Here is a 72089-nt window from a genome sequence, read left to right as displayed (position 1 = left end):
AAGATATACAATGACAAATTCAAAAATACAATAAAACATTTATCATTATACAAGCAATAATTAAAAAGTTTAAGGACAAAGATTATAAACAGGGCGGGAGGGTGGGTAATGTTTCCTCCTGTCCATCCTGTGAGAGAAAGAGGGAGAGCCAGAAATGCCTCCCCTATATAAGCCCCACCCTCCTCACAGTAATACGCCAGGCACAAACATCTAAACTTCCTCTTAAAGCAACAACACTGCTGTTTAAAATCTACACCGCAATACAAACAAAATCTGCAGGAGTTCTCGATCCACCCATCCCCAAGTCATGTCCACCTCCGTCTAGTCTCCGGTGGTTTCTTGACTTTTGGATATGGGATGGACCCCACTCCTTAAAACCACCATAACTACTGTAAACCTAGGTACTAAAATAAATACACAAAACACATAATTTTTGTTGTCAAAATGGCCACAGCTTTTATTCAAATCACAGGATTAAATAATCACAGTAGGAGTCAGGTGGAGTGCTAGTACATTGGGATTCACAAGTACTGCGATATCCCCAGCTGTCTGACATACAGCACCAGGACAGACAGCCATAAAGGGGCGGCACGCACTGGCTTGCCATTCAAGCAGAGCCAGTAAACTTTCAGGGCACCAGTGACCCTATTATCCTCACTCCTGTGCTTAACCACTGTGCCCACCCCTGATTGATGTTACCATTACAACGTCCTTGAGGCTGGCCACCAAAGCCGAGCCTGCTCACCACCATGAGGTTTTACATCCTCTATTAGTTAAAATGAGTCCACCTTAACTTGACTGCAACTTCCACCTGACTCCTAAACCGCCACCAGCGAGGCCATTTGACACCTTGAATGGACTCGACCCCCATCACCCATGCCTAATAAAGTCATCAACCAGTTCTGCATGCTATGGAAAGACTGTGCATATAAGTAACAAAATTCCAGGACTACAGATTAATTTTAACAATGCAACACTACCATATTATGATCGATAATACGGTAACTACAGCAAAATAACAGCCGCTAAACATCCTGCAATGTGGATCCTATAATGGGTAATGCAGAAACTAAACCATAATAAAGGGGTAGCCACAGTCTGACCACCTGTATAATGACATCTGTCATGCCTCAAAAACTATTATACCGCATGTATTGTAGCCAGCTCTAATAACTCACTAATTCACAGATTTTAGTTCTAGAAACCACCATTACATACAGTTGCTGGGCTGTGTAGTAACCAATTCTTAAACCCACTTACTATTACTACCCAAAAAGTGATGAGTGTATATAAAGAGAAAGATATTATAAACAAGGAGTAATTAAAAGCCATACACAATATAATATCAACATTATAACCGATCATTAAATAATTTAAACAATTTCTGTAATATTTGGACATAGTAAATGAAATAAGCCTATAGCAGAAAAGTCTACAAAGGCATTATTAATAACCTTGCCACGCCATTGTTAATTGCTTTACAGGCACTTGATAACAAATACCATTAACCCTCTCCAACTGGGTCAAAGAATAGGCACATCGCCCTTCGTGTTAATGCGCTTGATTTCTTCACCCTTAGCCGCTCCCACTGGCTCAAGGGCATCGGGATGCACTTTATTACTTCTCCCTTAGTCACTCCCACTGACTCCAGGGCACCCATATTTGGTACATTGCTCTTCAGTCTAATGCCCCAGATTACTGCATTGTCCAGAGGACAACCTTGAAAGAAAACAGGAGTTGGTCAATATAAAGTCAAAATCTGTGCCTCAGCATTCTCAAGTCACATGAAAAAAAGAGAGCGTCCTTTAAGCTACAGATTGTATTAAAATGCATGCCTAATTTTTTTTTTTTTTAGCTATTGTTCCTAGCTCATAGGACCCAATTTAATTTGTAGGCATGTAGAATATGATTGCCATGTCCACAGGGACTTTACCCTAACTGGGTCTTGTAAGATATAAATGCTTCTGGAGACCAGGGGGCCATACTGTGATGGTCACTCCTCCACACCAGGGGGCCATACCAAAGATGGTTACCCCTCCATACCAGGGGGTCATACTATGATGTACACCCCTCCATCCAGGGGCCATACCCGAGATGTTTACTTCTCCACACAAAGGGTCATACTATGATGAATACCCCCCTAAACAGAGGGTCCATACCGGAGATGGTTACCCCTACTGACCAAATCATAATTAGCTTCAAGGACCCACTAAAAAAGAAACAAATAAGTGTTTTTTTTATTTATTTATTTATTTATTTTTTTTAAATACACACCTTTATTAAAGCAAACATACAATAACCCAACAAAGCATAAATAACCTTAGCTCGCTGGGAGGAGTCCTTGAAGCTCATAAGATCTGGCGATTACCAAACATAAAGTGAACATAAAATGTACCAACAATTACTCCCAGCCGTTACCCCACTGGCTCGGGAGCACCATAACCACAGGGATCCAAAGTTCACTTGAACTTCCTGAGGATCCGACAAAACCTTGCCGAAACTCCCCTCCACATTTCACCAGATCCAGAACCATATTTAATACCAAAAGAAAGAATCCATATCCCAATGGATCCCCCAGACCAATTTGCAACCAACTTCAAGGACCCCCCCAACTGCCCGGCTCCAGGTAATCCACTCAGTCTGTGCTATCCACCATCTTAGGTAATATAAAATTAAGCACTCGGTGGATATACACTGTGTTCCAAATTATTATGCAAATTGGATTTAAGTGTCATAAAGTTTAATTGTTTTGTTTTTCAAATAAACTTGTGGATGGTATTGTGTCTCAGGGCTCAATGTATCACTGAAATCAATCTTAAACACGTGATAATTTGTTTTCCAGGTGATTCTAATTAAAGGAAAACTACTTAAAAATGATGTTCCACATTATTAGGCAGGCCACAGTTTTCAAGTAACATGGGCAAGAAAAAGGATCTCTCTGCTGCCGAAAAGCATCAAATAGTGCAATGCCTTGGTGAAGGGATGAAAACATTAGAAATTTCCCGAAAACTTAAGCGTGATCATCGTACTGTTGAGAGATTTGTGGCTGTATCTGAGCACAGATGTGTTTATGCTGATAAAGGCATAATGAGGAAGGCAAGTTCATCGGATTAAGGGTATGTTCACACGTTCCTGATTTCAATCCTTTTTTTTTGAGGACTAAAAACCGCAGCTCTTGGCAGAAAACGCAGGTGCGTTTTTTGGTGCGTTTTTGGTGCGTTTTTTGATGCGGTTTTTAGTGCGTTTTTTTTATGCAGTTTTCTCTGCAGATTGTCTGTGTTTGACACAAATAAAGCTTTAACTGCAGTGGGGGAAAAAAAAGAAAGAAATGATGTCATTTCCTTGTCCAACCCTTTTCTTCTTCCATCCTCCATTTTGGGACTAAACACCAAAATGAGTGGACGTGTTTTGAATGACAGCGCTCCACAGAGTGCTGAGCATAGGCCAGATCACAGCCCGCGGATCCAGCTCTATCCAGCTATTTAAGTCTACGTTCACATTTGCGGTCTGCGCCGCAGCATCGGGCGCCGCAGCGTCGCCGCATGCGTCATGCGCCCCTATATTTAACATGGGGGCGCATGGACATGCGTCGCACTTGCGTTTTGCGCCGCATGCGTCACTGCAGCGCACGCATCCGGGCGCAGAGGACGCAGCAAGTTGCATTTTTGCTGCGTCCAAAATCAATCAAAAAAAGGACGCATGCGGCGCAAAACGCAGCGTTGTGCATGCGTTTTGCTGCGTTTTTGTTAAATACGTGGCACTTAGACTATGTTCACATTTGCGTTGTTTGCTGCGGCGCACAACGCAAATGTGAACATAGTCTAAGTGCCACGTATTTAACCCCTTCCCGACATGTGACGGTATAGTACGTCACATGTCGGGACCCCCGCTTTGATGTGCGCTCCGGCGGTGAGCGCACATCAAAGTCGCGACATGTCAGCTGTTTTTTACAGCTGACATGTGCGCGCAATAGCGGCGGGTGAAATCGCGATCACCCGCCGCTATTAACTAGTTAAATGCCGCTGTCAAACGCAGACAGCGGCATTTAACTACAGCATCCGGCCGTGCGGCCGGATATGAGCGCATCGCCGACCCCCGTCACATGATCGGGGGTCGGCGATGCTTGTATATTGTAACCATAGAGGTCCTTGAGACCTCTATGGTTACTGATCGCCGGTGGCTGTGAGCGCCACACTGTGGTCGGCGCTCACAGCACACCTGTATTTTAGCTACATAACAGCGATCTGATGATCGCTGTTATGTAGCAGAGCCGATCGGGCTGTGCCTGCTTCTAGCCTCCCATGGAGGCTATAGAAGCATGGTCAAAGTTAAAAAAAAAAGTAAAAAAAAATGTGAAAAAAATAAAAAAAATATAAAAGTTTAAATCACCCCCCTTTCGCCCCAATCAAAATAAATCAATTAAAAAAAACCCCAACCTACACATATTTGGTATCGCCGCGTTCAGAATCGCCCGATCTATCAATAAAAAAAAACATTAACCTGATCGCTAAACGGCGTAATGAGAAAAAAAATCGAAACGCCAGATTTACGTTTTTTTGGTCGCCACGACATTGCATTAAAATGCAATAACGGGCGATCAAAAGAACGTATCTGCACCAAAATGCTATCATTAAAAATGCCAGCTCGGCATGCAAAAAATAAGCCCTCACCTGACCCCAGATCACGAAAAATGGAGACGCTACGAGTATCGGAAAATGGCGCAATTTTGTTTTGTTTTGTTTTTTGCAAAGTTTGGAATTTTTTTTCACCACTTAGGTGAAAAATAACCTAGTCATGTTAGGTGTCTATGAACTCGTACTGACCTGGAGAATCATAATGGCAGGTCAGTTTTAGCATTTAGTGAACCTAGCAAAATAGGCAAGCAAAAAACAAGTGTGGGATTGCACTTTTTTTGCAATTTCACTGCACTTGGAATTTTTTTCCCGTTTTCTAGTACACGACATGGTAAAACCAATGATGTCGTTCAAAAGTACAACTCGTCCCGCAAAAAATAAGCCCTCACATGGCCAAATTGACGGAAAAATAAAAAAGTTATGGCTCTGGGAAGGAGGGGAGCGAAAAACGAAAACGGAAAAACGGAAAAAGCTCCGGGGGTGAAGGGGTTAAGTGCCACGTATTTCAGTGCCACGTATTTCAGTGCCACGTATTTCAGTGCCACGTATTTCAGTGCCACGTATTTCAGTGCCATGTATTTCAGTGCCACGTATTTCAGTGCCACGTATTTCAGTGCCACGTATTTCAGTGCCACATATCACGTATTTCAGTGCCACGTATCACGTATTTAAGTGCCACGTATTTCAGTGCCACGTATTTAACTGCCACGTATTAAAGTGCCACGTATCACGTATTTAAGTGCCACGTATCACGTACTTAAGTGCCACGTATTAAAGTGCCACGTATCACGTATTTAAGTGCCACGTATCCCGTATTTCAGTGCCACGTATCACGTACTTAAGTGCCACGTATTTCAGTGCCACGTATCACGTATTTAAGTGCCACGTATTTCAGTGCCACGTATTTAACTGCCACGTATTAAAGTGCCACGTATCACGTATTTAAGTGCCACGTATCACGTATTTCAGTGCCACGTATTTAAGTGCCACGTATCACGTATTTCAGTGCCACGTATCACGTATTTAAGTGCCACGTATCACGTATTTAAGTGCCACGTATTTAATTGCCACGTATCACGTATTTCAGTGCCACGTATCACGTATTTAAGTGCCACGTATCACGTATTTCAGTGCCACGTATCACGTATTTAAGTGCCACGTATCACGTATTTCAGTGCCACGTATCACGTATTTAAGTGCCACGTATATCACACATATATATAACGTATAACACACTGACAGGAGCCATAGTTCCTGTCGGTGTGTCACTGCGCATGCGCAAGCGAGTTTGCCGGCGGTCATTGACCCCGGCACTCTCGCTTAACGGCAGTGCTGCGTGGGAAAGTTCAACGCAGCTGTACTGCCGTTAACCGAGACGCCGGAGCCATTGAACTCCGGAACAGTACGCGATACACTGCTAGGAGCTTCGCTCCTGGCAGTGTATCGCCGGAGAGCACCGGATCGGCGTGGGACACTCGTTTTATGGATTCTGTGGACAGGGAGTATGAATTTGATTTTTTATTTTGGGATTTTTTCCTAGGGGATCGAGGGCTTCGCCTACCAGTGTGCTGTTGGTGAGTATATACTCTGTGTTATATGTTGTATGTACTGTGTGTCATGTATGTGTATTGTGTGTGTTTTGTGTAACTTTACAACTGTGCTAAGTCGCCGGACACAGGGACAACTCTCCCATCCTAATACCGGATGGGAGTAGTAGTCCCATACGGCGACTTAGCACAATGGTGGCACTAGCGTCGCATGGGGACACACACACACACACACACACATACCAAATCAATCAAACGGCCGACACGATCCCCATGCGACGGTATGCCTCCATGTCTCTCCGCCCAAGCACTTCCGCCCCATGCACTTCCGGCCGCTTCCCTGCACTTCCTGCTGCAGCGGTTCTGCACCACAAACCGCAATAAAACCCGCAGATATATTTTTGATCTGCGGGTTTTACTGCGGGTTTGACCTCACAATGGAGGTCTATGGGTGCAGAACCACTGCTGTTTCGGACAAAGAAGTGACATGCTCCTTCTTTTTTCCCGCAGCTATTCAGCGCGGCTTTTTTTTGGAAATTCAGGATCGTGTGCACAGTGGTTCCTGTTTTCCATAGGGTACATTGTACTGTACCCTGCATGGAAAAAAGCTGCGGAACCGCAGCGGCAAAACTGCTGCGGTTCCGCGGTAAAAAACGCACTGTGTGAACATGGCCTAAGAGAGCAGCTGCTAAAAAGCCATTACAAAGCAGCAAACAGATATTTGAAGCTGCTGGTGCCTCTGGAGTCCCTCGAACCTCAAGGTGTAGGCTCCTTCAAAGGCTTGCTGTGGTGCATAAACCTACTATTCGGCCACCCTTAAACAGTGTTCACAAGCAGAAATGGTTGCATTGGGCCCACACATACATGAAGACTAATTTCTAAACAGTCTTGTCTACTGATAAGCGTTGAGCAACCCTAGATGGTCCAAATGGATGGAGTAGTGGATGGTTGGTGTATGGCCACCATGTCCCAACAAGGCTGCAACAACATCGAGGAGGTGGAGGAGTCATGTTTTGGGCTGGAATCATGGAGAAACAGCTGGTAGGGCCCTTTAAGGCTCCTGAAGGTGTGAAAATGACCTCTGCAAAGTATACTATATAGAGTTTCTGACTGACAACTTTCCTCCATGGTATAAAAAGCAGAAATGTGCTTTCAGGAGCAAAATCATCTTCATGCTGACAATGCCCCATCTCATGCTGCAAAGAATACCTCATTGGCTGCTATGGGCATAAAAGGAGATAAACTCATGGTGTGGCCACCATCTTCCCCTGACCACAACCCTATAGAGAACCTTTGGAGTATCATCAAGCAAAAGATCTATGAGGGTGGGAGGCAGTTCACATCAAAACAGCAGCTCTCGGAGGCTATTCCGACTTCATGCAAAGAAATACAAGCAGAAACTCTCCAAAAACTCACAAGTTCAATGGATGCAAGAATCGTGAAGGTGATATCAAAGAAGGGTTCTTATGTTAACATATAACTTGGCCTGTTAGGATGTTTTGGAGTTAAATAGCTTTTTTGTTCAGTTAGTGTGACCTCCTAATGCTGCAAATTCCACAAATGAGCATTTTCAGTTCTTTAAAACATATCAAATGTTTAGAAATTCTACTGTGCCTAATAATTTGGAACAGTGTATTTTAAGTTTTTATTCATTTTGGAGATTATACTGTTATCATTGGGAGGTTTCTTCAATAAAATTCGATGTATACTCTAACGGGTGATGACTTTTATTAGACTGACTCATTTGCACTGACCATTTAGGAAAATCCGAGAAAAATGTCAGTTGCATAATAATTTGGAACATAGTGTACACCATTCCTGCAAATATATGAAGGGGACAATATAAGAATTAAAAGAACATACAATAAAACATCAAAGAATAAAGAACAATAACATGCTGGGAGGAGTCCTTGAAGCTCATAAGATCTGGCGATTACCAAACAAAAAGTGAACATAAAATGTACCAACAATTACTCCCAGCCGTTACACCACCAGCTCGGGACCGCCACAACCACAGGGTTCCAATGTTCACTTGAACTTCCTGAGGATTCAACAAACCCTTGCTGAAAATCCCCTCTACCATTCACCAGATCAAGAACCAAATTAAATTACAAAAAGAGGAATCCATATCCCAATGGATCCCCCAGACCAATTTATAACCAACTTCAAGGACCCACCCAACTGCACAAGATGTGGGATAAGTGAAGATGAAAACACCATGTAAGTTTACAACCAAGGTATATTACAGGTTGATACTAGAAAATGTCCCATCATAAGGTCAGATAAATTTGATGATGGGCAATGCTGTGTTATATGCTGTAACAATAAAGAAGCCGCCTGCTCCTCTACAGCAGTTACAGACAGGCTCTCTAATCACCAGCTGCACATATATCGTAAGAAAATATAATATGTAGGTCTAGTATAAGCTGCCTGCAGTCATAAGTGTGTGTGCAGAAAACTGCAAGGTCTGTGTCCCCAGTCAGTCACACCACCTACATACAATAGACGAGAGACAGGGCTGAAAACTGGGCCCATGATGTGTTCTCCAGCGTAAGGTGCAGCATCAAATTAGGAGTGCCCACTCACTGCCCGCAATGTGCTGAGTTACTAGTGCCCACTCACTGCCTGCCATGTGCCGAGTTATTAGTGCCCACTCACTGCCCCCGCCATGTGCTGAGCTATTAGTGTCCACTCACTGCTCGCCATATGCTGCGTTATTAGTGCTCCACTCACCACCACGCCTGTGCTGAATTACTCCCTGAATAATTATTGACACCTGATAAAATATATATATATATAGTAAGGCTCCAGGTAATGCACTCGCTTGTGCTATCCACCATCTTAGATATACAGAAAAAGGGGGGGTGGATATATCAGGCAGGACAGCACGCAACATAATAGGACTAAAGGCTGCCATATCTCCAGAAATAAAGCACGGATGTGGAAGTCATGCACAGATTATATGTGCAGCAAGGAAAATAACCTGGAGACCCAGGATCTAACATGCACTCAAAGTCTGTATACATGATAAGCATGCTGCACAGAGATGGAGCCTTTACTGATATATCACATATATATAGTGAGAGTAACCTGTTATGCTGGATCTGTACACCCAGCATCATCAGACTGTACTGTAGCAAAGATGAGGTCACATACAGGTCACCAGACTCCTAAGGCTTCTTTCACACTTCAGTTGTTTGGCGTCAGTCAGCTCCGACATAGTGACGGATCGACGGATCCGTCACAATTGTTGAGAAAACGGTTCTAACGGATCAGTTTTTTTGACGGATCCGTTACTTGGGGGTTGTCTGGGAAAAGTATCTACTTTTTGGAGCATGCGCAATTGAAAAAGCGGATTGGGGCGACAGATCTGCCGAAATGACGGTCGTGACGGATCCGTCGCCCATAGGCGCCCATTCTATGGAATGGCGACGCAACGGATCCGTCGCGAACCGCCATTTTGGCGCAGACAAAAAACATTATAATGTCCGTCTATGTCTAGATGACGTCCGCCAAATTTCGATGGATCCGTCACATGGCGGATGGAACGGACGACCATCCGTCACAATCCGTCGCTAATGCAAGTCTATGGGAAAATAGCGGATCCGCCAAAAAAAAAATGGCGGATCCGCTATTTGATGAAAACGGCGGATTCAAACTGACGCCAAAAGACTAAAGTGTGAAAGAGGCCTTAAATGGGAAGAGGGGGAATCAGCACACTGCCAGGCAGCATGCATTGCACAGACATGAAGTGCAGCCTCTTACCATCATATATACGGTATATATATTCCATCCCATTACTGCTCCCTCTCACCAGTGACTAGTACCTGTAACTGCCCAGCTCCGCGCTAGCAATAGCAGACACTGCATGTGTCAATGCTCTGACCTATCATACAGATACCCAAAACTCATGAAGACTCTGTATAATACAGCAGAAATGTGATACAGCAGCCATGTCTGTAAGGTCACACAGGAGCTGTCTCTGCAGTGTGAGGCAACTTGTAACAGACCCATGAAGGAACATGGCAGCTACATGAATGAATCTCTGAAGTAATATTGCTCCCAAATAAGATGTAAGAGCTGATACTACACTAATACATGATGAATATGGAGTAGTATATCAGCCATGTCTGCAGGGAGGTACACGAGGGAACATGGCGGCTACATGAATTTCTGAGGTAAAATTGATCCCATATATGATGTAGGAGCAGATACTACAATAATAATGATGTGTGAGGTGAATGTGCTCCTATCAGCTATAATGTGAGGTGATAACCCCAGTATTATACTCCCTGACACTGCAGACATGTTTCCTTAATGTTTCCTCCTGTCCATCCTGTGAGAGAAAGAGGGAGAGCCAGAGTTACCTCCCCTATATAACCCCACCCTCCTCACAGTAATACACCAGGCACAAACATCTAAACTTCCTCTTAAAGCAACAACACTCCTGTTTAAAATCTACACCGCAATACAAACAAAAGCTGCAGGAGTCCTCGGTCCACCCATCCCCAAGTCATGTCCACCACCGTCTAGTCTCTGGTGGTTTCTTTTCCTCTAATTGTTCCACTCCTGGTTTTGGCTTACAAATACTGATGTAAAATACTGACCAAATACTGCTAGTGTGACGGCAGCCTAACTTTTAGGCCACATTCAGATGTCCGTGCAAAATGGTCTGAGATCAGACTGCCATGCACGGACTGGACAGCGGCTCTCCCAACCCGAGTGCACTGCGGTCCAATCCTGGTCCGCTTTATACGGCCATTTGGCTGCACCTTACACTGCTTAATTATGCCACAAATTGATGCAATAAATGCAACATTTAGGCTACATGAGAACATGGTAAAAATGTCACAAAAATGTATTCATACTATATATATACCGCTCAAAAAAATAAAGGGAACACTTAAACAACAGAATATAACTCCAGGTTAATCAAACTTCTGTGAAATCAAACTGTCCACTTAGGAAGCAGCACTGATTGACAATCAATTTCACATGCTGTTGTTCAAATGGAATAGACAACAGATGGAAATTATTGGCAATTATCAGGACACTCAATAAAGGAGTGGTTCTGCAGGTGGTGACCACAGGCCACATCTCAGTATCAATGCTTTCTGGCTGATGTTTTGGTCACTTTTGAATGTTGGTTGTGCTTTTACACTCATAGTAGCATGAGGCGGACTCTACAACCCACACAATGGGCTCAGGTAGTGCAGCTCATCCAGGATGGCACATCAATGCGAGCTGTGGCAAGAATGTTTGCTGTGTCTGTCAGCGTAGTGTCCAGAGGCTGGAGGCGCTACCAAGAGACAGACCAGTACACCAGGAGACGTGGAGGGGGCCGTAGGAGGGCAACAACCCAGCAGCAGGACCGCTACCTCAGCCTTTGTGCAAGGAGGAAAAGGAGAAACACTGCCAGAGCTCTGCAAAATGACCTACAGCAGGCTACAAATGTGCAAATGTCTGTACAAACGGTTAGAAACCGACTCCATGAGGATGGTCTGAGTGCCTGACGTCCACAGATGGGGGTTGTGCTCACAGCCCAACACCATGCAGGATGCTTGGCATTTGCCACAGAACACCAGGATTGGCAAATTCACCACTGGCGCCCTGTGCTCTTCACAGATGAAAGCAGGTTCACACTGAGCACATGTGACAGACGTGACAGAGTCTGGAGACACTGTGGAGAGCGATCTGCTGCCTGAAATGTCCTTCAGCATGACCGGTTTGGCAGTGGGTCATTAGTGGTGTGGGGTGGCATTTCTTTGGAGGGCCGCACAGCCCTCCATGTGCTCGCCAGAGTTAGCCTGACTGCCATTAGGTACCGAGATGAGATCCTCAGACCCCTTGTGAGGCCATATGCTGGTGCGGTTGGCCCTGGGTTCCTCCTAATGCAGGACAATGCCAGACCTCATGTGGCTGGAGTGTGTCAGCAGTTCCTGCAAGATGAAGGAATTGAAGCTATGGACTGACCCGCCCGTTCCCCAGACCTGAATCTGATTGAACACATCTGGGACATCATGACTCGCACCATCCAATGTCACGTTGCACCACAGACTGAAGGAGTTGGCGGATGCTTTAGTCCAGGTCTGGGAGGAGATCCCTCAGATGACCATCCGCCGCCTCATCAGGAGCATGCCCAGACATTGTATGGAGGTCATACAGGCACGTGGAGGCCACACACACTATTAAGCATCATTTCCTTACCTTGAAGCATTTTCCCTGAAGTTGGATCAGCCTGTAACTTCATTTTCCACTTTGATTTTGAGCATCATTCCAACTCCAGACCTCCGTGGGATATTAGTTGTGACTTACATTGATAATTATTAGGTTTTATTGTTCTCAACACATTCCATTATGTAATGAATAAAGATTTACAACTGGAATATTTAATTCAGTGATATCTAGAATGTGGGATTTTAGTGTTCCCTTTATTTTTTTGAGCAGTGTATATATGCAAATATTTTTTAACTTTAAAACCAATAAATGTGGAACATAACTAGCAAAGGAAGAAAGAAGAAATCACAGCCATTATTTTAGTAGTATAAGGTTATGTGCACATGCCAGGATTTCTTGCAGAAATTTCCTGAACAAAACCGGACATTTTCTGCAAGAAATCCGCATCCAATAAACTTGTAGTGGTGTAACAAGTATCCAAAGTCATGGGAGGGAATCATAGAATTCTAGAATGTTAGTGTTGGAAGGGAACTCCAGGGTCGTCATGTCCAACCCCCTGCTCAATCCAGGATTCACTAAACCATCTCAGACAGATGTCTGTCCAGCCTCTGTTTGAAGATTTACATTGTAGGAGAACTCACCACCTCTCATAGCCGCCTTCTCCACACATTGAACATACTCATCGTCAAAAAGTTTTTTCTAATATCTGATCTGTATCTTCTCCCTTTCAGTTTCATTCCATTGCTTCTTGTGCTTCCATGTGCAAATGAGAATAATGATGATCCCTCTACACTGTGACAGTCCTTCAGATATTTGTAGACAGTGTAAAGCTGTAGTAGCATCGTATGCAGTGAAGAAGCAGTGACCCACAAATTCAAACACAAAAGTCTCTTTTAATGTGTTTCTTCACAGCATTAAAGTCCAGTTCACATAAATGCATATAACTTCAGTGACCAGTTTACACCAGTTCAATGCAATACATTTCACATGGCTTTAGATTTGCGGTCCCTAAACAGGCCAGACTTCCCTTGTCCAGTTTCCCTGGGCGACCGCACGCCATCTCAGACTCTATACGTTTCCATACACACAGCCTCATATGTTGCAGACACTACTCACGCCAGCCCTCCTCTGACTAGTTCCCGTGGGTGTCCTGCATCGCTGTATCACAGTCTCTGTACTCACTCAGCGCACTGCACTCTTTATCCTCTGGAGTGCAGCTGGGTACACATAAGACAAAGTCTCTTACAGACTCTTTACTCACACAGTCGTACACAGTTCAGGATATCCTCCGGATAGCAGCCGGGCACCATATCCAACTGTTTGCAATCATTGCACATGCTAGTCCTCTTTCGGGCACAGGACATCCACCTTCGGGCACAGGACATCCACCTCCGGGCACAGAGCATCCACCTCCGGGCACAGGTCTGTCCACATCCGACTCCTACGGGCACAGGACAACCACCTCCGGGCACAGGACTGTCCACCTCCGAGACCAGTACCATGGACAACTTGCATCTCTGTGCACGCTGCGGGTGCCAGGCTATTCAGCTGCCCTGGGTACTGGCTCTGCTAGCCTCCATGCACTCTGCAGACCAGCACACACCAGACTGACACTGACGCACACCTGGTCACACACCTGACACGGCCTGCACGGCCTGACACGGCCTGCACGGCCTGACACACCCAAACCCCTTACTGCAGGGCTTTTAAACACACACAAACCTGTGGCCTTCAGCCACCTGGAAAACCCGGACCGGAAATCCATGACTCTCATGCACACCTATGGACTTCATCCGTCTGCATGCACACTCTGGGGAGAACAAACAGCGCCCACTAGCTGTATCAGAGGCCACAGCCTCACAACAGCTATTAAGTCTCCTCTTAGCCTTCTTTTGTGCAAGCTAAACATTCCCAGATCCTTTACCCATTCCTCACAGGGCATAGTTTGGAGTCCACTCACTATCCTGGTCGCTCTTCTCTGAACTTGCTCCAGTTTTTCAATGTCTGTTTTAAAATGTGGTGCCCACTGGACACAGTATTCCAGATGAGACCTGACCATGGAGGAGTAGAGGGGATAATTACTTCACGTGATCTAGACTCTATGCTTTTCTTACATCCTAGAACTGTGTTTACCTTTTTTTGCTGTTGCATCACATTGTTGACTCATGTGCAGTCTGTGATCTATTAGTACAGGGTGGGCCATTTATATGGATTCACCAAAATAAAATGGGAATGGTTGGTGATATCAACTTCCTGTTTGTGGCACATTAGTATATAGAAGGGGGAAAACTTTTCAAGATGGGTGGTGACTAGGGTTGAGCGAAACGGGTCGGCAATTTTCAGAAGTCGCCGACTTTTGGCAAAGTCGGGTTTCATGAAACCCGACCCGACCCCTGTGTGGGGTCGGCCATGAAGTCGGCGATCTTCTGAATCTGGAATCGGAATTCCGATACCGATTCCCGATATGTTTAAGATATCGGGAATTGGTATCGGAATTCAGATTTAAGTGTAAAATAAAGAATTAAAATAAAAAATATTGCTATACTTACCCTCTGATGCGCCCTGGTACTAAGCGGGAACCTTCCTTCCTTAGAATCAGCCTTCCAGGACCTTGCGGTGACGTCGCGGTGACGTCGCGGCTTGTGATTGGTCGCGCGGCCGCCCATGTGACCGCTCGCGCGACCAATCACAAGCCGCGACGTCACCGAAGGTCCTGGAAGAGCTGATTCTTAGGAAGGAAGGCTGCCGGAAAGAAGCAGGGCGCGTGCGAGGGTGAGTATATACCTAATAGGAATATACTCACCCTCGGCTTCTTTCCAGCAGCCTTCCTTCCTAAGAATCAGCCCTTCCAGGACCTTCGGTGACGTCGCGATGACGTTGCGGCTTGTGATTGGTCGCGCAAGCGGTCACATGGGCGGCCGCGCGACCAATCACAAGCCGCAACGTCACCGCAAGGTCCTGGAAGGCTGATTCTAAGGAAGGAAGGTTCCCGCTTAGTACCAGGGTGCATCAGAGGGTAAGTATGGTGATATTTTTTATTTTAATTCTTTATTTTACACTTAAATATGGATCCCAGGGCCTGAAGGAGAGTTTCCGCTCCTTCAGACCCTGGGAACCATTGGAAACCCAATGCACTGCATTGGGTTTCGAGTTTCTGCCGACCCTGACCCCGACTTTTTTATAGGATCGGCCGATTTCACTCGACCCGACTTTTGAAAAAGTCGCGTTTCGTGAAACCCGACCCGATCCTATAAATGTAAAGATCGCTCAACCCTAGTGGTGACCATGGAGGCCATTTTGAAGTCGGCCATTTTGTACCCCTTTTTTTTTTTCAAATGGGAAGAGAGTCATGTGACATCACAAGTATTGAGAATTTCACAAGCAAAACAATGGTGTACTTGGTTTTAAAGTAACTTTATTCTTTCATGAGTTATTTACAAGTTTATTTCCACTTATAAAATGTGCTCAAAGTGCTGCCCATTGTGCTGGATTGTCAATGCAACCCTCTTCTCCCACTCTTGACACATTGATAGCAACACCTCAGAAGAAATGCTAGCACAGGCTTACAGTATCTGTTGTTTCAGATGCTGCACATCTCGTATCTTCACAGCATAGAAAATTGCCTCCAGATGACCCCCAAAGATAAAAGTCTAAGGGGGTCAGATCGGGAGACCTTGGTGGCCATTCAACTGGCCCACAATGACAATCCATTTTCCAGGAAACTGTTCAATTACTGTTCACTCCTAATTGCCCTTAGCAGAACATATATTCAGACCCATGAGTCTGATCCAGACTCTAGTCTGATCCATGTATCTTTCAAATTACATCTTTCAAAGTACAGATTTCAAAGTACAATACTTTGAATTAGACTTGAATTCCATGATGCATTTGCCCATTCATCACTGCTTTATTATCATCATCATCACCATCTGTATCATTTATTCGAGTTGTTTCCTCTTCCTACAGGTACGCTTTATATCCTTACTCCGAAAAAAGGCAGTGTTTACATAAAAATATTACAAGGATGATACAAAAGAAACAATTGAAAATGTATAAGGTAATTATAAAATAAAAGGATTAAATGAGAAAAGGTAAAACTCACATGTTCTCAGATCATTTCAGGCAACCAGGCTAGTGGGTGGAGTTCCCATATGTCCCAATGCATCAGGACTGGCAGTCAGGCTTCTCAGGTCAAAACTCACTCCTGGGGGCCTGGCAGTGGCAGAAACTTATAAACTGCAGCCCGTGACATCACCAACAGGGCTGGCTTACCCAGATCATCCTCTCTCTTCAGCCTTAGTAAATTTCACACAAGTTTGTCTAATGCCTGTATCTCCGCTCCAGAATGTCAGAATCATAACACACCCAGCATTCATCTTGTATTAAGATTTGCTCTCTATAGATACTAAATTCAGGCTAGTAAGGACACTCAGTTCCAGAGAAATCTGTACTCCGTCCCTGTTGGACTTGGAAGCTCCTGCTTACAGTGATGAAGAGATGCGCCGATGGACTTTAGCAATATGTACACATTATTTTCTTAGCCTAAATCGTTTGCCCAATATCTTGCAATATTAGGACAAAGGATCTCATGTTTTACAAGGGAGATCCAACCAGTTTAAGCTGGTACAACTGTCTATGCATCTATCCCGATTGTAAAAATTCCTTTAGGAGGGGCATGAGGGATTTGGGAGCTGAAAGTCAGGAATGCAGCAAGAAGCCATAAAAGCTCTTCTGCACACACATTCAGAAACACACGGAAGGGGTTTTTTTTAGCCCGCAGCTTTTGGGACCATGGTCAGAAGTGCAAAAATCCCTCAGCTATGGTTTTTCTCCATTATCGGACATACATTTTCCTCACATCTACTCAGTTTTCCCTAGCATCTGACTGTCTATGTGCAGAGCATAAAATCCTTTTCTGGTATGCTTTACAGATTTGAGGAGTGTGAGAGTGTTAGAGGGGAGGCCACAGAGCAGGAGGTTGCAGTAGTCAAGGCAGGAGATAATGATGGCATGGACTAGGGTTTTTGCATATTCTTGTTTGAGGAATGTACGGATCTGGGAAATATTTTTGAGTTGAAGATGGCAGGAAGTGGAAAGGGCTTGGATATGTGGTTTGAAGGATAGATCAGAGACGAGTATTACCCCAAGGCAGCAAGCTTATGGGACTGGGAGAGTGAGCAACCATTCACTTTAATAAATAGGTTTGTTGGGCAGGTCAAGTGAGATGAGGGAAAGATTATGAATCCTGTTTTGTCCATATTAAATTTTACAAATCTATTGAAGGATGAAATAGCAGCCAGACGTTGTGGGATTTTGGTTAGTAGGGAGGTGATATCTAAACCAGAGAGGTAGATCTGTGTGTCATTAGCATAGAGGTAATACTGAAAGCCTTGGGACTCTATGAGCTATCTTAGTCCAAAGGTGTAAATGGAGAAGAGCAGGGGCCCTAGGACTGAACCTTGCGGGACCCCGACAGATAGGGGGCGAGGTGAGGAGGTGGTGTGTGAGTGGAAGATGCTGAATGTCTGGTCTGTTAGGTATGATGAGATCCAAGATAGGGCAAAGTTTGTGATATCAAGAGATGAGAGAATCTATAGTAAGCGGGAATGGTCCACTGTGTCAAAAGCAGAGCACAGGTCCAGGAGGAGGAGGACAGAGTAGTGTCGCTTAGCTTGGCTTTGGTGGTTAGTAAGTCATTGGTGACTTTAGCTAGGGCAGTTTCAGTGAAGTGATGCAGTTGGAAGCCATACTGTAAGTGGTCGAAGAGGGAGCAGGAAGAGATGTTGTTCCAGTAGTTTAGATAACTAGATACAGAGGATGGGTCAAGAGATGTTTGATCAGGGTCATTTGAATGTTTTGGGTTGTCACTATGATTTAAAAAGAGAAAAACACAGTGGTTTGGCAATAAATGGCTTCACTCAACCAATAACCATGAGCGGAGAAAACGTTTTGATGTTATCATTCATATTCTCTGGAAAAAGGCCAAGAAAACTAAAATTCTGCAGCGGTATATAAACTTTTGAGCACAACAGTAACTACTATAATATTGCTCCTATGTACAAGAATATAACTACTATAATACTGCTCCCTATGTACCAGAATATAACTACTATAATACTGCTCCTATGTACAAGAATATAACTACTATAATACTGCTCCTATGTACAAGAATATAACTACTATAATACTGCCCTCTATGTACAAGAATATAACCACTATAATACTGCCCCAATGTACAAGAATATAACTAATGTAATACTGCCCCTATGTATAAGAATATAACTACTATAATACTGCTCCAATGTACAAGAATATAACTACTATAATACTGCCCCTATGTTCAAGAATATAACTACTATAATACTGCTCCTATGTACAAGAATATAACTACTATAATACTGCTCCTATGTACAAGAATATAACTACTATAATACTGCTCCTATGTACAAGAATATAACTACTATAATACTGCCCTCTATGTAAAAGAATATAACTATTATAATACTACTCCTATGTACAAGAATATAACTACTATAATACTGCCCATATGTATAAGAATATAACTACTATAATAATGCCTCTATGTACAAGAATATAACTACTATAATACTGCCCCTATGTACAAGAATATAATTGCTATAATGATCTTTTTATTTAAAAACTAACAACCATATATTACAGAATATTTACACTGAAATCACAACATTGCCAAATCCCAACAGTTCCCTCCGCTTTTTCATGGTCTATGGAACATAAATGTTTGTCTCTCTATAATGGATGGAGTCCACTATAAAGTTCAGCATCAGACAGCGGCCAGACATATCTCCAGGACTCCGTCCACCTGGACATCCATGGTATTACACAGAATCCACACACCGTCATTTCTCTCCAGCCCGAAGGACCAGAATGACGGACCCAGTCTTTAGTCTCTCTTTGCTGCAGTCACATGGGCATTGCCCTTCAGATACATCTCACTGTTCACATTACTGGAGCTTATGCTCAGCCACATCCTGGTCACTTAGACTTTCTGGTTTTCTTCCTCCTTCCACTGCTGTCACCTGCAGTGCCCCATCTCTTTGTGGACACGGGAGGGTCAGGATCCATCTCATCAGAGGCATTTTCTATGGTGTATGAAGGACCTTGCTCCATCTGTGCCTCTTCATCTTTGTCTTCTCCCAGTACATTGTAACATCCGGGACTTACCTCCAGCACTGGAAACTCAGAGGTTTTCTGCGCTGCTATGATTTTTCTGATGGAATCCACAAAGGTTTTTTTTATTTCTTACAGTCACATACCCTTCCACATCTACACTGGACACTGTGGACAGATTAACGGCTTCTACAGATGTACTGGGCTGCTGCTCGGGCGGTTTGGAGACAGGTTTTCTGGACACCTTAGGTCTTTCTTTAGTTACTGGTATTTTAGGCCCTACTTTAAGGGCTGAACATTGTTTAGATCTTAGTTTCATGGTCAATGATGGTAGTTTACGTATTTCCTACGACTAATTGTACTTTATATGGTTCTTAGATGTTTCCTCAGTGGCTGGTGGTACTTTAGGCATTTCTTCAGTGGCTGGTGGTATTTTAGGCATTTCTTCAGTGGCTGGTGGTACATTAGGCATTTCTTCAGTGGCTGGTGGTCCTAGTAATGAAGCATCCGTTAGTAATATCTCACTCTTTGAAACATGTTGACTGCTACTATGGCTTGTCACCTCATCAGTGCCGGCTTCTTGGACAACATCTGCACCTCTGGTGACTTCTTTCATAATTTCCAAGGAGGTCTGGCCATTATATTTATTATGTTCTGCATGAGGGCAATTCCGGAACGTATGCCCGGGTCCTGAGCACAGGTTACAGATGACAGGTCCTGTGCATTTGTCTTTTGTATGCCCAAACTGTCCACATAATGAGCACATGATACGAGAGCAGTTCATAGCGAGGTGCCTGCCCCTACATCTATGGCACAGACGTGGCTGACCGGGGTAGTAGCATATCCCCCGCTCTGAGCCCAGGTAGAAGGAGTGTGGCAGATGTCTGGTTACACCATTCTCTTGTAGAAGCTGGATTTTCACAGAATATCCTCCATTCCATATTTGCTCCTCATCATAGATCTTCTCGGGATGACTTCTCACCATGCACTGCCGGCTCAGCCAGTGCTGCAGATCCGCCAGCGCCACCACCTCAGACTGGAACAGAACAGTGGCCGTTATTTCCTGCGGCTTAGGCTACTTTCACACTAGCGTCGGGCTCGGCCCGTCGCAGTGCGTCGGGCCGAGGTTACCGGCGCTAGCGTTCTCTGCGCCGCACAACGGGGGCAGCGGATGCATTTTTTGCAGCGCATCCGCCGCCCCATTGTGAGGTGCGGGGAGGTGGGGGCGGAGTTCCGGCCGCGCATGCGCGGTCGGAAAAAGCGGACCGTCGGCAGCAAAAAAGTTACATGTAGCGTTTTTTGCAGCCGACGGTCCGCCACAACATGGCGCAACCGTCGCACGACGGTTGCGACGTGTGTCAATTCGTCGCAATGCGTCGTTAATGTTAGTCTATGGACAAAAACGCATCCTGGAAGCACTTTTGCAGGATGTGTTTTTTGACCAAAACGATGCATTGCGACGGAGGACAAAAAACGCTAGTGTGAAAGTAGCCTTAGACAGCTGGATACAATGGAGATGATCCCAGATCTCATCTCCTCTGGTGTCATTATAGATATTCCAGAACAGATCCAGAGCACACTGGAGCTTAAAGCTGATGTCATAGATCCTGCTGGATGGGACATGGATTAGAGCGTAGACCTCAGACGCCTTAAACTTCATAAACAATTTCAGGAGAACTTTTCCAGTATAGATTCTGGATGGGATCTTCTCCTCTGGTCCCGTGTACTTTATCCTGATTGCGTTCCCCTCCTCTGAGGTGGAGGGTTCACTAGTCTTGTGACATTGGAGAACAGTCTCCTGAACTGATGTTGGTCAGCAGATGAGTCAGTGCTGGAGCTTTCCCCAGGTACAGGTGGATCAGTGCTGGAGCTTTCCCCGGCCCCATGATTACTGACACCTGTTTGTGCTGCAAAAATGTCCAGATCCACTACTGATTGTTGTACAATGCAGTCTCCATTCACTGACATGGAGGGTTTAGAGTTCATTACTACTGACGGCTCACAATCCATTATTACTGCAGTGTGGTCTCCATTCACTGGCATGCATGACATAGACTCCATTATTACCTCTGACTGATGTACAACATTGTCTCCATTCACTGACATGGAGGGTTCAGACTCCATTATAGTGTTTGTATCTGTTGCAGACAGGCAATCGCCAGCACCAGTGAGCGGGGTCTCACACACAAAGTCAGTACAGGGGGCACTTTCTTTACCACACACAGGAGCTGTGCTCACTTCATTGTTGCACACAGAGTCCACTGCAGTTAAACCCTCGTTTCCTGGCACATTGTCTGCTGCCTCAGACCCCTCACATTGTGCGGCTGATATAAGTGCTGCATTTCTTACCGGACTTCCTTGCTCCTCTCCGTGCACAGTTTTATTTTTAAATGTCCTTTTTACCAATGAAGCTTTTTCTACTCGCCTTCGGGGTTCTGGATCCCCTCTTTTTCTCCATAGCCCAAGTTACCTTTCTGGGCACAGAATTTACATCTTTGACCAGCTTTCGTCTGCTATCATCCAGGCTCTCACTTTTCATCAATTTTAGCTTTGAATCAGTCTCATTCTTAATTTCATCTTTTAATTTGCAATTTAAGCTTAAAAATACTTTGCCTTGTAACTTTAGCACTCAATCCAGCAACATAGCAAGCAGGTCTAGAAGACTCACCAGCCACCATTTCCAGCTTTCCATTACCATCAAGTCCATGCTGCAGGCCACACTCCAGGCTAGGAGCTTCCCCTGGGTCATCAGCCCAGCTTCCCTCCCCTCCACCTGGGTCAGAAGCCATGCCTCCGCCCTGCTGGGAGCTCACAAACACACGTCTATCCTCTCCTATGTACAAGAATATAACTACTAGAATGCTGCCTCTATGTACTGGAATATAACTACTATATTACTGCTCCTATGTACAAGAATATAACTAATATAATACTGCCCCTATGTACAAAAATATAACTACTATAATACTGCCCTCTATGTGCAAGAATATAACTACTATAATACTGCTCCTATGTACAAGAATATAACTACTATAATACTGCCCTCTATGTACAAGAATATAACCACTATAATACTGCCCCTATGTATAAGATTATAACTACTATAATGCTGCTCTCTATGTACAAGAATATAACTACTATATTACTGCCCTCTTTGTTCAAGAATATAACTACTATAATAGTGCTCCTATGTACAAGAATATAACTACTATAATGCCGCCCTCTAAGTGCAAGAATATAACTACTATAATACTGCTCCTATGTACATGAATATAATTATTATAATACTGCCCCTATTTACAAGAATATAACTACTATAAAACTGCTCCTATGTACAAGAATATAACTACTATAATACTGCCCTCTATGTACAAGAATATAACTACTATAATACTGCCCCTATGCACAAGAATATAACTACTATAATACTGCCCTCTATGTACAAGAATATAACTATTATAATGCTACTCCTATGTACAAGAATATAACTACTATAATACTGCCCTCTATGTACAAGAATATAACTACTATAATACTGCCCATAAGTATAAGAATATAACTGCTATAATGCTGCCCCTATGTACAAGAATATAACTACTATAATAATGCCTCTATATACTGGAATATAACTGCTATAATACTGCTCCTATGTATAAGAATATAATTACTATAATACTGCCGTCTATGTACAAGAATATAACTACTATAATACTGCTCCTATGTACAAGAATATAACTGCTATAATACTGCCCCTATGTACAAGAATATAACTACTATAATACTGCCCTGAGGCATGAGTAAGACCTATTTTGGTCGAAACGCGTAGCCATATCTTCAAAATCACCTGTTTGGTCTACCTTTTGTAAGGATTTGTTTTTTATCTTCATGATGGATTTACAATAAAATATAAAGGAAATTTTTTTTTTTTTACCCATCTTGCTGGAGCTGGAGTATCCATGTTCTTTTGAGATTGCTACTGCAGGATGTCTTGGTCTGGACGAACTTCCGTGCACCGCATCTGATAGTCTGGTTGGTGAGCTGGCTACGGCTTTTTACAGTCGTCTTTTTTTTTTTTTGTGATAATACTGCCCTCTATGTACAAGAATATAACTACTATAATACTGCCCCTATGTACAAGAATATAACTAATGTAATACTGCCCCTATGTATAAGAATATAAAAACTATAATACTGCTCCAATGTACAGGAATATAACTACTGTAATACTGCTCCTGTGTACAAAAATATAATTAATATAATACTGCCCTCTTTGTACAAGAATATAACTGCTATAATACTGCCCCTATGTACAAGAATATAATTATTATAATACTGCCCCTTTGTACAAGAATATGACTAGTATAATACTGCCTCCTATGTACAAGAATATAACTACTATAATACTGCCTTCTATGAGCAAGAATATAACTACTATATTACTGCCTCTATGTACTGGAATATAACTACTATAATACTGCTCCTATGTACAAGAATATAACTACTATAATACTGCCCCTATGTACAAGAATATAACTACTATAATTCTGCCCTCTATGTACAAGAATATAACTACTATAATACTGCCCCTATGTACAAGAATATAACTACTGTAATACTGCCCCTATGTATAAGAATATAACTACTATAATACTGCCCCTATGTATAAGAATATAACTACTATAATACTGCTCCAATGTACAAGTATATAACTACTGTAATACTGCTCCTATGAACAAGAATATAACTACTATAATACTGCGTTTCTATGAGCAAAAATATAACTACTGTAATGTCACGGGGAGAGTAGGTGAGCGAGAGCTAATAACCCGGGCCCCTGCAATTTCCCTCAGACTAGGGAAATCCTGACTGACCCTCTACCTGGAATTTACACTGATGGTGTGCATGTCCAGGCCTCGAACCTCACCCTGTCTCCTGTTTCAACCCTAGGCTGAAACCTTCGCCCACCACCCAGTGAAGAGGTAATTCACCAATACCCACAGTTAGCACAGACAAGGATAAAGGAAAATATACACCACGCCGCAGTCACTCAGGAATACACTATAAATGTGCAGGGCAAAATAAATACAAATATAGGAAGGAGTAAATAAGACAAAGGAAAATACACCACCAGCAACGAATCTCCAACAACCAGCTCTCCACTCCAGACCAAGATAACAACGCACAAGACCGAAGCTATAATCGGCGATGCCTGTTATGATCTGGTGGCCCAGGAGTAGCATTGGACGTACTCTGGAGAAGATGGTATCTATACTGACCGTGGACCCTGAACTTAACACCGCAACTAGAAGTAGCCTTGGATGTACCTACTGATCCTAGACACCTCGACACAGCCGGAGGGCTAATTAACCCTATAGATAGAAAAGGGAAAACTATCTCGCCTCAGAGAAAATTCCCAAAGGATAGGCAGCCCCCCACAGATATTGACTGTGAGAGGAGAGGAAAAAACATACACAGGCTGAAAACAGGATTTAGCAAAGGAGGCCAATCTAGCTAAATAGGAAAGATAGGACAGAGAACTATGCGGTCAGTATTAAAATACTAGCAAATATCCACCACAGAAAATACAAAAAACTCCACATCTAACTAAAGATATGGAGGGTATATCTGCCTCTCCAGAGATTCCAGCTTGACTGCATAAATCCTTACACAGATTAAGCTGGACAAGAAAAAACATGAAATGCACTAAACAATGAGGCCCACAACATGTGGGCTGCAAAACAAGCAGAACTTATCTTGGTGAAAAGACCAGGAAGCAGGAGAAACCATGAAGGGATGTGAATCCTCCAGAATACAATGGACAACTGGCACTGACTAAAGGGTGAGGCCAGACTAAATAGCCCAGTCCAGAGTGGACACACCTGATAACTGCTGTGAAGGACAGACAGCAGCGCTACCACTTATAACCACTGGAGGGAGCCCAAGAACAGAATTCACAACAGTACCCCCCCTTGAGGAGGGGTCACCGAACCCTCACCAGAGCCCCCAGGCCGATCAGGACGAGCCAAATGGAAGGCACGAACCAAATCATCAGCATGAACATCAGAGGCAACAACCCAAGAATAATCCTCCTGGCCATAACCCTTCCACTTGACAAGATACTGAAGCCTCCGCCTTGAAAAACGAGAATCCAAGATCTTCTCAACAACATACTCCAACTCCCCATCAATCAACACCGGGGCAGGAGGATCAACAGAGGGAACGACGGGTACCACATATTTCCGCAACAAAGATCTATGAAAAACATTGTGGATGGAAAAAGAGGCTGGAAGGGCCAAACGAAAAGACACTGGATTGATAATCTCAGAAATCCTATAAGGACCAATAAACCGAGGCTTGAAATTAGGGGAAGAAACCTTCATAGGAACATGACGGGAAGACAACCAGACCAAATCCCCAACCCGAAGCCGGGAACCCACACGCCGCTGACGGTTAGCAAAACGCTGAGCTTCCTCCTGAGACAAGACCATATTGTCCACAACATGAGCCCAAATTTGCTGCAGCCTGTCAACCACAGAGTCCACCCCAGGACAATCAGAAGGCTCAACCTGCCCCGAAGAAAAACGAGGATGAAACCCAGAATTACAAAAAAAGGTGAAACCAAGGTAGCAGAACTAGCCCGATTATTAAGGGCAAACTCGGCCAATGGCAAGAAAGCCACCCAATCATCCTGATCGGCAGACACAAAGCATCTCAAATAAGTTTCCAAAGTCTGGTTTGGCCATTTGTCTGAGAATGAAATGCGGAAGAAAAAGACAAATCAATGCCCAGCCTAGCACAAAAGGCCCGCCAAAACCTGGAAACAAACTGGGAACCTCTATCGGACACAATATTCTCCGGAATGCCATGCAAACGAACCACATGCTGAAAAAACAATGGAACCAACTCAGAAGAGGAAGGTAATTTAGGCAAAGGTACCAAATGAACCATCTTAGAAAACCGGTCACAAACCACCCAGATAACCGACATGTAGAGATTAGACTGAAAGAATCCATTGTATCTTTCTTTTGAGACGTCTGGCTTATCAGCAAGAAACTTGAGCAAGTTGACATTTCCTTTTTATGCACGCATTCCTTCTGTTATTATAGCCTTTTACCTACATACTAGAGGTTGTAAATTTCACAGTATAGATAAGCTTTGTAAGAGAATGTGAAATAATGAGCGCTTGTGCGCATGTCTGCAAATGCATAACTCTTTTTCTTTATAAAGGAGGGGTAAAGCCCAGAGAGTCAGACGCGCTCCTGAGCTTCCCCTGTATATGATCACACAATACTTTGTTTGCGTGTCATTTACCTGGAAGCTTACCTCCAGTAAGCCAGGGACTGAGAAGGACTTAACATTTCTCTGGCGCACCGAACAGGGACCTGAGATAAGAGTATTTGCTCGAGATTTACCTGCGGATACGGACAACGGAGATCTGGGATAATGGACGGCAAATGAACTGAAAAACCTGGCCAGGTAAGAGACATTATTAGTTCTCTTTTATCTGCCCTGTATTATCCGAAAGATCTCTATGAGCCGTGTCACGCTGGGTTAGTCTAGTAGTGAGTAGATACCTATAAAACTCGGGTTACCATATTGTATAGACTTATGAGTCCTGTCCCTGGCAGTGTGTGAACAGTGTGAAGGTTGTGGTATGTTGTGAAAGAAGAGCAAAAGTGCGTAGAACAATAAGCCACGATTGTTAGAACAAGGTTATTGGTGAAGTCAGCCTAACTGGGTCATGTGGTTGTGTCCTTTTGGGGAGACCTCTGCCCATGCTTGACTCTCCTATAGAACTTGTTTCTACATTCCCTGGATAAGGTGTGATAGAATGAGCCCAGGACGCGGGTTTTCATGAGCCTGGGACAAGTATGCTAACTGACGCAGAAAGTTTTGTGATCTGTATGGTGTTGCTGGGTCTGTTTGTGTGCATAATAGCACTTAAGTACGTCCTGCATATTAGAAGAAACGGAGCAGACAAGCCCTTCAATATTTTAGCTCCCTAGGAGAGAAGGCAACGAGACATCACCATAGAGTAAGTGATTGTCCAAACGTCACCTAGGGTAGTCATAGCTAATATTGAAAAGAAAAATGGGAAATAAACAGACCAAAACTGTCTTAGGACAAGTGGAAGCAGCAGATATCATACAGGAAAGATGTGGAAAGACAGTCAGAAGGCAGATTAGAAGGGTAAGAGAAAAATTGGGAATTTCAGAAGCACTTATGTTCAGTACAGAATGGGAAAGACTGAGTAAAGAACGAGGTGGAATTATCAAAGACAATGGGTGGGAAGAAATCATACATTGTATGATAGAGGTCTCAAAAACAGCTAAAGAGGAGAATTGGAAGTACGATCCAGACACTTCCAAATGGATCATGGGGAAGGGAAAAAGTTGTGACATAATCCCGCCACCTTACCTAGATCCAAAAGCCCAATCATTTGTACCATCTGGAAGAGCAGAAGGAGGAAAACAATTTCCAGCCTTGTATCCCAATCTTGGTGGGGTAGGAGGATGGGAATGTTCACACTGTGGACAACAAAATCCAGATTGGAGAAATGATTGCCTAGCCTGTGGTACACCTAGATATGGCGCTGTACTTGCCCCTGTTAGGGTAGTACCAAGACCTTTTAGAGAAGCTGGTGCTGACGGGGTAATGAACACCAGATATCATCAGACCAGACAATACTTTCCTTGGTCCCCTGCCGAGGGTATGTCCCTCCTACATAATGCACCGGATCCCACTCAATACCCCATAAGGTTTGTGCAGTATATACAACAAATCATGCAGACTCATGCTGGGGTCTGGGCGGACGGGGAAGAATTATGTAGAATGAAAATGTCCCCCGGACTTTTTCAGGAATTATTGATACACCTACAGCCCAATAGACCAGTGGCAGAAGGGGGTGCCTTACAGACAGAAGCATCAGGTACCCAGTTCACAGAGGCATTAATAATTTTCATGAGAGGAAAACAGAGGGAAAGGGGGTCTACAGGTGTGATTATGCAGAAATTTGGGCAAAGTATTGAAGAATATAGTCAAGAACTAGAAAATAGCTTTAGGGATGAAGGATTGGATTTGACTGATGCTTCAGTAAGGAGACTTTTTACAAAACAATTAATAGAGGGGCTAGATCCGAAAATCAGAGAAAAATTTAAATCCTCTACTCCAGATTGGAGAACAATTGAACAACCAAATATTGTGAAACAACGATGTTTAGGAATAGCCATGGATATGAGAGAGAATCATAAGCCTGTTAGAATAGCACAAGCTAATACAGGAGGAAGAGTGAGACACAATTTTCTTTGCCACTACTGTAAAAAGCCAGGTCATTTCCAAAGAGAGTGCAGGAAGAAGTTGGCAGATATAAAGTCAGGCAAATTTGTTCCCAGAAATAACCCTTCCCAAACGGACAACCAGCAGAAATCTACCATCATAGATGGTCCCATACCAGATTCAGATTGACTCGATGTGTTACAAACTTCCCTACCAGCTAGAAGACCTATGATACAGGTGAATGTGGGGGGGAGAGAGATTCCATTTTTGATAGATACAGGTGCAACTTCCTCAATTTTGAATCAAGATTTTCTTCCGAATCCGAAAGATATTTCAGAACAAACAACTTTTGCTGAGGGTTATGATGGGGTAATTCGAACACTGCCATATACTGTGCCCCTAGAGGTCTCATTAGGACTTAAATGTTTTGCATCCAGATTTTTGTATGCCAGAGGTGCCCCAACATGTCTGTTAGGAACTGATGTACTAAAGAAATTAGAAGCTAACATCAATTTTAGGGAAGATGGCACAGTTATGTTGACTATCCCTGATGATGCAGAATCATTAGAACAATATGTCAGAATTCAGGCTTTTGAGGATTATACTGAAGAAAAAGAGTACAACACAGATCTAGACCTCTCAACGGTCCCAGAAACACTGTGGGCACAGGGTGACACTGATGTGGGATTATTACATATCTCTCCTGTAAAATTATCTGTGCAACCAGGAACTGTTCTCCCACAGCTCAGACAATACCCTGTGAGTGCCCAGCAGGAATTAGCAATTACAAAACAGATAGAGGGATATAGAGAGAAAGGAGTTCTGGTAGAGATACAATCACCTGCTAACACTCCTCTGTATCCAGTCAAGAAGAGAACTCTTGATAAGGGTTCCATGCCCAAATATCGTATGGTACATGATCTAAGAGAAATAAATAAAGTTCTAGATCCAATCACCCCAGTTGTACCCAATCCTCATACGTTACTATCACAGATACCAGCCAGTTCTCAAGTGTTTACTGTAATAGATCTTTCAAATGCATTTTTCTCGGTTCCTTTACACCAAGATAGTTGGCATTTGTTTGCATTTACATTTAAGGGCAAACAGTTGGCGTGGACACGCCTTCCACAGGGAATGATACACTCCCCTACTCTTTATTCAAATGCCCTACAAACAGTCCTTCAGAGGTTTGAACCCGAACCACAGGTAGTAATTTTGCAGTATGTGGATGACCTACTACTTTGCTGCCCAGATCTAGAAACTGCAGAAAGGTCCACTGTGAGTTTACTATGTTTTCTAGAAAAAGAAGGGTGTAAAGTGAATAGACAAAAGCTACAAGTTTGTCAGATCAAAGTGGTCTTTCTAGGTCATTGCATTTCTCAAGGTAAAAAGCATCTTACACCTCAAAGAACTGAAGCAATAAGACAGATGAATGAGCCTAGAAATCATAAACAGCTACGAGCATTTTTAGGAATAGTGTCTCATTGTAGACAATGGATTATACATGCCAGTCAACTAATGCAACCACTGTATGACTGTGTAAAAAGTGAACCTTACTTGTTGACAAAAGAAGGTCAGATTTCGTTTCAACAATTAAAAGATGCCCTTGTTTCAGCTCCAGCGTTAGGGCTACCAGACTACACCAAACCATTTCAGCTTATGGCTGCAGAAGTTGATTCCCATGCTACAGGAGTTCTTACCCAGAAGCATGCAGGGAAACAAAGACCAATTGCATATCTTTCAGCAAGGTTAGATCCAGTAGCCAGGGCAGCGCCAACCTGTGTATGTGTGGTTGTTGCTGTCTCGCTATTGTTGGACAAAGCATCAGAAATTGTCCTAGAGCATCCACTCACAGTTCAAACTACACATGATGTTTATGGGATATTAAACCAGGTCCAACCAAAACACATTTCCATGGCCAGACATTTGCGGCTACAGTGTTCTTTGCTGCTCCCCTCTACTATCACATTTGTAAGGCTTCAGACTCTCAATTTAGCTACACTGCTACCTCTCGAGTCTGAAGGGGGGAATAAGGACACTGATCCACACGCAAATTTTTTCCCTACAGACACACATGATTGTACAGAGCTCATTTTACAAGAAACGGTAGGCTTACCCAATGTATCCGAAACACCACTTCAAAATCCAGATTTAGAGCTGTTTATAGACGGTAGTAGGTTTGCAGATGACACAGGTAATTTCCATACAGGGTATGCAGTTGTGTCAGAATCTGAAACTCTCAAAGCAGAACCTCTTCCACCGAAACAGTCTGCACAAGAAGCAGAACTAACAGCATTGATTGAAGCGCTAAAAATAGCTGAGAATCAGACAGCTAATATATACACTGATTCTAGGTATGCACATGGTATTGTGTTTGACTTTGGAGTAATCTGGAGAGCTAGAGGTTACATGACAGCGTCAGGCCAACCTGTAAAACATGCTTCTCTGATCAAACAGATCTTAGAGGCTGCACAAGAAACAAAAGAAGTAGCAGTAATTAAGGTAGCTGCACATGTGAGACTCGACACTAGGGAATCTAGGGGAAATGATAGGGCTGATAAAGCAGCCAAGGCAGCAGCGGTCAAACCCTTACAGCAGGTTCATACTGTAAACCCCACAGAAAATACTGAAGATAGACTGAGACAAGCACAGGAAGATGCAGGAGAAGAGGAGAGGGACAGGTGGAAAAAGGAAGGGGCAGAAGAACAAGCAGGAATTTGGAAGAAAGATGGACTAATATGTCTACCTAGAGCCTGGTACCCGATTGTAGTTGGTGGACTGCACCACCCTACTCATGTGTCTGCAAATGCAATGACACTACTGGCAAAGCAAGTCTGGTTGGCTCCAGGTTTTGGCAACTACGCAAGAGACTATTGTGCTGCATGCGTTATATGCCTGGCACATAATCCCGGACAGACGACAAAGACCCCTATGAAGCACCACGTCCGACCTCTCTATCCATTTCAGCGATTACAAATAGACTTTATCCAGCTGCCAAAAAGTAATGGGTATGAGTATGTGTTGGTGTGTGTGGACATGTTCTCAGGGTGGCCAGAGGCCTATCCAGTTCGGAAGGCTTCAGCTAAAAACACTGCTGTAAAGCTAGTTGCCGAACTGATACCCCGTTACGGTCTCCCTGAAGTGATCGAGTCAGATAGGGGTACTCATTTCACTGGAGAAATATTTCAAAATGTACTGAAAATGTTGGGTGTTGAAAGTCAGTTACACACTCCATACCATCCTCAAAGTTCCGGTAAGGTGGAACGCATGAATGGAACTTTAAAATTAAAAATACAGAAAGCCATGGCTGAAACAGGAAAGCCTTGGACAGAATGCCTTCCACTGGCCCTTTACTCAATACGCAATACCCCAAGGGGTAAGACTAAACTGTCTCCATATGAAATTTTGTTTGGCAGGACTGCCAATTTAGGATGTTATTTTCCACAACAACTTGTGTTAAATATTGAGTCATTGACTTCTTATGTGCAAAACCTCCAGAAACAATTAACTAAGGTGCATGCACAAGTTTTTGCTTCTCTTCCAGATCCTGACAACACTGAAGGAAGTCACAAGTTGGAACCAGGTGATCAAGTCTATGTAAAAAGACACACCAGAAAGGCTCTTGAACCAAGATTTGACGGACCCTTCCAAGTCCTGTTGACAACACCTACATCAGTCAAGCTTGAAGGAAAGGCATCATGGATACATGCAAGCCACTGCAAAAAAGCAGTACAAAACTCATGATATTGATGTTAATAATGTTAACACAGATGTGGGATAAATTAGTTAGAGCCACGGATTATCTAGATGATCAGATTTGGGATATATTGGACATATTAAATACTAGTATAGCTGTACAGAATCAGCTTATAATAGTCGTCAACCAACATACCCTGATATTGGATTATCTAACTGCCTCACAAGGGGGTATGTGTCAAATCATCGGACCCACCTGCTGTCATTATATAGACCCGAATAGTACTATGAGTATGACATTTAAATTAAAGGACGTACAACGACTCAGAGATCAGTATGACAAAGATAATGACCAGAATAAGGATAACTGGTGGTCAGATACCTTTTCTTTTCTTAACCCAGCCAACTGGTTCAGAGGAATCGGTGGGTGGGTTGCTGGGATTATGCAGAGCATAATACATATAGTTATGATTATTGTAGTCATATACGTACTATTCCAGATTGTGCTCAAGGGTATCTCAGTATGCACAGATAAACTTTGTGTAATAGATGCAAGAGTATAAAGTTTTTTTTTCTTTCTCCTTTATTCTTATGTTATCCTCTAGTGATTCTGATTAATATTACTGTACTAATTTTTGTTTTTATATTTTAGTATACTGCTAAAGAAGAAAATAATTTGCGATAGAAGAATTAATACTAGATTTGATTCTCTTATTAATAATATAAGTGTGTGTATGTGTAATACCAAAAATAAAGGCTTTGTCTTTGGCCCTATGGTAATAAATAAAAGGAATATGTCAAAGGGGGGAATTGTAGAGATTAGACTGAAAGAATCCATTGTATCTTTCTCTTGAGACGTCTGGCTTATCAGCAAGAAACTTGAGCAAGTTGACATTTCCTTTTTATGCACGCATTCCTTCTGTTATTATAGCCTTTTACCTACATACTAGAGGTTGTAAATTTCACAGTATAGATAAGCTTTGTAAGAGAATGTGAAATAATGAGCGCTTGTGCGCATGTCTGCAAATGCATAACTCTTTTTCTTTATAAAGGAGGGGTAAAGCCCAGAGAGTCAGACGCGCTCCTGAGCTTCCCCTGTATATGATCACACAATACTTTGTTTGCGTGTCATTTACCTGGAAGCTTACCTCCAGTAAGCCAGGGACTGAGAAGGACTTAACAGACATCCTCTGGGAAACCGGAAGATCTGAAATAAAATCCATAGAAATATGCGTCCAAGGCCTCTCAGGGACCGGCAAAGGCAAAAGCAACCCACTGGCGCGTGAGCAGCAAGGTTTGGCCCGCGCACAAGTCCCACAGGACTGCACAAAGGAGCGCACATCCCGTGACAAAGAAGGCCACCAAAATGACCTACTAACCAAATCTCTGGTACCAAAAATCCCAGGATGGCCAGCCAACACAGAACAGTGAACCTCAGAAATCACTTTGCTAGTCCATCTATCAGGAACAAACAGTTTCCCCACTGGACAGCGGTCAGGTTTATCAGCCTGAAATTCCTGAAGAACCCGTCGTAAATCAGGGGAGATGGCAGAAAGAGTCACCCCCTCCTTCAGAATGCCGACCGGCTCAAGGACCCCAGGGGAATCAGGCAAAAAACTCCTAGAGAGGGCATCAGCCTTAACATTCTTAGAACCCGGAAGATACGAGACAACAAAATCAAAACGGGAGAAAAACAGGGACCATCGGGCCTGTCTAGGATTCAGCCGTTTGGCAGACTCGAGGTAAATCAGATTCTTATGATCGGTCAAGACCACAATACGGTGCTTGGCCCCCTCAAGCCAATGTCGCCACTCCTCAAATGCCCACTTCACAGCCAACAACTCACGATTACTGACATCATAATTGCATTCCGCAGGCGAAAATTTTCGAGAGAAGAAGGCACACGGTTTCATCAAGGAACCATCAGAATTCCTCTGAGACAAAACGGCCCCTGCCCCAATCTCAGAAGCGTCAACCTCAACCTGAAAAGGAAGAGAAACATCCGGCTGATGCAACACAGGGGCAGAAGTAAATCGGCGTTTAAGTTCCTGAAAGGCAGAAACGGCCGCAGAGGACCAATTCGTCACAACAGCGCCTTTCTTCGTCAAATCAGTCAGGGGTTTAACCACACTGGAGAAGTTGGCAATGAAACGGCGATAAAAATTAGCAAAGCCCAAAAATTTCTGAAGGCTCTTCACGGATGTGGGCTGGATCCAATCATGAATGGCCTGAACCTTAACCGGATCCATTTCTATAGATGAGGGAAAAAAAATTAAGCACAAAAAAGAAACCCTCTGTACTCCAAAGAGGCACTTAGACCCCTTCACAAACAAGGCATTATCACGAAGGATCTGAAATACCATCCTGACTTGTTTCACATGAGACTCCCAATCATCCAAAAAAATTAAAATATCATCCAAATACACAATCATGAATTTATCAAGATAATTCCGAAATATATCATGCATGAAGGACTGAAACACAGATGGAGCATTAGAGAGTCCGAATGGCATCACAAGATATTCAAAATGGCCCTCGGGCATATTGAACGCAGTTTTCCATTCGTCGCCCTGCTTAATACGAACAAGATTATATGCCCCTCGAAGGTCAATCTTAGTAAACCAACTAGCACCCTTAATCCTGGCAAACAAATCAGAGAGCAAAGGCAAAGGGTATTGGAATTTGACCGTGATCTTATTCAAGAGGCGATAATCAATACAGGGTCTCAAAGAGCCATCCTTCTTGGCAACAAAAAAGAAACCTGCTCCCAATGGAGAAGAAGATGGCCGAATATGCCCCTTCTCCAAAGACTCCTTAACATAACTCCGCATGGCGGCATGTTCTGGCACAGACAGGTTGAAAAGTCGACCCTTAGGGAACTTACAGCCTGGAATCAAGTCAATAGCACAATCACAGTCCCTATGCGGTGGAAGGGAACTGGACTTGTGCTCATCAAAGACATCCTGGAAATCTGACAAAAACTCAGGAACTTCAGAAGAGGGGGAGGAGGAAATTGACATCAAAGAGACGTCATCATGAAACCCCTGACAACCCCAACTAGTCACAGACATAGATTTCCAATCCAACACCAGATTATGCACCTGTAACCATGGAAACCCCAGCACAATAACATCATGCAGATTATGCAACACCAGAAAAGACAATCTTCCTGATGGGCTGGCGCCATGCACATGGTTAACTGTGTCCAAAACTGAGGTTTATTTTTAGCCAATGGTGTAGCATCAATGCCCCTCAAAGGGATAGGACTCTGCGAAGGCTGTAAGGGAAACCCACAACGTCTGGCAAATTCTAAGTCCATTAAATTTAAAGCGGCGCCTGAATCCACAAATGCCATGACAGAAAATGACGATAATGAGCAGATCAGGGTCACAGATAACAGAAATTTAGATTGTACAGTACTGATGGTCACAGAACTAGCGATTCTCTTGACACACTTAGGGCACTCAGAAATAACATGAGCAGAAACACCGCAGTAAAAACACAACCCATTCTGATGTCTGAATCCTTGTCGTTCAGCTCTAGACACAATCCTATCACATTGCATAGGCTCAGGACTCCGCTCGGAAGACAACGCCATAGTGTGCACAACTCTGCGCTCACGCAAGCGCCGATCAATTTGAATGGCCAGAGACATAGAATCACTCAAACCAGCAGGCGTGGGGAACCCCACCATAACATCTTTAACGGATTCAGAAAGACCCTTTCTGAAAATTGCCACCAAAGCATCCTCATTCCATTTAGTCAAGACAGACCATTTTCTAAATTTCTGGCAATATGATTCTACCGCTTCTTGACCCTGACACAGGGCCAACAAGGTTTTCTCAGCATGCTCTACAGACTTAGGTTCATCATACAATAACCCAAGCGCCAGAAAAAAGGCGTCTACATTAAGCAACGCCGGATTCCCAGGTTCCAGGGCAAATGCCCAATCCTGGGGGTCGCCACGCAACAGAGATATGACAATTTTAACCTGCTGGATGGGATCACCAGAGGAACGGGGCTTCAGAGCAAAAAACAGTTTACAGTTATTTTTAAAGCTCAGAAATTTAGACCTGTCCCCAAAAAACAGATCAGGAGTTGGAATTCTAGGCTCTAAAGCTGGAGTCTGAACGGTATAATCAGAAATACCCTGTACTCTAGCAGCAAGTTGATCCACACGAGAAGCAAGTCCCTGAACATCCATGTCAGTGCCAAACTCCTGAACCACCCAGAGGTAAAGAGGGGAAAAAAAACACAACAGAGTACAGAAAAAAAAATGGCTCAGCACTTTCTTTCCCTTCTTCTGAGATGCAGTTAACTCATTGTTGGCCAGTTGTACTGTTATGATATGGTGGCCCAGGAGTAGCATAGGACGTACTCTGGAGAAGGTGGTATCTATACTGACCGCGGACCCTGAACTTAACACCGCAACTAGAAGTAGCCGTGGGATGTACCTACTGATCCTAGACACCTCGACACAGCCGGAGGACTAATTAACCCTATAGATAGAAAAGGGAAAACTATCTCGCCTCAGAGAAAATTCCCAAAGGATAGGCAGCCGCCCACAAATATTGACTGTGAGAGGAGAGGAAAAAACATACACAGACTGAAAACAGAATTTAGCAAAGGAGGCCAATCTAGCTAAATAGGAAAGATAGGACAGAGAACTATGCGGTCAGTATTAAAATACTAGGAAATATCCACCACAGAAAATACAAAAGACTCCACATCTAACTAAAGATATGGAGGGTATATCTGTCTCTCCAGAGATTCCAGCTTGACTGCATAAATCCTTACACAGATTAAGCTGGACAAGAAAAAACATGAAATGCACTAAACAATGAGGCCCACAACATGTGGGCTGCAAAACAAGCAGAGCTTATCTTGGTGAAAAGACCAGGAAGCAGGAGAAACCATGAAGGGATATGAATCCTCCAGAATACAATGGACAACTGGCACTGACTGAAGGGTGAGGCCAGACTAAATAGCCCAGTCCAGAGTGGACACACCTGATAACTGCTGTGAAGGACAGACAGCAGCGCTACCACTTATAACCACCGGAGGGAGCCCAAGAACAGAATTCACAACACTTATGTACAAGAAATTAACTACTATAATACTGTCCCTATGTACAAGTATATAAATACTATAATACTGCTCCTATGTACAAGAATATAACTACTGTAATACTGATCCTATGTACAAGAATATAATTATTATAGTACTGCCCCATGTGCAAGAATATGACTACTATAATACTGCCTCCTATGTACAAGAATATAACTACTATAATACTGCTCCTAAGTACAGGAATATAACTACTATAATACTGCCTCCTATGAGCAAGAATATAACTACTATAATACTGCCTCTATGTACTGGAATATAACTACTATAATACTGCCCCTATGCACAAGAATATAACTACTATAATACTGCCCCTACATACAAGAGTATAACAACTATAATACTGCTCCTATAAATAAATAATCTTTATTTTTATATAGTGCTAACATATTCCGCAGCGCTTTACAGTTTGCACACATTATCGTCGCTGTCCCCCTTGGGGCTCACAATCTAAATTCCCTATCAGTATGTCTTTGGAATGTGTGAGGAAACCGGAGTACCCGGAGGAAACCCACGCAAACACGGAGAGAACATACAAACTTTTTGCAGATGTTGTCCTTAGTGGGGCTTGAACCCAGGACTCCAGCGCTGCAAGGTTACTGTGCTAACCACTGCACCACTATGTACAAGAATATATCTACTGTAATAATGCCCCTATGTATAAGAATATAACAACTATCATACTGCTCCAATGTACAAGAATATAACTACTCTAATACTGCTCCTGTGTACAAGAATATAATTAATATAATACTGCCTCCTATGTACAAGAATATAACTACTGTAATACTGCCCCTATGTATAAGAATATAACTACTATAATATTTCCTCTATGTACTGGAATATATCTACTATAATACTGCCCCTATGTATAAGAATATAACTACTATAATACTGCCCCATGTACAAGAATATGACTACTATAATACTGCCTCCTATGTACAAGAATATAACTACTATAATACTGCTAATATGTACAAGAATATAATTATTATAATACAGCCCCTATGTACAAGAATATAACTACTATAATACTGCTCCTATGTACAAGAATATAACTACTATAATACTGCCCCCTATGTGCAAGAATATAACTACTATAACACTGCCCTCTAAGTACAAGAATATAACTACTATAATACTGCCCCTATGTACAAGAATATAACTACTGTAATACTGCACCAATGTATAAGAATATAACTACTATAATACTGCTCCAATGTACAAGTATATAACTACTATAGTACTGCCTCCTACGTACAAGATTATAACTACTATAATACTGCCTTTTTTGAGCAAGAATATAACTACTGTAATACTGCTCCTATGTACAAGAATATAATTATTATAATACTGCCCCTATGTACAAGAATGTAACTGCTATAATACTGCCCCTATGTACAAGAATAAAACTACTATAATACTTCCTCTATGTACTGGAATATAACTACTATAATACTGCCTCTATGTACTGGAATATAACTATTATAATGCTGCTCTTATGTACAAGAATATAACTACTATAATACTGCCCCTTTGTACAAGAATATAACTACTATACTTCCTCTATGTACTGGAATATAACTACTATAATACTGCTCCTATGTACAAGAATATGACTACTGTAATACTACCCCCATGTACAAGAATATAACTACTATAATACTGCCCTCTATGTACAAGAATATCTATATATATAATTGTCTAAGGGTTTTTCCGTCTGTCTGTCTGTCTGTCTGTCTTTCTTTCTGTCTGTCTGTCTGTCTGTCTGTCTGTCCTGGAAATCCCGCGTCTCTGATTGGTCGAGGCCTGGAGGCCTCGACCAATCAGCGACGGGCACAGCATGGCGACGATGATGTCATAATGGAAATCCCACGTCTCTGATTGGTCGAGGCCTCCAGGCCTCGACCAATCAGCGACGGGCACAGTATCGACGTACATGTCATAATGGTTGCCATGGCGACGATGATGTCATAAAGGTTGCCTCGACCAATCAGCGACAGGCACAGTCTGCCGCGAATTCTGGAATCATCATTGTCCATATACTACGGGGACATGCATATTCTAGAATACCCGATGCATTAGAATCGGGCCACAGTCTAGTAACTACTATAATACTGCTCCCTATGTACAAGAATATAACTACTATGATACTGTCTCTATGTACTAAAAAATATAACTGTCATAATACTGCTCCTATGTACAAGGATATAACTACTATAACACTGCTCCTATGTACTAGAATATAACTACTATAATACTGCTCCTATGTACAAGAATATACCTACTGTAATACTGATCCTATGTATAAGAATATAACTACTATAATACTGCTCCAATGTACAAGTATATAACTACTATAGTACTGCCTCCTACGTACAAGATTATAACTACTATAATACTGCCTTTTTTGAGCAAGAATATAACTACTGTAATACTGCTCCTATGTACAAGAATATAATTATTATAATACTGCCCCTATGTACAAGAATGTAACTGCTATAATACTGCCCCTATGTACAAGAATAAAACTACTATAATACTTCCTCTATGTACTGGAATATAACTACTATAATACTGCCTCTATCTACTGGAATATAACTATTATAATACTGCTCTTATGTACAAGAATATAACTACTATAATACTTCCCCTTTGTACAAGAATATAACTACTATACTTCCTCTATGTACTGGAATATAACTACTATAATACTGCTCCTATGTACAAGAATATGACTACTGTAATACTACCCCCATGTACAAGAATATAACTACTATAATACTGCCCTCTATGTACAAGAATATAACTACTATAATACTGCTCCCTATGTACAAGAATATAACTACTATGATACTGTCTCTATGTACTAAAAAATATAACTGTCATAATACTGCTCCTATGTACAAGGATATAACTACTATAACACTGCTCCTATGTACTAGAATATAACTACTATAATACTGCTCCTATGTACAAGAATATAACTACTGTAATACTGATCCTATGTACAAGAATATAATTATTATAATACTGCCCCATGTACAAGAATATGACTACTATAATACTGCCTCCTATGTACAAGAATATAACTACTATAATACTGCTCCTAAGTACAGGAGTATAACTACTATAATACTGCCCCCTATGTGCAAGAATATAACTACTATAATACTGCCCTCTATGTACAAGAATATAACTACTATAATACTGCTCCAATGTACAAGTATATAACTACTGTAATACTGCTCTTGTGTACAAGAATATAATTAATTTAATACTGCCCTCTTTGTACAAGAATATGACTACTATAGTACTGCCTCCTATGTACAAGATTATAACTACTATAATACTGCCTTTTTTGAGCAAGAATATAACTACTGTAATACTGCTCCTATGTACAAGAATATAATTATTATAATACTGCCCCTATGTACAAGAATGTAACTGCTATAATACTGTCTCTATGTACAAGAATATAACTACTATAATACTTCCTCTATGTACTGGAATATAACTACTATAATACTGCCTCTATGTACTGGAACATAACTATTATAATACTGCTCCTATGTACAACGATATAACTACTCTAATACTGCTCCTATGTACAAGAATACAACTACTATAATACTGCTCCCTATGTACAAGAATATAACTACTATGATACTGCCTCTATGTACTAAAAAATATAACTGTTATAATACTGCTCCTATGTACAAGGATATAACTACTATTATACTGCTCCTATGTACTAGAATATAACTACTATAATACTGATCCTATGTACAAGAATATAACTACTGTAAGGCTACTTTCAGACATAGCGCATTTTTGAGCGCTATTTTGCGGGCGCTTTTCAAAAATGCGCAATGTCATTTTCGTCTGCCGGCAAAGTGAATGAGAAATTCACTTTGCCGTTCAGACACACCGCAAAAAAACGCGGTGCTTTTGTCTGCAAACACGCCGGCGTAAAAAGAATTGACATGTCAATTCTTTACGCAGCGGCGTGTCTGCGTATCCCCATAGGGCCCCATATTACCGTCCACACACAGCGCCTTTGTCCTGGGTGTCGGCGTCTTTGTACAGAGGGGTTGACACCCAGGACCGGACGTGATGTCGGACAGGAAGAGGGAAGCCCCCGCCCCCCAGTGAAGCAGCATGGAGTCCTTCAACAGAATGAGCATAAACGTGGGGCTGCTGATCGATTTGGTATGTGTGTGTGTGTGTGTGTGTGTGCGTGTGTGTGTGTGTGTGTGTGTGTGTGTGTCCCCATGCGACGCTAGTGCCACCATTGTGCTAAGTCGCCGTATGGGACTACTACTCCCATCCGGTATTAGGATGGGAGAGTTGTCCCTGTGTCCGGCGACTTAGCACAATTGTAAAGTTACACAAAACACCTACACACAATACACATACATGACACACAGTACAGTACATACAACACATAACATAGAGTATATACTCACCAACAGCACACTTGTAGGCGAAGCCCTCGATCCTCCAGGAAAAAATCCAAAAATAATAAACCAAATTCATACTCCCTGTCCGCAGAATCCATAAAACGAGTGTCCCACGCCGATCGGCTGCTCTCCGGCGATACACTGCCAGGAGCGAAGCTCCTAGCAGTGTATCGCGTACTGTCCCGGAGTTCAATGGCTCCGGCGTCTCGGTTAACAGCAGTACAGCTGCGTTGAACTTTCCCACGCAGCACTGCCGTTAAGCGAGAGTGCCGGGGTCAATGACCGCCGGTAAACTCGCTCGCGCATGCGCAGTGACACACCGACAGGAACTATGGCTCCTGTCAGTGTGTTGCTGCAGCCGTGGAGAGCAGACATATCTCTGGATGTGTCTGTTCTCCATGGAAAATCTTGATACGTGGCACTTAAATACGTGGCAATTAAATACGTGACACGTGGCACTTATACGTGATACGTGTCACTTAAATACGTGGCACTGAAATACGTGATACGTGGCACTTTGATACGTGGCACGTGTCACTTAAATACGTGGCACGTGGCACTGAAATATGTGGCACGTGGCACTTTGATACGTGGCACGTGGCACTTTGATACGTGGCACTGAAATACGTGGCACGTGGCCCTGAAATACGTGGCCCTGAAATATGTGGCACGTGGCACTTTGATACGTGGCACTTTGATACGTGGCACGTGGCACTGAAATATGTGGCACTTTGATACGTGGCACGTGGCACTGAAATACGTGGCACGTGGCACTGAAATACGTGATACGTGGCACTGAAATACGTGGCACGTGGCACTGAAATACGTGGCACTGAAATACGTGGCACTGAAATATGTGGCACTGAAATACGTGGCACTGAAATACGTGATACGTGGCAAAGAAATACGTGGCACTTAAATACGTGGCACTTAAATACGTGGCACTTAAATACGTGGCACTTAGGCTATGTTCACATTTGCGTTGTGCGCCGCATGCGTCCTTTTTTTGATTGATTTTGGACGCAGCAAAAATGCAACTTGCTGCGTCCTCTGCGGCCGGATGCGTGCGCTGCAGTGACGCATGCGGCGCAAAACGCAAGTGCGACGCATGTCCATGCGCCCCCATGTTAAATATAGGGGCGCATGACGCATGCGGCGCCCGACGCTGCGGCGCAGACCGCAAATGTGAACGTAGACTTAAATAGCTGGATAGAGCTGGATCCGCGGGCTGTGATCTGGCCTACGCTCAGCACTCTGCGGAGCGCTGTCATTCAAAACACGTCCACTCATTTTGGTGTTTAGTCCCAAAATGGAGGATGGAAGAAGAAAAGGGTTGGACAAGGAAATGACATCATTTCTTTTTTTTTTTCCCCCACTGCAGTTAAAGCTTTATTTGTGTCAAACACAGACAATCTGCAGAGAAAACTGCATAAAAAACCGCACTAAAAACCGCATCAAAAACCGCATCAAAAACGCACCAAAAACGCACCTGCGTTTTCTGCCAAGAGCTGCGGTTTTTGTCCTGAAAAAAAAGGATTGAAATCAGGATCATGTGAACATACCCTTACCGTACAGGGTTACGAGGGGGGGCGTCTGACTGACGCCTGCCCTAGTAACCTGGGGTTAGTGACAGTGGGGTTAGTAAACCCCAGCTGATGTCTGTTCCGCTTGCTGAGGCGTCTTTGGCTCAAGGCCATTGCAGCTGGCAGAATCGACATGATGTTAACTCCAGTGTGTATTGTATTCTGAGTCATAAAGATAGGAAATGACCTCAATGACTCTTTTTTTTTTTCCCCTTTTTTTTTTTTTCAAACAAACTTTATTTTCAGTACACAATGCTGAAAAAAACGCAGCTGCAAAAACGCAGCAAAAAACGCTGTGTGTGAAAGCAGCTGCGTTTTTTGCCTGCGTAAAAAAACGCAGGTAAAGCAGCAGCAAAATACACGCGCGTAAAAATACGCAGCAAATACGCTGTGTGTGAAAGTAGCCTAATACTGATCCTATGTACAAGAATATAATTATTATAATACTGCCCCATGTACAAGAATATGACTACTATAATACTGCCTCCTATATACAAGAATATAACTACTATAATACTGCTAATATGTACAAGAATATAATTATTATAATACAGCCCCTATGTACAAGAATATAACTACTTTAATACTGCTCTCATGTACAGGAATATAACTACTATAATACTGCCCCCTATTTGCAAGAATATAACTACTATAATACTGCCCTCTATGAACAAGAATATAACTACTATAATATTGCCCTTATGTACAAGAATATAACTACTGTAATACTGCCCCTATGTATAAGAATATAACTACTATAATACTGCTCCAATGTACAAGTATATAACTACTGTAATACTGCTTTTGTGTACAAGAATATAATTAATATAATACTGCCCTCTTTGTGCAATAATATGACTACTATAATACTGCCTCCTATGTACAAGATTATAACTACTAAAATACTGCCCTTATGTACAAAAATGTAACTGCTATAATACTGCCCCTATGTACAAGAATATAACTACTATAATACTTCCTCTATGTGCTGGAATATAACTACTATAATACTCCCTCTATGTACTACTGGAATATAACTATTATAATACTGCTCCTATGTACAAGGATATAACTACTATAATACTGCTCCTATGTACAAGAATATAACTACTATAATACTGATCATATGTACAAGAATATAACTACTGTAATACTGATCCTATGTACAAGAATATAATTATTATAATACTGCCCCATGTACAAGAATGTGACTACTATAATACTGCCTCCTATATACAAGAATATAACTAATATAATAATACTGCTAATATGTACAAGAATATAATTATTATAATACAGCCCCTATGTACAAGAATATAACTACTTTAATACTGCTCTCATGTACAGGAATATAACTACTATAATACTGCCCCCTATTTGCAAGAATATAACTACTATAATACTGCCCTCTATGTACAAGAATATAACTACTATAATATTGCCCCTATGTACAAGAATATAACTACTGTAATACTGCCCCTATGTATAAGAATATAACTACTATAATACTGCTCCAATGTACAAGTATATAACTACTGTAATACTGCTCTTGTGTAAAAGAATATAATTAATATAATACTGCCCTCTTTGTGCAAGAATATGACTACTATAATACTGCCTCCTATGTACAAGATTATAACTACTAAAATACTGCCCTTATGTACAAAAATGTAACTGCTATAATACTGCCCCTATGTACAAGACTATAACTACTATAATACTTCCTCTATGTACTGGAATATAACTACTATAATACTGCCTCTATGTACTGGAATATAACTATTATAATACTGCTCCTATGTACAAGGATATAACTACTATAATACTGCTCCTATGTACAAGAATATAACTACTATAATACTGCTCCTATGTACAAGAATATAACTACTGTAATACTGCTCCTATGTACAAGAATATAATTATTATAATACTGCCCCATGTACAAGAATATGACCACTATAATACTGCCTCCTATGTACAAGAATATAACTATTATAATACTGCCTTCTATGAGCAAGAATATAACTACTATAATACTACCTCTATGTACTGGAATATAACTACTATAATACTGCCCCTATGTACAAGAATATAACTACTGTAATACTGCCCCCTATGTGCAAGAATATAACTACTATAATACTGCCCTCTATGTACAAGAATATAACTACTATAATACTGCCCTCTATGTACAAGAATATAACTACTATAATACTGCTCCCTATGTACAAGAATATAACTACTATAATACTGCCTCTATGTACTAAAAAATATAACTGTTATAATACTGCTCCTATGTACTAGGATATAACTACTATAATACTGCTCCTATGTACTTGAATATAACTACTATAATACTGCTCCTATATTCAAGAATATAACTACTATAATACTGCCTCCTATGTACAAGAATATAACTACTATAATACCGCTAATATGTACAAGAATATAATTATTATAATACAGCCCCTATGTACAAGAATATAACTACTATAATACTGCTCCTATGTACAAGAATATAATTATTATAATACTGCCCCTATGTACAAGAATATAACTACTGTAATACTGCCCCTATGTATAAGAATATAACTACTATAATACTGCTCCAATGTACAAGTATATAACTACTGTAATACTGCTCTTGTGTACAAGAATATAATTAATATAATACTGCCCTCTTTGTACAAGAATATGACTACTATAATACTGCCTCCTATGTACAAGATTATAACTACTATAATACTGCCTTTTATGAGCAAGAATATAACTACTGTAATACTGCTCCTATGTACAAGAATATAATTATTATAATACTGCTGTCATGTCGGACGCTGTTCAGACCAGGTCGTTCGACAGACAGCGGTAATTCCGCTTTTGACCACTATTTGCTCATTGGCGTCGGCTAGATTTTATCTAGCTGTTCCGGGGTTAATTTACCTGATCCTCGGATTGGAAGCTGGGCCATGCCCGTTGCCTTTAAATAGCTCTCCTGATCATTGGGCGTCGCCGATTATAGCTTCTGTCTTGTGCGTTGTTATGTCGGTCTGGAGTGGAGAGCTGGTTGCTGGAGAGTCGTTGCTGGTGGTGTATTTTCCTTTGTCTTATTTACTCCTTCCTATATTTGTATTTAATTTGCCCTGCACATTTATAGTGTATTCCTGAGTGTCTGCGGTGTGGTGTATATTTTCCTTTATCCTTGTCTGTGTTAACTGTGGGTATTGGTGAATTACATCTTCACTGGGTGGTGGACAGAGGTTTTCAGCCTAGGGTTGAAACAGGAGACAGGGCGAGGGTCGAGGCCTGGACATGCACACATATCAGTGTAAACTCCAGGTAGAGGGTCAGTCAGGATTTCCCTAGTCTGAGGGAAATTGCAGGGGCCCGGGTTATTAGCTCTCGCTCACCGAGTCTCCCCGTGATTTGTGTTTGTCATGGATCCCATGACTTCCATAACTCGCCAGTTGGAGGCGCTGTCCTACAGGTCACTGAGTTGAGGGGGGCAGTACAGCAACAGGGACTAGCAGTATCTAATGTGCAAACTGGAGCGACAGGAAGAGTTGCTGAGCCTAAATTTCCTTTGCCTGAAAAATTTGCTGGGGAACACAGTAAATTTGTTTCTTTTCGTGAAGCTTGCAAACTATATTTCCGTATGCGCCCGATCTTCTCGGGTAATGAGGCTCAGCGTGTGGGCCTGGTGTTGTCATTGTTAAGCGGGGATCCCCAAGCATGGGCATTTTCTTTGCCATCTGATTCTGCTGCATTTGACTCTGTGGAGAGTTTTTTTTCCTCTCTTGGGAAAATCTACGATGAACCTGACAGAATGGCTCTAGCAGAATCTAAGATACGCACTATTCACCAGGGGGAGCGAGTTGCAGAGGATTACTGTTCTGAATTTCGTTGCTGGGCGATCGATACACAATGGAATGATCCAGCATTGTGGAGTCAGTTTATACATGGGATTTCTGGAAGGGTTAAAAAAGCCCTTCTGATGTACGAGACTCCTACTTCTCTAGATTCCGCTATGAGTCTGGTTGTCCGCATTGATCACCGTTTGCGTCAGGGGGAGCATGAAACGCCTCCTGTGGTTGAAGGTTTAGGTTCACGTGAGGTTGCTGCAGGTGAGCCCATGCAGCCTATGCAAATCGCAGGGGTGTCACATGTTAAGCATGGAGTCCCTGAGCTCAGGAAGCAGGGAGCCTGTTTTTACTGTGGTAAAACTGGTCAATATGTTAACATCTGTCCTCTGCTGTCTAAGAAAAACGCAACGGCGGAAAACTTCTAAGCTCAGAGGGTGTGGAGGAGACCAATCTGAGCTTATGTATATCCTCCATGGTGGTTTCTCAATGCATGCTCCCTGCTAAGGTTTTTATCGCTGGCAGTGACCTGCCAATTACTGTTTTTGTGGATAGTGGTTCAGCCACAAATCTCATTGATGAGGAGTTTGCGCGCACAGCAGGTTTTAGGATTGAAAAACTGTCTCATCCTATCCGCGTGGTCACCATCAATGCTGCTCCTCTCTCTCAGGGGGAGATTACTGAATTTGTGGCTGAGGTGAAACTCCACATTGGAGTTCTACATTCCGAGCGGGTTACATGTAAGGTGCTCAGGAATCTTCCTGCTCAGGTGGTTTGGGGTTTTCCTTGGTTGTCTATGCACAACCCGGTGTAGCGTGGCTAAAGGGTGTCTAATCGACGGGAAATATGTGTCGCATAGATGGCTTGCTGCTGTGATGTAACCATAGCTACCTATGTCTGTCAGGACCTGTGGTGATGTCAGACCACATGGCTAATCATGTGATGGGTTACTGGGTGTGATTAGCTCTATATAAGACAGGCTAATGCTTAACACTAGAGATATGTGTGGAGCTGCTAGCCTCCAGAGTGTGTTAAAGTTCCAGGTCTGAGCCTGAAAGACTGGAAACTTTGTTTTTCCTTTTCCTGAACTAAAGGCTATTTGTTTGCTGTTATTTTGCCACGTGGTTTATGATGTAATAAACCTATGAACTTTTAAAGGAACGTGCCTCCTGAAGTGTCAGCCATCGCACCTGAGTGAGTGAAATCCCTACAATTGGTGGTAGACGTGCGGGCAGCGTTCCCAGCGGAGACGAAAAGTCTGTTATTGAATGTCCTGGGTCAAGTCTGTTGTAAGCCAGTCGGGGAAAATGGAGGAACTGCTGAAACACTTGGTCCAGTTGCAGTCACAGCAGGAGCAACGGCAGCAAGAGACCAACAGGCTGTTGATGCAGCAGATACAACAGAGCCAGCAGCAGATACAACAGAGCCAGCAGGAGCAAAGGCAGAGCCAGCAGGAGCAACGGCAGCAGATGCAACAGAACCAGCAGGATCAACGGCAGCAGATGCAGCTTCTGGCAACCGCCATCCAGGGCAAGATGAGTGCCCCAACCCCAGGTTTGGCTGATGACACCCACGTCCGGAAGACGGTAAGACGCGCATTGCAGAAAATGACCCCCGGGATGATGTTGAGGCCTTCCTGACGGTGTTTGAGAGGGTCGCTGAGAGGGAAAAACTCCCGCCAGAGCAGTGGGCAGAGGTACTGGCGCCATACCTGACAGGAGAACCCCAGAAGGCATACTATGATTTGACCTTTCAGGATGCCAAAGAGTATCACAAATTGGAAGCCAAGGTTCTAGCACGTTTGGGGGTGACACTGACTGTTAGGGCACAGCGAGTTGACTCCTGGGCTTATCACCGGGACAAACCGCCTCGCTCCCAAATGTTTGACCTGTTGCACCTGGTCCAGAAATGGCTGCAGCCAGAGTCCTCTACGCCTGCACAGATGGTAGAACGAGTGATGATGGATCGGTTTGTGCATTCCCTCCCGAGGTCCATACAGACTTGGGTTGCCCAGGGTGATCCCCAGAATGCCGACGAACTGATCGGACTGGTCGAGAGATACCAAGGGTTGGAAGGCTCCTCCGGGAGACAACCCATGCCGTACTGGGGGTCCCAGAAGGGAGCGGAGTCCCAAAAAGGGGTGCTGCGTCCAAGGTCACAAAGGGTGGGGGAGGTGGTGCCAAGGTCCCTACGGGTGATATTATTTGTTGGAGGTGCCACGGGCCAGGACATATAGCTGCCCGTTGTTCCCAGACCACTGAGCAGATGGACTGCAGCATGGGACGCCGTTGTTCATGCTATGCGTATCCAGTCTGCAGTGTGAACTCTCCGCCCAACGAGGGACCTCAAGCGTGTCCCGTAAAGGTGAACGGTCGAGCAGTAACGGCACTGTTAGACTCGGGGAGCCTAGTGACCCTGGTGAGGGCCACTTTTCCTCTCCACCTGCTCCCGGGAAAGAAGGTCGGAGTGCGGTGCATCCATGGTGATGCAAAGGATTACCCTGTGGCCAGGGTGGACATTGAAACGGCATGTGGCACTGAGTCCCACATAGTCGGCGTCGTGCAGGACTTGTTGCACCCTATAATTATTGGCCGGGATTTCTGTTTGTTTTGGGATTTGTGGGGAAAAGGTTCTGAGCTCCCTAGCAAGAGTAGGGAACCAGTGAACCCTGGAAGGGTGTCACCACACCCAGAGACAGATGGGTTTCCTTTTTGTGTGCTGGTTGGGGATGAGGAGGAAGTGTCCCCTGCATCTGACACTATGGAGTTAGAGGTAACCGGTGAAAATTTTGGGACTGCCCAACATAGGGACCCCACTCTGAGGGAAGCCTTTAATAATGTCACAGTTATTGACGGGGTGGTACAGGAGCCGGGGGCAGACACAAGGTTTCCCCATTTTCTGATGAGTGGGGAGTTGTTGTACCGGGTCACAAAAATAAGGGAGGAGTTGGTAGAGCAGTTGGTAGTGCCGGGTCCATATAGACGGAAGGTGTTGGACATGGCCCATTCACACATCTTGGGTGGACACCTAGGGGTGGAAAAAACGCAGGAACGGGTTGTGCAGAGATTCTATTGGCCTGGGTGTCACCGAGAAATAGTGAACTATTGCAGGTCCTGCCCTACATGTCAGCTAACTGCTCCCACTCCTCATTTCCAGAACCCACTTGTGCCACTGCCCATTATTGAGGTACCGTTCGAGAGAATTGCCATGGACTTGGTTGGTCCCTTAGTTAAATCAGCCCGGGGCCATCAGTATATATTAGTCATCCTGGACTATGCCACACGCTATCCTGAGGCAATTCCCTTGAGAAATTCTTCCTCGAAGAGTATAACCCGCGAGTTGGTCCATGTCTTTTCCCGGACAGGTCTGCCGAAGGAGATCCTGACTGACCAGGGGACACCTTTCATGAGCAAGGTGATGATGGAGTTATGCAAAGCCCTGAAAATCTCCCAGTTGAGGACCTCGGTGTACCATCCCCAGTCAGATGGTCTTGTTGAGAGATTTAACAAGACACTGAAGAGCATGCTGAGAAAAGCTTTAGAGAAAGACGGTAGAGACTGGGATTGTCTCTTACCCTATCTGATGTTTTCCATTCGTGAAGTTCCACAGGCCTCCACAGGGTTCTCACCGTTTGAGTTTCTATATGGCCGACATCCGCGAGGACTCCTGGATGTAGCCAAGGAAACCTGGGAAGCCAAAGCCACGCCCCACTTAGGTGGATGAGGGAAACGAAGGGTAGAAATGCTAGGGTCACCCGTTGGTTCTTAGCCCTGCAGGACTTCTGTTTCCATGTGGAACATAGGGCCGGAAAGCTGCATGGTAATGCTGATGCCCTGTCAAGAATCCCTTGTCTAGTGGGGGAAAGTGCCAAGCCCCACGGCTTTAGGCAGAGGAGGGAGGTATGTAGCGTGGCTAAAGGGTGTCTAATCGACGGGAGATATGTGTCGCATAGATGGCTTGCCGCTGTGATGTAACCATAGCTACCTATATGTCTGTCAGGACCTGTGGTGATGTCAGACCACATGGCTAATCATGTGATGGGTTACTGGGTGTGGTTAGCTCTATATAAGACAGGCTAATGCTTAACACTAGAGATATGTGTGGAGCTGCTAGCCTCCAGAGTGTGTTAAAGTTCCAGGTCTGAGCCTGAAAGACTGGACACTTTGTTTTTCCTTTTCCTGAACAAAAGGCTATTTGTTTGCTGTTATTTTGCCACGTGGTTTATGATGTAATAAACCTATGAACTTTTAAAGGAACGTGCCTCCTGAAGTGTCAGCCATCGCACCTGAGTGAGTGAAATCCCTACACCGGTAATTGACTGGAAAACTCAGGACATAATTCAGTGGAGCGAGTTCTGCCAGGAGAATTGCCTGGCCACATGTGTGGCTGCGGTGACTTCAAGCGTTCCGGAGTCACTTCTGGATTTTGTGGATGTGTTCTCTGAGAAGGGTTGTTCAGAGTTGCCGCCACATCGTCCCTATGACTGTTCTATCAGGTTTAAACCAGGGGCCAAATTACCTAAAGCAAGGATGTTTAACATCTCCGGTCCGGAGAGACAAGCCTTAAAAGATTACATTGCTGAAAGCTTGAGCAAAGGGCACATCAGGCCGTCATCCTCGCCGGTGGCAGCAGGGTTCTTCTTCGTGAAGAAGAAAGATGGCGGATTACGCCCGTGTTTGGATTTCAGGGAGTTGAACCAGATTACGGTTCATGATCCATACCCTATGCCACTGATACCAGATTTGTTCAACCATGTGGCAGGTGCTAAGTGATTTACCAAGCTGGACCTCAGGGGGGCGTACAACCTCATAAGAGTCCGTCAAGGTGATGAGTGGACGTCTTTTAATACCCCTGAGGGTCATTTTGAAAATTTGGTGATGCCATTTGGGTTGACTAACGCACCTGCAGTGTTCCAACATTTCATCAATGATGTGTTCTCGCATGTTTTGGGAAAATTCGTTATCGTGTACCTAGATGACATTCTCATATATTCTTGTGACCGTGATGCTCATTTAGATCATGTCAGGCAGGTGTTACAGCTTCTCAGAGAGAATAAGCTGTATGCTAAACTTGAGAAATGTGTATTTTCTGTTCAAGAGTTGCCTTTCTTGGGTTATATTGTGTCCGCTTCTGGTTTTAAAATGGACGCCGCTAAGGTGCAAGCGGTGCTGCATTGGGAACGTCCTGATAACCTGAAAGCACTTCAGCGGTTCCTTGGGTTTTCTAACTACTATAGGAAATTTATCAAGGATTTTTCCATCATTGCTAAACCGCTAACTGACATGACTAAAAAGGGTACCAATTTCTCCATTTGGCCTGAGGCTGCTGTGCACGCATTTGAATTTCTTAAGTACATTTTTGTTTCAGCCCCCATTCTTGTGCAGCCAGACGTATCAAAACCCTTTGTTGTGGAGGTTGATGCATCTGAGGTTGGTGTGGGGGTGGTACTATCTCAAGGCTCATCTTTGAGTGGTTTGCGTCCGTGCGCCTATTTCTCCAAGAAACTGTCGTCTGCCGAACGTAACTACGATATCGGCAGCAGGGAGTTGTTGGCAATTAAGTTGGCCTTTGAGGAATGGCGACACTTCTTGGAGGGGTCGGTATATTAGGTAACTGTTATTACCGATCATAAGAATCTGCTGTATTTGGAGTCAGCCAAGCGTCTGTCCCCCAGGCAGGCTCGCTGGGCATTGTTTTTCACGCGGTTCAATTTTGTTGTCACTTATAGACCGGGGTCTAAAAACACTAAGGCGGATGCTCTGTCCAGGTGTTTTCCGGGGGGAGAACCTCGGGAGGATCCAGTACCCATCCTCCAAAAGGGTGTTGTGGTTTCGGCTCTCACTACCGAGGTTGAGGCTGAGATTGCCGAAGCTCAGGAGGAGGTACCATCTGAGCTTCCCATCAACAAATCTTTTGTACTGCTTCATCTCTGCTTAAAGGTTTTGGCGGAGCATCATGATGCTGTCCTGGCTGGCCACCCAGGGGTTAGAGGTACCTTGGAGTTGGTGTCACGTCGGTTTTGGTGGCCCAAGATCCGACAGGACGTGGTCTCATATGTGTCAGCTTGTACCACGTGCGCTAGGGCTAAGACGCCCCGCTCCCGTCCTGTTGGCACACTACTTACTCTTGAGGTACCTAGTAAGCCGTGGATGGAAATCTCCATGGATTTCCTCACTGATTTGCCCTCCTCAGCTGGGAACACGGTCATCTTGGTGATTGTTGATCAGTTTTCTAAAATTTCGCACTTTGTGTCTTTGCCTTCGTTGCCTAACGCTAAGACTCTGGCTCAGGTATTTGTGCAGGAGGTGGTCAGACTTCATGGGGTTCCATCTGACATCGTGTCTGATAGGGGGTCTCAGTTTGTGGCAAAATTTTGGAAAGCATTTTGCTCACGGCTGGGGATCAAGTTGTCTCATTCTTCGACGTTTTATCCTCAGTCAAATGGTCAGACGGAGCGTATGAACCAAAATTTGGAACAGTACTTATGCTGCTTTGTCTCTGATAACCAGGAGGAGTGGTCTACCTTTCTTCCTTTGGCTGAGTTTGCCATCAATAATCACCGCCAGGAGTCGTCTGGGGAGTCTCCGTTTTTTTGTGTTTACGGGCTACATCCTCAATTTTGTACTTTGAGTCAGGGGGGCTCTTCCGGCGTTCCGGAGGAGGACCAGTTAGGAGCACAATTGTCATCAGGGTGGAGGAGAGTTAAACAGCGCCTGTTGAGTGTGGGTGCTAGGTACAAACGTGTGGCTGACAGTAGGCGTGTGCCAGGTCCGGACCTGAGTGTGGATAACTGGGTGTGGTTATCCACAAAAAACATAAGACTCAAAATACCATCCCTTAAATTGGGTCCACGCTTTATTGGTCCATTTAGGGTCACCGCCGTCATTAACCCAGTAGCGTACCGATTGGAGCTCCCTACGGTGTATAAGATACACAATGTGTTCCACAGGTCTCTTCTAAAGAAGGTGGTGGGTTCTGTGGACGCAGCACCTATGCCACCTCCAGTCTTGGTGGATGGTAATTTGGAATTCGAAGTCTCCAAGGTGGTTGACTCTCGTGTAGTGCGCCGCACTTTACAGTACTTGGTACACTGGCGTGGTTATGGGCCTGAGGAGAGGTCCTGGGTACCAGCCTCGGACATTCATGCGGATCGGCTGGTCAGGTTTTTTCATCGTCGCCATCCAGACAAGCCGGGTCCTATAAGCCGTGAGGGCCCTGGGGTCCCTCGTAGAAGGCGGGGTACTGTCACGTCGGACGCTGTTCAGACCAGGTTGTTTGACAGACAGCGGTAATTCTGCTTTTGACCACTATTTGCTCATTGGCGTCGGCTAGATTTTATCTAGCTGTTCCGGGGTGAATTTACCTGATCCTCGGATTGGAAGCTGGGCCATGCCCATTGCCTTTAAATAGCTCTCCTGATCATTGGGCGTCGCCAATTATAGCTTCTGACTTGTGCGTTGTTATCTCGGTCTGGAGTGGAGAGCTGGTTGCTGGAGAGTCGTTGCTGGTGGTGTATTTTCCTTTGTCTTATTTACTCCTTCCTATATTTGTATTTATTTTGCCCTGCACATTTATAGTGTATTCCTGAGTGTCTGCGGCGTGGTGTATATTTTCCTTTATCCTTGTCTGTGCTAACTGTGGGTATTGATGAATTAAATCTTCACTGGGTGGTGGACGGAGGTTTTCAGCCTAGGGTTGAAACAGGAGACAGGGCGAGGTTCGAGGTCTGGACATGCACGCCATCAGTGTAAACTCCAGGTAGAGGGTCAGTCAGGATTTCCCTAGTCTGAGGGAAATTGCAGGGGCCCGGGTTATTAGCTCTCGCTCACCTAGTCTCCCCGTGACAACTGCCCCTATGTACAAGAATGTAACTGCTATAATACTGCCCCTATGTACAAGAATATAACTACTATAATACTTCCTCTATGTACTGGAATATAACTACTATAATACTGCTCCTATGTACAAGAATATAACTACTATAATACTGCCCCTATGTACAAGAATATAACTACTATAATACTACCTCTATGTACTGGAATATAACTATTATAATACTGTTCCTATGTACAAGGATATAACTACTATATTACTGCTCCTATGTACAAGAATATAACTACTATAATACTGCTCCTATGTACAAGAATATAACTACTGTAATACTGCTCCTATGTACAAGAATATAATTATTATAATACTGCCCCATGTACAAGAATATGACTACTATAATACTGCCTCCTATGTACAAGAATATAACTACTATAATACTGCCTTCTATGAGCAAGAATATAACTACTATAATACTGCTCTTATGTACAAGAATATACAGTATGTACAAGAATATAACTGCTATAATACTGCTCCCTATGTACAAGAAAATAATTACTATAATACTAGACGCGGGATTTCCATTATGACATCTACGTCGATACTGTGCCCGTCGCTGATTGGTCGAGGCCCAGGCGGCCTCGACCAATCAGAGACGTGGGATTTCTGGACAGACAGAAAAACCCTTAGACAATTATATATATAGATGTACAAGAATATAACTACTATAATGCTGCCCCTATGTACAAGAATATACAGTATGTACAAGAATATAACTACTATAATACTGCTCCCTATGTACAAGAAAATAACTACTATAATACTGTCGCTATGTACAAGTATATAAATACTATAATACTGCTCCTATGCACATTAATATAACTACTATAATACTGCCTCCTATGAGCAAGAATATAACTACTATAATACTGCCTCTATGTAGTGGAATATAACTACTATAATACTGCCCCTATGCACAAGAATATAACTACTATAATACTGCCCCTATGTACAAGAGTATAACAACTATAATACTGCACCTATGTACAAGAATATAACTACTATAATACTGCTCCTATGTACAAAAATATAACTACTATAATACTTTACAGGAATACCAGTTTGCTATTGATAATATTGCCTTTTAACCAGCTGTATTTTTATCTCTCATCTCCAGTTTTCTCTTTCTGATTTACCATCTGCTTTTTTATCTTATGAATCTCGTAATTAATGTCTCATATATCAGTACAATTCATCTTATAATAAAGTTGCCTGTTATGATTTGCTATTGTTTAATACAAGTTTCCTTTTGTTTTAAAGTCAGAAGTTTTGGTGTCAGATTTGTGCTCACCTGCAGCCTCCAGGATGCTCTTGGTTGGGTTGGGGCTGACATATAACCATTGGATGTTGCTGCTGTAGACAGACTGGCAGGTAACACTGACAGGTAGGACATAATTAGGTATTTCGGGGGAATAATTTCTAGAACATTTTAACTATAATTAGTTAAGAAGCCTACTTGAGCTAAACCTGTCTGGCTTTAATGTTATAATGCATATTAATCAGGCTCTCTTTACCATACGACGGGCCAGACACATGGTGAGATTATGTGATTCACATAGCAATTAAGCAGAACACCGAATTGGAGCGGAGCTATTTTAGTTTATTGCGCAGTACTGATACCAATCCCATTAAACCTTCCAGTTAAACTGTGATTTCGAGAAGTTTTTTTTGTCTTTCTGAGAAATCCTAGAGAGATGCTTTGTAATTAATCCTGTCTTATCCTTTCATCTGTAATGGTGAAGAGGATCTCATATTCTGGATCCCAGGAGACATTTGGGATGGTGCTTAAGTGCAAACATTACCCCTTATAATAAGGTTTATTAGTAATTAATAGAACTGAGTTACATATCTGAAGAGGCACTGTAGACGAATCTATGAAGTAAGGTTTTATATTAATGATCTAATGCCAAGATTCATTAGTGATCGGGATAAGGTAGATATTGGAATAGTGTGGAACAGTTTTGTTACCCACTTCTCCTGGATCTAGAGATGATTGATATGTATTGCTTCAGCAGTTGTTGGCTCTTTTTGTTTTTCTGCGCTCCTGGCTGCAGCAGCAACCTGATGCTCCTCTGTTTCCTCACTGTCCCAGTCCACATAGGCCCGCTCAGATGATGGGACTCTGCTGGAATATTTAGGACGCAGCTACCCAGGCTACCTTTTTCTTCTTCCTTGTACACTGACCAAGTCAGCTCCTCTAAATACCTTGTTCACTTTGCTTTATCTCTTGGCTTAATTCTGTAACATTTATCTTCTCTTCATACTCAATTCTCCAACATTGCTGGTGATCTCTGCCATACGCCTGGACCAGTTCTGTTAATTTGGACTCTGGTACACATTGTGTTCTGCTCTGCTGAATTTCTGGGCTTGGTCTATGACATATCACTCTGTTGCAAATCAAGCTCTGGTACACTACTGTGTCAGTTCTGTATTGGACACTATTGCAAACTTAGCTTTGCCAAATCAATGAGTCAAAGCTGCTATACTGCTGTGACAGCTATGTATTCAAATTATCTGAAAACTCATCTCTATTACTTTTCTGAGTATATTCTGCTGGGCCTAATCTGCCTCTGAGCCTCTTTTTTTAGTCCATTTCTTTATCACTGAATTTACCATGCTCCCTTATGGATTACAAGTCTGCCTCTGACTAATTAGTCTCCATTGTTCCATCTGGACCACACGCTGTATATCTGTGCTCATCCGGACCAGGGACTTTGAGGATTGATCTTACTAGGTAAGACACAACATGTTTCTGCACCATCAGCAGCTTCTTGTAGTTTTTCTATCTTGTTTTCTGAGTTAGTGATCAGTGAATCTGCCAATATTCGAATTCACTCATTCTCTTGAATTCTCTCAAATTTTTTGAGTTCATCCATTATTATTAACAGAGACCAATGCATAACAAATGTAGGAAAAAAATAGTACTCAATTCATCATTGACTTGTCCTGCCACAGCAAATGGCGTCTGGTCCATGCCACAGACCACAGTCCGGTCTCCAGAGAAAACAGTCCAAACAACAGCCTGGTCATCAGCAAAGCTCTCTCGTGACACCATAAAGTGCATTGTGATGTTAAAGACCTATTTAATGCCGGGAACCTGGAGGCCCTGCCTCTGATTGGGTGGCTGGGCTGTCACTCAAAATACTGACAGCCCAACACACCCCTGATTCTATAGAACAGCTGAGCTGTCTCTCATTGCCTCCCTAGGACACCGTGAATGGTGGAATAGGAGGCTTTGTTGATGGGACAGGTGAGTGACAAAGTGAGTATTGCTATTACTTTTTATTACTTTCTCTGCCCTCTAACAATCATTAAAATGGTGGAATATGCTTAGGGTTCAGGAGAATCTCATTTTAAATTCACCATGAACTGATTTACTCTAGTCTGGTATTAATTATTAAAAATACACATTTTTTTGACCCAATGCCGGAGTCTTTTTCAGGTAGATAGCCCAAAACTCCTCCTAAAGGGACATAAGATGCTGTCACGCAGTGTGTAGGAAAGGTTAAGTACAACACAAAGTCTGCCCTTTCGTTCCTATATAGGTTCTGCACCTATCGTCGAGCAGGATACCTAATCCCTGCCTGACCATGGACATAAGCCTTGCACCATGAAGGACAGGATGTCCGCTAGTCAATCCCCACTCTCACTAAAGACAAATGGGCTAAACAAACAAGAGAAACATTTAGTTTGAGTAGACTCAGAGAGAAACATGGATGTCCTCCAAACATCAGAGAGGAAGATAACCGACAAATTATACCTCCCGGCCTCAACAGCAAAATGGAAATAGCAATATCACCACAACTTCCAGCAGCAAGCTGGAAGTTATAAACACCCCGGTCCAAGTGTGTCAACTAGAGCCGGGGTAAGTTTGCCACTTGGTCCTAGAGTCAGAAGGCCCAGGAAGAAGTCTGCAAAGCAAACTGCAGAGACCTTCTGCAGTCAGACGCAGAGCAACGGTCTGCAGCCTGACACACCCGTTATAAATGCTCCAGTCATGCTATGACGAGAAGACTATTAGGTAATGTATCTGATGAAGAACCCAGCTCTGGGTAGAAACTTTTTTAATATCTGTTAGTAAATACATTCTAAAGACAATGAACATTTTCTGAAGAATGTTATTCCTAATGTATCATTGTTGGGAGTCTGATCACTGGGACTTCCCTGGATCTTGAGAACAGGTGCATCAAAGTTACTTTAATAAATGGAACGTATTCACTGTTTGGGCACATTTTCTCACAACTAGTACATTTATATAGGAAACTTCATTTTCAGGATCTGTTTGAGTCAAAACAGACAAAAATTCATATATTTGGTATATTATGACTAGTGTTGAGCATTCCGATGCTGCAAGTATCGGGTATCGGCCGATACTTGCTGTATCGGAATTTCCGATACCGAGATCCGATATTTTTGTAATATCGGATATCGGTATCGAAACAACATTAATGTAAAAAGGTGTAAAAGAAAGAATTAAAATAAAAAAAATCGCTATACTCACCTGTCCGACGCAGCCGGGACCTCAGCGAAGGAACCGGCAGCGTTGTTTGTTTAAAATTCGCGCTTTTACTTGCTTACGTGAATTCCCGGCTTCTGATTGGTCAGGGCGGCCATGTTGCCGGGACGCGGACCAATCACAGCAAGCCGTGACGAAATTACGTCACGGCTTGCTGTGATTGGTCCGCGTCACGGCAACATGGCCGCCATTAACCAATCACAAGCCGTGACGTCACGGGAGGCTGGACACGCGCTTATTTTGAAAAGCGCGCGTGTCCAGCCTCCCGTGACGTCACGGCTTGTGATTGGTCACGGCGCCATATTGCCGGGATGCGGACCAATCACAGCAAGCCGTGACGAAATTACGTCACGGCTTGCTGTGATTGGTCCGCGTCCCAGGAACATGGCCGCCATTAACCAATCACAAGCCGTGACGTCACGGGAGGCTGGACACGCGCTTATTTTGAAAAGCGCGCGTGTCCAGCCTCCCGTGACGTCACGGCTTGTGATTGGTCACGGCGCCATATTGCCGGGACGCGGACCAATCACAGCAAGCCGTGACGTAATTTCGTCACGGCTTGCTGTGATTGGTCCGAGTCCCGGCAACATGGCCGCCCTGACCAATCAGAAGCCGGGAATTCACGTAAGCAAGTAAAAGCGCGAATTTTAAAGAAACAACGCTGCCGCTTACAATCGCCGAGGTCCCGGCTGCGTCGGACAGGTGAGTATAGCGATATTTTTTATTTTAATTCTTTATTTTACACATTTATATGGTTCCCAGGGCCTGAAGGAGAGTTTCCTCTCCTTCAGACCCTGGGAACCATCAGGGATACCGTCCGATACCTGAGTCCCATTGACTTGTATTGGTATCGGGTATCGGTATCGGATTGGATCCGATATTTTGCCGGTATCGGCCGATACTTTCCGATACCGATACTTTCAAGTATCGGACGGTATCGCTCAACACTAATTATGACTCTTCGGACATCAGTTTGATTGTCCATACATCATTTTTACAGGGTGTGTGCTATAAATAGTCTTTCCATTAAAAACATTCTTATTCACAATGATGTAACGTGTGGCTGGTACTATAAACTCTGCAACACTAAAAAGGAAACATGGTATGAAATCTGTGCAATCCGGAAGGTAGGATCTGCCGATTTATGTGCAGGTGTTTTGGTAGGGGATGCGTTACAGCAAAGGATGATACATCCACCGTTTAGGAGTCTGGAAAAGTTAGGCTCGAGTTCTTCTAGAGGTCACTTCTGTTGTCTCAGGTTATTAGTTTTAAAGCAGGGTGTGACCAATAAAACTAAAAAATAACCTTTAATAAGTTTTTAGTTAAAAGTTGGTGTAGCCAACTATATAAAACATGGAAGACTCACAAGAAAAAATTCCCATGCAGGGGAATAATCAGTAGCTAATTGCCCAAGACCTTCTATATCCCCCCATTTTGTGGGTCCCCCACTGGTTTGGAGGGACTATATTGTATTTTCCCCTGATGAGTTAGGAACAACGAAACGCGTAGGGAAATGTGTTGGATGTTTTGGGGTTAAAGTCTTCCTCCTAAACAGCGTGGATGGGTATGTGTGTGGCCGATATTAAAAGCCCCCCCCTTCCAGATGCTGAGGATGTGAGAGGTCTTACCCGGGCCAAAAAGGAAGTCCTGAGGTGAGATCGTTCCATTTACTATACACTGATCATAAGTTCTGCATCGCCATTTTATGAATGGGGACAAGCTATATGCGGATTGAGGTGTATTTGTTTTACATACTCCTTGATAGGAGTGGTTTTTTTTTGTTTTTTTTCCCTAAAGAGACTGATATATCTGTGTGGACCAGAAGGTCTTGGGCAATTAGCTATTGATTATTCCCCTGCATGGGAATTTTTTCTTGTGAGTCTTCCATGTTTTATATAGTTGGCTACACCAACTTTTTAACTAAAAACTTATTAAAGGTTATTTTTTAGTTTTATTGGTCACACCCTGCTTTAAAACTTATCTTTGACTGGTGTTGTTCACTTTTGATTGATTCTATTCTCAGGTTTATTAGACTGAGGATTCCTGTTTAAAATATTTTATTGTTTTTTAGAACTATTTAAATATTTCTAATTTAAAAAAATAAATACCATATATGATGGATCAGTTATTCTCCTATGATTGCTACAGATAAGGTGACATTCAGAATAGTGTGCTTGCTATAAGCCTGACAGTAAGTGACCTCAATCCTGGGATTTCAGTACCATGTACTGGTTCACTGAACTGGTTTTTGTTTCCCCCTTCGATGATTGATGCGATAAAATACTATATATGCTGTTTAAAAAAAAGAAAGAAAATAAAAATAAAAATCAATAGTTCTCCAGACCAGGCAAAAATAAAAGTACTTGTTTGAGAAATTAACTCCTTGGACGATTGTGATCTTATTTCATTATTTATTTATTAACCCCTTCATGACCCAGCCTATTTTGACCTTAATGACCTGGCCATTTTTTGCAATTCTGACCAGTGTCCCTTTATGAGGTAATAACTCAGGAACGCTTCAACGGATCCTAGCGGTTCTGAGATTGTTTTTTCATGACATATTGGGCTTCATGTTAGTTGTAAATTTTGGTCGATAATTTCTGAGTTTATTTGTGAAAAAAATGGAAATTTGGCGAAAATTTAGAAAATTTCGCAATTTTCACATTTTGAATTTTTATTCTGTTAAACCAGAGAGTTATGTGACACAAAATAGTTAATAAATAACATTTCCCACATGTCTACTTTACATCAGCACAATTTTGGAAACAACATTTTTTTTTGCTAGGAAGTTACAAGGGTTAAAATTTGACCAGTGATTTCTCATTTTTACAACAAAATTTACAAAACCATTTTTTTAGGGACCACCTCACATTTGAAGTCAGTTTGAGGGTTCTATATGGCTGAAAATACCCAAAAGTGACACCATTCTAAAAACGGCACCCCTCAAGGTGCTCAAAAATACATTCAAGAAGTTTATTAACCCTTCAGGTGTTTCACAGCAGCAGAAGCAACATGGAAGGAAAAAATGAACATTTAACTTTTTAGTGACAAAAATGATATTTTAGCAACAATTTTTTTATTTTCCCAAGGGTAAAAGGAGAAACTGGACCATGAACGTTGTTGTCCAATTTGTCCTGAGTACGCAGATACCTTATATGTGGGGGTAAACCACTGTTTGGGCACACAGCAGGGCTCGGAAGGGAAGGAGCGCCATTTGACTTTTTGAATGAAAAATTGGCTCCAATCTTTAGCGGACACCATGTCGCGTTTGGAGAGCCCCCGTGTGCCTAAACATTGGAGCTCCCCCACAAGTGACCCCATTTTGGAAACTAGACCCCCCAAGGAACTTATCTCGAAGCATAGTGAGCACTTTAAACCCTCAGGTGCTTCACAAATTGATCCGTAAAAATGAAAAAGTACTTTTTTTTCACACAAAACTTCTTTTAGCCTCAATTTTTTCATTTTCACATGGGCAACAGGATAAAATGGATCCTAAAATTTGTTGGGCAATGTCTCCTGAGTACACGGATACCTCATATGTGGGGTAAACCACTGTTTAGGTGCACGGCAAGGCTCGGAAGGGAAGGCGCGCCATTTGACTTTTTGAATGGAAAATTAGCTCCAATCGTTAGCGGACACCATGTCGCGTTTGGAGAGCCCCTGTGTGCCTAAACATTGGAGCTCCCCTACAAGTGACCCCATTTTGGAAACTAAACCCCCCAAGGAACTTATCTAGATGCATAGTGAGCACTTTAAACCCCCAGGTGCTTCACAGAAGTTTATAACGCAGAGCCGTGAAAATAAAAAATATTTTTTCTTTCCTCAAAAATGATTTTTAGCCCGGAATTTTTTATTTTTCCAAGGGTAACAGGAGAAATTGGACCCCAAATGTTGTTGTCGAGTTTGTCCTGAGTACGAAGATACCCCATATGTTGGGGTAAACCACTGTTTGGGCGTACGGCAGGGCTCAGAAGGGAAGGCACGCCATTTGGCTTTTTGAATGGAAAATTAGCTCCAATCATTAGCGGACACCATGTCACGTTTGGAGAGCCCCTGTGTGCCTAAACATTGGAGCTCCCCCACAAGTGACCCCATTTTGGAAACTAGACCTCCCAAGGAACTAATCTAGATGTGTGGTGCGCACTTTGAACCCCCAAGTGCTTCACAGAAGTTTATATCGCAGAGCCGTGAAAATAATACATTTTCTTTCTTCAAAAATATTTTTTTAGCCCAGAATTTGTTAATTTTCCCAAGGGTAACAGGAGAAATTTGACACCAAATCTTATTGTCCAGTTTCTCCTGAGTACGTTGATACCCCATATGTGGGGGTAAACCACTGTTTGGACACATGCCGGGGCTCGGAAGGGAAGTAGTGACGTTTTGGAATGCAGACTTTGATGGAATGGTCTGAGGGCATCTTGTTACGTTTGCAGAGCCCCTGATGTGCCTAAACAGTAGAAACTCCCCACAAGTGACCCCATTTTGGAAACTAGACCCCCCAATGAACTTATCTAGATGTGTAGTGAGCACTTTGAACCCCCAAGTGCTTCACAGAAGTTTACAACGCAGAGCCGTGAAAATAAAAAATCATTTTTCTTTCCTCAAAAATGATGTTTTAGCAAGCAATTTTTTATTTTCACAAGGGTATCAGGAGAAATTGGACCCCAATAGTTGTTGCCCAGTTTGTTCTGAGTACACTGATACCCCATATGTGGGGGTAAACCACTGCTTGGGCACACGTCGGGGCTCGGAAAGGAAGTAGTGACGTTTTGAAATGCAGACTTTGATGGAATGGTCTGCGGGTGCCACATTGCGTTTGCGGAGCCCCTGATGTGCCTAAACAGTAGAAACCCCCCAAAGGTGGCCCCATTTTGGAAACTAGACCCCCCAAGGAACTTATCTAGATATGTGTTGAGCACTTTGAACCCCCAAGTGCTTCACAGAAGTTTACAACGCAGAGCCGTGAAAATAAAAAATCATTTTTCTTTTCTCAAAAATGATGTTTTAGCAAACAATTTTTTATTTTCACAAGAGTAACAGGAGAAATTGGACCCCAATAATTGTTGCCCAGTTTGTCCTGAGTATGCTGGTACCCCATATGTGGGGGTAAACCACTGTTTGGGCGCACGTCAGGGCTCGGAAGGGAGGGAGCACCATTTGACTTTTTGAACGCAAGATTGGCTGGAATCAATGGTGGCGCCATGTTGCGTATGGAGACCCCTGATGTGTCTAAACAGTGGAAACCCCTCAATTCTAACTCCAACACTAACCCAAACACACCCATAACCCTAATCCCAACTCTAACCCTAACCCTAATCCCAACCCTAACCCTAATCCTAACCCTAACCCCAACCCTAACCATAACTTTAACCCCAACACACCCCTAACCATAACCCTAACGACAAGCCTATTCTTAACCCTATTTCCAACCCTAACTCTAATTCCAACCCTAAGGCTATGTTCCCACGTTGCGGATTCGTGTGAGATTTTTCCGCACCATTTTTGAAAAATCCGCAGGTAAAAGGCACTGCGTTTTACCTGCGAATTTACCGTGGATTTCCAGTGTTTTTTATGCGGATTTCACCTGCGGATTCCTATTGAGGAACAGGTGTAAAACGCTGCAGAATCCGCACAAAGAATTAACATGCTGCGGAAAATACAACGCAGCATTTCCGCACGGTATTTTCTGCACCATGGGCACAGCGGATGGTACTGTAATCCTGATAGAACACTGCTACAAATCCGCAGCAGCCAATCCGCTGCGGGTCTGCAGCCAAATCCGCACCGTGTGCACATAGCCTAATTCTAACGCTAACCCTAGTTCTAACCCTAACCCTACCCCTAACTCTACCCCTAACCCTAACCCTACCCCTAACCCTACCCCTACCCCTAACTCTAACCCTACCCCTAGTTCTAACCCTAGTTCTAACCCCAGTGGGAAAAAAAATATTTTCTTTATTTTATTATTGTCCCTACGTATGGGGGTGATAAAGGGGGGGGATCATTTACTATTTTTTTATTTTGATCACTGTGATAGGTTTTATCACAGTATTCAAAATGTAGCTGGAACGAATCTGCCGGCCGGCAGATTCGGCGGGCGCACTGCGCATGCGCCCGCCATTTTGGAAGATGGCGGCACCCGTGGAGAAGACGGATGGACACCGGGAAACTCGGTAAGTATGGGGGGGGGATCGGATCACGGGGGGGTGATCGGAGCGGGGGGGTGGTATCGGAGCATGGTGGGAGCGGACAGGAGGACGGGGGAGCGGACAGGACGACGGAGGGGAGCGGAGCACAGGATGGAGGACTGGGGAGGAGATCGGTGGCGGTGGGGGGGTGCAGACCAGTGTTTCCAGCCATGGCCGATGATATTGCAGCATCGGCCATGGCTGGATTGTAATATTTCACCAGTTTTCATAGTGAAATATTACAAATCGCTCTGATTGGCTGTTTCACTTTCAACAGCCAATCAGAGCGATCGTAGCCACAAGGGGGTGAAGCCACCCCCCCGGGCTGAAGTACCACTCCCCCTGTCCCTGCAGATCGGGTGAAATTGGAGTTAACCCTTTCACCCAATCTGCAGGGACGCGATCATTCCATGACGTCACATAGGCGTCACATGTCGGATTGGCACCGACTTTCATGACGCCTACTTGGCGTCAAAGGTCGGGAAGGGGTTAATTTTCATTCTAACCTCTGGCCACATTTTTTAGTAATCATATCACATATAGAATATATGATATCACCTGTATGGCTGTATGGCTCCACTGCTGGGCTCTGCTTCCTTCTTTTATGACATAACGGACTCTCCTCTGGACTAATTTACATAATTCAAGCAATCCTGAACTAACTATACACACTCTTGTCTTTGTGTGACTTGATTTGTCCTGTTCTGCTTGTCTACATGCCATTCATCTGAATGTCCAGTTCTCCACTGTTCCATGTGCCATTCAGTAGAGTTGAGCGACTTTCATTTTTTTAAGATCGAGTCGGGTTTTGTGAAACCCGATTTTGTCCAGAGTCGAGTCGAGTGCAGTCGGCCGATTATCGCTAAAAGTCGGGGATCGACCGAAACACGAAACCCAATGCAAGTCAATGGGGAAGCATAGTCGGCAGTGAGTGGAGGCCAGGAAAACACCTACAGTGCCCATTTTAATGCCAAAAACATCCATTCTTGTTTCTGAAGCTTGTCAATCTTAATTAACTTTATAATAATAGTTGGGCATAGGGAATTGGGGGTCATTTGGCAAAAGTTGTGGGGGGAGTAGGGCCGGCTCAAGTTTTTCGTGGGCCCAGGAAATGCGGACTACGTCACGGCGGTGTTGCAGGGAAAGGTAAGTATTTCAACGTTGCAAGTGCTGTGATCCTGAGCAAGCAGGGGGGGCCCACTCGTTCGCATTGGCACTGGCACAGGGCCCCTCAAAGTACAGCGATGTGTGTTTGCATGGCGGGGGCGCCTCCCACCAGCAGCGACACTTTTGCGTACTCTGAGGGGCCCTGTGCCAGTGACGTCGCCAACGAGTATGCCCCCCCACCTGATGAAGGAACCTGCACTTTCATCTGCACCTTCCTCTCTGTCCCTGTGTAAGGTGGTATAACATGCGGGAAGGGGAACCTTACTTTCAGCAGGGTCAGATTCTGGCTGTGTAGAGTACAAGGGGAATGTAGTGGTCTAGGTCAATGTACCAGCAGACTCATCTAGCAGTGGCTGGGCAATGGGCAGGATGAGGAGGAAACAGATATAGGGCCAAAGAATAAAGTAGGCTAAATGCAGTTCAAAATTGGTAACAGGACTAAACAGGCGGCATTGCTTTGTTCAGTGGAGTAGCAAACCCAAGAGCAGCAGACACTGTTTCAAGGGCATAACAACACTAGTAGGCCAAATGCAGTTTAATATCTGATAGTATAGGGCGAAAGCCAGAATGTGGAAGCTCAGCTTTGTTCAGTTGAGGACAACACCAGGCAGGGGCAGACAGACACCTTTAGTAGGCCGGAACAGCCAATTGCATTTTTAAAAATGGTAATTTGGAACTGAAGGTTGAAGCTCAGCTTTATTCAGTTGAGGACAACACCAGGCAGGGGCAGACAGACACCTTTAGTAGGCCGGAACAGCCAATTGCATTTTTAAAAATGGTAATTTGGAACTGAAGGTTGAAGCTCAGCTTTATTCAGTTGAGGACAACACCAGGCAGGGGCAGACATTCACCTTTAGTAGGCCGGAACAGCCAATTGCATTTTTAAAAATGGTAATTTGGAACAGAAGGTAGAAGCTCAGCTTTATTCAGTTGAGGACAACACCAGGCAGGGGCAGACATTCACCTTTAGTAGGCCGGAACAGCCAATTGCATTTTTAAAAATGGTAATTTGGAACAGAAGGTTGAAGCTCAGCTTTATTCAGTTGAGGACAACACCAGGCAGGGGCAGTCAGACACCTTTAGTAGGCCGGAACAGCCAATTTTTTAAAAAAACAGCAGTTAGTAAGAGGCAGAAGGTAGAAGCTCAGCTTTATTCAGTTGAGGACAACACCAGGCAGGGGCAGACATTCACCTTTAGTAGGCCGGAACAGCCAATTGCATTTTTAAAAATGGTAATTTGGAACTGAAGGTTGAAGCTCAGCTTTATTCAGTTGAGGACAACACCAGGCAGGGGCAGACATTCACCTTTAGTAGGCCGGAACAGCCAATTGCATTTTTAAAAATGGTAATTTGGAACAGAAGGTAGAAGCTCAGCTTTATTCAGTTGAGGACAACACCAGGCAGGGGCAGACATTCACCTTTAGTAGGCCGGAACAGCCAATTGCATTTTTTAAAATGGTAATTTGGAACTGAAGGTTGAAGCTCAGCTTTATTCAGTTGAGGACAACACCAGGCAGGGGCAGACATTCACCTTTAGTAGGCCGGAACAGCCAATTGCATTTTTAAAAATGGTAATTTGGAACTGAAGGTTGAAGCTCAGCTTTATTCAGTTGAGGACAACACCAGGCAGGGGCAGACATTCACCTTTAGTAGGCCGGAACAGCCAATTGCATTTTTAAAAATGGTAATTTGGAACAGAAGGTAGAAGCTCAGCTTTATTCAGTTGAGGACAACACCAGGCAGGGGCAGACATTCACCTTTAGTAGGCCGGAACAGCCAATTGCATTTTTAAAAATGGTAATTTGGAACAGAAGGTTGAAGCTCAGCTTTATTCAGTTGAGGACAACACCAGGCAGGGGCAGACAGACACCTTTAGTAGGCCGGAACAGCCAATTGCATTTTTAAAAATGGTAATTTGGAACAGAAGGTAGAAGCTCAGCTTTATTCAGTTGAGGACAACACCAGGCAGGGGCAGACAGACACCTTTAGTAGGCCGGAACAGCCAATTGCATTTTTAAAAATGGTAATTTGGAACAGAAGGTTGAAGCTCAGCTTTATTCAGTTGAGGACAACACCAGGCAGGGGCAGACAGACACCTTTAGTAGGCCGGAACAGCCAATTGCATTTTTAAAAATGGTAATTTGGAACAGAAGGTAGAAGCTCAGCTTTATTCAGTTGAGGACAACACCAGGCAGGGGCAGACAGACACCTTTAGTAGGCCGGAACAGCCAATTTTTTAAAAAAACAGCAGTTAGTAAGAGGCAGAAGGTAGAAGCTCAGCTTTATTCAGTTGAGGACAACACCAGGCAGGGGCAGACAGACACCTTTAGTAGGCCGGAACAGCCAATTGCATTTTTAAAAATGGTAATTTGGAACAGAAGGTTGAAGCTCAGCTTTATTCAGTTGAGGACAACACCAGGCAGGGGCAGACAGACACCTTTAGTAGGCCGGAACAGCCAATTTTTTAAAAAAACAGCAGTTAGTAAGAGGCAGAAGGTAGAAGCTCAGCTTTATTCAGTTGAGGACAACACCAGGCAGGGGCAGACAGACACCTTTAGTAGGCCGGAACAGCCAATTGCATTTTTAAAAATGGTAATTTGGAACTGAAGGTTGAAGCTCAGCTTTATTCAGTTGAGGACAACACCAGGCAGGGGCAGACATTCACCTTTAGTAGGCCGGAACAGCCAATTGCATTTTTTAAAATGGTAATTTGGAACTGAAGGTTGAAGCTCAGCTTTATTCAGTTGAGGACAACACCAGGCAGGGGCAGACATTCACCTTAGTAGGCCGGAACAGCCAATTGCATTTTTAAAAATGGTAATTTGGAACTGAAGGTTGAAGCTCAGCTTTATTCAGTTGAGGACAACACCAGGCAGGGGCAGACATTCACCTTTAGTAGGCCGGAACAGCCAATTGCATTTTTAAAAATGGTAATTTGGAACAGAAGGTAGAAGCTCAGCTTTATTCAGTTGAGGACAACACCAGGCAGGGGCAGACATTCACCTTTAGTAGGCCGGAACAGCCAATTGCATTTTTAAAAATGGTAATTTGGAACAGAAGGTTGAAGCTCAGCTTTATTCAGTTGAGGACAACACCAGGCAGGGGCAGACAGACACCTTTAGTAGGCCGGAACAGCCAATTGCATTTTTAAAAATGGTAATTTGGAACAGAAGGTAGAAGCTCAGCTTTATTCAGTTGAGGACAACACCAGGCAGGGGCAGACAGACACCTTTAGTAGGCCGGAACAGCCAATTGCATTTTTAAAAATGGTAATTTGGAACAGAAGGTTGAAGCTCAGCTTTATTCAGTTGAGGACAACACCAGGCAGGGGCAGACAGACACCTTTAGTAGGCCGGAACAGCCAATTGCATTTTTAAAAATGGTAATTTGGAACAGAAGGTAGAAGCTCAGCTTTATTCAGTTGAGGACAACACCAGGCAGGGGCAGACAGACACCTTTAGTAGGCCGGAACAGCCAATTTTTTAAAAAAACAGCAGTTAGTAAGAGGCAGAAGGTAGAAGCTCAGCTTTATTCAGTTGAGGACAACACCAGGCAGGGGCAGACAGACACCTTTAGTAGGCCGGAACAGCCAATTGCATTTTTAAAAATGGTAATTTGGAACAGAAGGTAGAAGCTCAGCTTTATTCAGTTGAGGACAACACCAGGCAGGGGCAGACAGACACCTTTAGTAGGCCGGAACAGCCAATTTTTTAAAAAAACAGCAGTTAGTAAGAGGCAGAAGGTAGAAGCTCAGCTTTATTCAGTTGAGGACCACACCAGGCAGGGGCAGACAGACACCTTTAGTAGGCCGGAACAGCCAATTGCATTTTTAAAAATGGTAATTTGGAACAGAAGGTTGAAGCTCAGCTTTATTCAGTTGAGGACAACACCAGGCAGGGGCAGACAGACACCTTTAGTAGGCCGGAACAGCCAATTTTTTAAAAAAACAGCAGTTAGTAAGAGGCAGAAGGTAGAAGCTCAGCTTTATTCAGTTGAGGACAACACCAGGCAGGGGCAGACAGACACCTTTAGTAGGCCGGAACAGCCAATTGCATTTTTAAAAATGGTAATTTGGAACTGAAGGTTGAAGCTCAGCTTTATTCAGTTGAGGACAACACCAGGCAGGGGCAGACAGACACCTTTAGTAGGCCGGAACAGCCAATGGCATTTTTAAAAATGGTAATTTGGAACAGAAGGTAGAAGCTCAGCTTTATTCAGTTGAGGACAACACCAGGCAGGGGCAGACATTCACCTTTAGTAGGCCGGAACAGCCAATTGCATTTTTAAAAATGGTAATTTGGAACTGAAGGTTGAAGCTCAGCTTTATTCAGTTGAGGACAACACCAGGCAGGGGCAGACAGACACCTTTAGTAGGCCGGAACAGCCAATGGCATTTTTAGAAATGGTAATTTGGAACAGAAGGTAGAAGCTCAGCTTTATTCAGTTGAGGACAACACCAGGCAGGGGCAGACATTCACCTTTAGTAGGCCGGAACAGCCAATGGCATTTTTAGAAATGGTAATTTGGAACAGAAGGTAGAAGCTCAGCTTTATTCAGTTGAGGACAACACCAGGCAGGGGCAGACATTCACCTTTAGTAGGCCGGAACAGCCAATTGCGTTTTTAAAAATGGTAATTTGGAACAGAAGGTAGAAGCTCAGCTTTATTCAGTTGAGGACAACACCAGGCAGGGGCAGACAGACACCTTTAGTAGGCCGGAACAGCCAATTTTATAAAAAAAAAGCAGTTAATAAGAGGCAGAAGGTAGAAGCTCAGCTTTATTCAGTTGCAGCTTCTTGGCAATAATATAAAGAAGACGCGAC

Source organism: Ranitomeya variabilis, chromosome 2, assembly GCF_051348905.1.
Source record: "Ranitomeya variabilis isolate aRanVar5 chromosome 2, aRanVar5.hap1, whole genome shotgun sequence".
In the NCBI taxonomy this organism is placed as follows: Eukaryota; Metazoa; Chordata; class Amphibia; order Anura; family Dendrobatidae; genus Ranitomeya; species Ranitomeya variabilis.
This window is presented reverse-complemented; position numbering follows the sequence as displayed.